Source organism: Tinamus guttatus, unplaced genomic scaffold (genome assembly GCF_059628265.1).
Source record: "Tinamus guttatus ecotype Peru unplaced genomic scaffold, ASM5962826v1 Tinamus_guttatus_pri_ptg000175l, whole genome shotgun sequence".
Taxonomy (NCBI): Eukaryota; Metazoa; Chordata; class Aves; order Tinamiformes; family Tinamidae; genus Tinamus; species Tinamus guttatus.
This window is the reverse complement of record NW_028288709.1, coordinates 1,267,221-1,337,334: the sequence shown is the minus strand read 5'-3', so window position 1 is coordinate 1,337,334 and position 70,114 is coordinate 1,267,221. Positions and strand designations below refer to the sequence as shown.

Genomic DNA, 70,114 nt, shown 5'->3' with positions numbered 1-70,114 from the left:
CCCCAGGCCCCCCCCATCCTGGGGGTCCCGGGGGGGAGGTATAAATACAACGTGGTGTTCAAGGCCCCCCCGGCCCCCCTGGCGCGGGGGTTCCCAGGGGGGCGCAGGGGGGTCACATCATGCCCAGCTGCAGCAGCGTGTTGGCGTAGGCCATGGGCTTGACGTCGGGGTGAGGCTGCGCGAGGAGGGAGGCCCGGCGGGTAAACACCCCATCCGGGGGTAAACACCCGCCCCATGGGGGTAAACACCCATCCATTGGGGGTAAACACCCGCCCAGTGGGGGTAAATACCCACCCGGTGGGGAAACACCCCCATCCAGGGGTAAACACCCGCCCGGCAGTGAAACACCCCCGTCCATGAGGGTAAATACCATCTCCGTGGGGTACATACCCACCCAACAGGGGTAAATGCTCCCCCACTCCCTCCCCATCACAGGGGTAGGGGGAAAAATGGGGGCGCTGCCCCAATGGGGGGGGTCTCCAGGGGCAGTTTTGAGGGATCCCGGGGCAGTTTGGGGGTCCTGGAGGCAGTTTTGTGTTCCTGGGGGCAGTTTTGGGGTCTCCGGATCAGTTTTGGGTCCCTGGGGCAGTTGTGGCAGCCGTGGGGATGGCTTTGGGTCCCTAGGGGCAGTTTGGGGGTCCTGGGGGCAGTCTGGGGATCCCCTGGGGGCAGTTTTGGGTCACTCCAGACAGCTTTGGGTCCCCTGGGGTAGTTTTGGGGTTCTGGGGGCAGTTTGGGGGACCAAGAGGTAGCTTTGGGGTCCCCTGGGGGCAGTTTTGGCATCCATGGAGGCAGCTTTGTCTCCCCTAGGGCAGTTTTGGTTCCCCGGCGACAGTTTTGAGGTCCCTGAAGGTGTTTTGGGGTCCCGGGAGCAGTTTAAGGTCCCCAGGGGCAGTTTGGGGTCCCAGGGGACAGTTTTGGGGTCCCCTCTCACCACTGCCGTGAACTGGTGGAACTGGTGCCGCAGGTCGCTGCCCCGCAGGTGGATGTAGGAGCCCTTGTTGCCCACCTGGTCCAAATAGGAAATGGCCCTGGTGTTCCACAGGGAATTGGCCATGGCTTTGGGAACAGTGGTGGAGATGGAGCCCAGGTCGAGGAGGGAGAGGTTGAGGAGGAAGAAGTACATGGGGGTGTGGAGGGTGGTCGCAGGCTACGGCTGTGATGATGGGGCCGTTGGCCAGGAGGGCAGCCAGGTAGATGGCCAGGAAGAGCGAGAAGTGCAAGAGCTGCAGCTCCCGTGTGTCTGCAAATGGCAGGAGGAGGAACTCGTTGAGGGAGCTGCTGTTGGACATCTGTTCTATTGGGCTCAGGAAAACTGTGTAGGGAAAAAAAGGCAATAATAGCTTAGAAGAATTTTCTCTGAAATAAACTTTCCATTTTTCATAGAAATGCTTCTCGACCCTGTCCCAACTCCCAGTCATTTCTTCTTCTCACCGTCACTTTCAGTCAGCTCCTCAGTCTCTGCTCCAGCTGAGTGTTCTGGGACAAGCCAGAGCCTGAGTTATTCTACATCAATGTGTATAGAGGACTGGTTCTTGATATCTCTCCTTTTCGGAGTTGATGTCACAGGACATCCACCTTTAATATAAAGGGTCTTTTCATTTTCCCACACACACTTCCAAGGATTTTGGGGTGCCGAAGGGGGTTTTAGCATTTTGTTTTAAAATTACTTATTTTGGAAATTTTTAGATTCTGTCACCATATCTCGTCAGGTTCTTTGCATGTCTTTATTGACATGCAAATAAAGACAGATGTCTCTATTTCTGAAAATGTGAACATTAAGCAGGCTGGAGTAGGAAATGGGCTCTCTGCTGCTTAGGGAACAGTGTGGAATGCTGCTGAGTCCATCTGCCTTGTTCCTCCAGACAAACCTGGACTCTGTTGAGATCATAGAAGGCTGATTTCAAAGCACTCATTTCACTCTGCTCTCCCTCTAAGTTCAAGGTGGATACGTGATGGAGAGAACAGAACACGGCTCCTGACATGGCAAAGACTCTGTGCACTGAATTCTCTTCTGGAGGGCACCTCACAAACCCAGCAGGACAACAGAGACAGTCACATGTCCTGAAAGTCACAGGGTCTCCTAAAGGGAGAGTCAACCCCTTTGCAGCCCCTCCAGCGACGCTGCCCAGCACCCTGGGCACATTGCTCCTCTTCAGACACCTCCATGGCAGGACCTCAGGGTGAGTATCTGAATTTGTAGCTGAAGCCCCAGCTGACTGCCAGGACAAGAGCAGAAAGGAGAGGCAGGGAAATGAGGAGAAACACTGCGACTGCTGCCAAGGGAGGACAGAGAGACAGAGCAGCACCGTCCCCAGGTTGCACCTCCCAGACAGTGTGGACATCCAGGGCAGTGGTTTTCAGACCCTGTGCCTTGCAATGGGAAATGGGCACATGGCAGGAGAGAGGCAGCTCTGCTGTTCTGGAAATCCGACTGCAGAGGAGGTCAGAAATGCCCCGGAGCCCTTCCCCTTGAGAGCAGAGTGAGACTAAGCACAATGAGAATGAGGAGAGCTGCAAAGGGGATATTGCTGCTGTCCACAGGTGAAAAGGCAGTTGAAGGAATATTCTGGGGTCCTCGCAGACCTATTGATCCCTCAGAGCAGCACTGCAGAACTCGCCTTCAGGCATCTAAACCTAAAATGTCCCATTCATTTGCTGCCTTGTCAAAGATACCAAACAAAATCCTAGCCTCTGGATATTGCCTTCCCTTACATAGAAGCTTCCCAAGAATGTCCTCTTGAAAAGCCCCTTCCAGATATGTGGTGTGGGTGAGGCTGAGCTGTGAGCAGCCCTGACCCCATACAGCAGCCTCTCATCAGGAGAATGAACCTGCCCGGGGGGGATCTCTCCTCCCACCCAGAGCTTCTCCCTGCAGCGCCCTGGCAGGCTGAGTGCTGATCCTCACAGAATCACTGCCCCGGGCACACAGCACCCTGGGGCGCATGGACACTGCTCTGAAGAACAGTGCTCTGAAGAACCTGTGTGCCCACATTGCCCTCACTGTCTTGCACCAGCTCCAGAAGAAGCAGCCATGATGCCCTGACCTTGTGATGTTGGGACAGGGAATTTCTGTTCTGAAGCATCTCCTTGTATGCAAAGTAGAAGCAGGGAGAACAATCCTAAAAAAAAAAAAAAAAAAAGTCATCGGTTGGAGGGGTGCAGCAGGCCCCTTCAGAAACCTCAGTAGCATTGCCCTGCAGCCGGCGACTCACCGTGTCACAGATCGCTCCCACCATGAGCTCTCCTCTGTCCTCCCACTCCACGCTGCCTTTCACCTCTCTGTCCTCTCTCCTCTCCTGTCCGCAGCAGCAGGCAGTGCCCGCAGCCCTGCTGCTCTTGGCACAGGAGCTGCTCCTGCACTCGGCTGTCTCTGGGCAGTGCTGACAGGCTGCCACAAGCTGCAGCCCAGCTGAATCCATGAATTACTCTGTCCCTTGGGATTCCTCCCTCTGGAATATGCTCCATCAAGTAGAGTAACCTGTTTTCCTTCTCTAAAGAGCACAGGGATACAGATTCCAACATTGCAATTTATTTCATCAGATAATGATTATCTACCAAAGTTAGAAATGTCCCACGGGAAGTCCTGATTCACATCTCTAAACTAGGCAGGACATCCAGACAGGGATAAGAAGGGAGCTTGTTGATCCATGGTGCATATATGATTCAGATGACTTACTCAGATGGCTTATTGGGGTCCACATGTCTGTTCAGAAACGCCAGGTTTGGAGAAGGATTCAGCTAACTCATGAACTCCACAAATACATGGCAGGTGGGATTCCCCCTTACCAGGCTAAGCATGCACATGGTTTGCTTGCAAGCTCCTGGCCTAAAGGTCCTAATGGAATCACTGGAGATAGAGCTTCAGTGGGAGTCCAGGTCAGGAATTTCCTTGGTCATCTCCTATGACCCTGGATGCCTTCTATCCTACTAGAGCAGCACTCGCAATAAAGCTGAGGGACAGGCAGATCCCTACAGCTCAAAAAGCTGATCTATTCCAGTGGAGACCGTTTGTAGAATCACAGAATGGTTGAGGTTGGAGGGAGCTTTGCAGATTGTTGGAACCAGGCGCAGGACAACTGCACAGGCCTTTACGGGAGCCGAGCCGGATTACAAGACACGATCCCAATATGAGTTTAGATCTTGCTCCATTTATTAGCGGAAGTGCACATATATTTATACCTATAAGCATCTGAGGGATATCCAGGTTAGCTACGATTGGTTGCTAGGGAGGTTGCTATGTCCCGGCCGCATAGGCTCTTTCCCAGCTCTGCAAAGTTGTTTACCCAAAACGGCTAACTACTCTTTCCCACATAGCTCCCCATTCCCAGCCGTCCAAGGACAACTCACTAACACTCCCCAGTACATTATCAGCAAGGCGCAGGTGGTGCAGATTCTCAGCACAGTGCAGATTCTCAGCACAGTGCAGATTCCCAGCACAGTGCTTCTCTACAATTCCCCCTTTTTTCTTTTGCACTAATCAAGCCTTGCTGGTAAGTGAGAATACCTTATGTCTAAAACATGCAAAACAGAATACCTTATGTCTAATACATGCAAAAGCACAGCCACAAACTACAAGGCATAAACAATAAAACAACTAGTAATATTAGCCGCGATTTACTAATACATGCACCCATCCCCAAGTCCATGTTGGTCTGCAAGGTCTTCCCAGTCAAAGAGTCCGACGTCCTGCTGAGCAGCGTCTGTTGTCTATTGATCTGCTGATGGGCAGTTCAAGGACTCTCGATCATTTCATCGCCGAGGTTTTACCAACCGCCTGGAGCCGTAAGGTGTCCTCGATCTCCAAGCCATTCCTCTATAACTCCTCCTTTTTTCTTTTGCATTAACCAGGCGTTATGAGTAAGGGAGGATAGCATTCGCCTTAAGCATGCAAAGGCACAGCTGACTAAACCTAGGATTAAAAGTATAATAATCAAAAGCATTAAACCTGTTTTAAGCAAGGATTTCAGCCACCCACCGATACCCAATAAATTAGTTAACCCATCCAGTCCAAAGAAGCCCACATCCTTCTGTATCTTCTGGGTGTGTTCCATCAGCTGTTGGATTTGCTGGTGGATTGCCTTAGAGTGGTCTTGCAGATCCATACAGCACATTCCTTCAAAGTCTTCACATCCGTGCCCATGGGCTAGCAGCAGGAAGTCGATGGCTGCTCTGTTTTGTAGCACCGCGTGTTGCATCTGTGATAAATCTAGCGCAAGATTAGAGAGGACATGACTGGTGACATTTGCTTGTTTAACCACCCAGCAAGATAGGGTGTCTAGGACTTTGTGAGCTCGCGCCGCTGCCGCCCCCGGTACAAAGAAGGATGTCAAAATTACTTCCCACTTGGACCAGAGACGGACGTTGTCGTTACAGTCCTCCGTCTGGGTTATGCTACGTGCCATTCGTCGAGTTCTTCTTTTGACCCTGGTGCTGTTAGGATGGACCCAGGGCAAAGCCATACTTACTTGGCCTACTGTACATGGACCCCCTATGGGCTTTGATGGAATTCCGGACCAAGCCCGGTTGCCGCATATGAGAAAATATCCTGCAGGCAACGTTCGAGGGGTTACAGGGCTGGATCCCGGATGTGAGGAATTGTGGGACATCTTACCACACCATTTATTCCAACGACTCCCGTTGCCGATTGGGTACAACCAGGTGGGCGCCTGAGAGCTACTGCGACAATTATTACTATAACCCGAAGCGCAACCCTTATGCGATGCATTAATATAAAGGCAAACAGAAGCATTAAGAGAATCTATTAACTCTATCTCCTGTGGTTCAGGCCCTGCAGGCAGGTTGTGGCTCCAAAGATCGAAACGGTTGATTCCCGTTGCCAAGTTCTCGAGTACTGTCAATCTTTTCAAAGTTTGGGGATTCCCCAACGATGGCATTGCCATTACTGCATTCCAGAAATACTTCCACGTGGTCTCGTTCACAGGTACCCCAACTAGACATATTACAAAGGAGGTACTAGGGGTGGCCAGACTAGCACAGAAGCGCGTAGTATTTAGCTCTCGAGCTAAGGTCACCCAGATGTTTTGTCGAGGATCAAACAACCGTGGATGGTACCCTGGAGCCCCTTCCGTCCCAGAGCCCAGTACCCAGAACATCAGCAACGCTGCTGCCCACCACTGTCCTGCATGTCCCTTTCGACAGGACGCTCCCTCGTATCCGTGGGTCCTTTCGCAGGGCGAGTCCATCTGCTGGGAACCCATAGTGGACCTGTGGGTGTAGAAACACACATATGCCCTCGACCATTGAATACAACTTCTGCTGGACCCTCCCATAACCCGGTCCGAGGGTGCCGGTAGTGCACACTCATAGATGATTCTTGTATCTTTTGACTACGGACCCGCTGCGCGTGCACCCACATGGGGAGTTCCGTGTCATCTCCAAACACACAAAGATGGTTTAATACAAACAGTGTATAGGACAACCGTTCTTTTGGGTCTGTCATTTCCTTAAATTTCATCAGGTAATCTTTTAAGGTGCGATTAGCCCGTTCTACCATGGCTTGGCCAGTGGGTGAATTTGGAATTCCCCTGACATGCTTAATACCCCATTTTTCGCAAAACTGATGAACACTGTCACTGGCATATGCCAGACCATTGTCTGTCTTAATCACTTCTGGGACTCCTAATACTGCAAAGCAAGCGGTTAGATGTTTTTTCACATGAAGGGCTCTTTCCCCAGGCTGAGCGGTTGCCCATATTACATGCGAGTAAGTATCAATAGACACATGCACATACTTAAGTCGAGCAAACTCCGGAACATGTGTGACATCCATCTGCCATATCTCTAATGCCTTCAGGCCCCTGGGATTCACACCAATGCCCAGACCTGGCCCGTGATGACTACATTGGGGACAGGCCTGCACAATTCCGCGGGCATCGGACATAGTTATACCATACATCCGGATCAGGCCTTTGGCATTAGTGTGGAACTGTTCATGAGCAATACGGGCGATTTCAAAACAACTTAGTGGCCCATGCTCGCGCACCAAGCTCACTAACCGGTCAGCCCGATCGTTACCCTCCCCCAAACCTAGTGTCCATTGATGACTCCGGACGTGGATGATACAGAATGCTGTCGAACGCCACCTCACCGCTCTTTTGATTTTGATTTGTAGAAACAGCTGGAACAATCGCTGGTTAGAAGTTTCTTTCAAAAGAGCATCCTCAATTCGCTGTACTACTCCGACGACGTACAGGGAGTCCGATACAATATTCAACGGAATGTCCTTCCAGTGCATCAGCGCCCATGCGACAGCTGCCAATTCTAAAGTCTGCAACGAGTCACCTTCTACTGCTTGAAGGGTGTGGGCTTTCCATAGGTCTTTCTCCTTCCAGGTGATGGCTGCCCTTCTGGAAGATTTTCCTGCATCTGTGAACACCGTGAGGCCATCACGCAGAGGTCTTTCTACACACTTTGGTCTTTCTACCCACGAATAGCTGGTAAGGAAGTGGCCAAGCTTTCCTGCAGGCCTTTCCGAAGTCACCTCCCCAGGGAACTCCAGGAGCGCTAGCTGCAGCGCAGTGGAGTGCCACAGGGCCCATTCCAAAACTGCCGCCTGCAGGGGAAGGTGGATCGCCGCCGGCTCACCCCCTGAGACTGCCAGCACCCGAATTCTCCCATGGCGGATCATGTGAGCCACCGCTTCCAACCGAGGGGTCACGCTCTTGCATGGTTGAACTGAGGAGAAAATCCATTCTAAAACTGCAAGGTAGTCTTCTCCCCCTTTTTTCTTTTGCCACTGCATGACTACTGCCGTGAGGGGATTCTCCCGTGAAAGAATGAGAAGGCGCAAAGGCAATCCTGGAAGATACCGTGGGCATAAGCGCGTAGCTACTAACTCCCCTAATCGTTCGACACAGGCTTGCTGCGCTGGCATGAGCGAAATCGGCTTCCCAGCGTCTGTACCTTTGAGCAAAGGACGTAGTGGCTCAAGGTCCTCATTAGAAATACCCAGCAATGAACGCACCCATTGTAGATCTCCCATTAGGGTCTGCACATCAGTTAGTGTACGTAGATTCACATGTAAGGTAACCTTTTGAGGAGTGACTGTGGATTCTGTAATAACCCAGCCAAGGTATTTCCATGGGCTAGTATGCTGTACCTTTTCCGGAGCGATGACCAGACTGGAGCTGCTGAATGTGTTGGCGATTGCTTCCTCATCTTCTGTCGTGAATCGAGTCTTTTGGGCAAACAGGATGTCGTCCATATAGTGGTAGATGATGGTATCAGGCCATCGTTGTCGGAGAGGCTGTAAGGTAGCAGCGACAAACATCTGACACATTTCGCATACCTTGAGGCAGGAAGACCCACTGGAAACGCTGTGCCGGTTCTGCACGGTTCACCGAAGGTAGCGTGAAGGTGAACCTCGAGGAATCCTCTGGATGTAAGGGAATGGTATAGAAACAGTCTTTTGAATCCACAATCAATAGATCCCACCCCTGAGGTAACATGACAGGCGATGGAATCCCCGGCGGTAGCGCACCCATAGGTTCCAGTATCCGTAATGACACAAGCATACCCTTTCCCCCAGGTTATCAAGTCCAATGCTCCCATCCATTTTCCCGTGTTCCAGGCTCTCAGCATCACCTTACACGGACCCGTTTTTACTTCTGTCAGGGCCCCCTTTAGCCCAGCCCTATGCTTGACCATCCGAGGGACCAGGCTACCCTGGTGCAACCTCAAAAATTTAAAACGTATACTGCTCTTGCCAATTTTTCGTTTTTCGTAGCTGGCATTTCAGCGTTTGGTTCGTATGTTCCACTATGTCATGGTCCTCAGGATGCAATGGTATGGTGAAAAAACAATCTTTTAAATCAATTAGTAAGTATTCCCCTAAGCTCTGTCCAAGGATACAAGTCAGAGTACGGCTCCCAGTCCTCCATCGGTGGGGGGGGTGGGCGGAGGAGGTGGGGGGGAACGCCGTAGTCTGAGTTATTCCTGGCTTTCCCGTTTTCAAATTCTGCACTTTCTTGTTGTGCTTATTTAGCCCTCTCTGCTGATATATATTACACAATAAAGATCTAAAGACCACAGACACAAACAGCACAAACACAATTTCTGTCCAGTGGCACGACCTCACGTAGCTGTGCACTCCACTAGTGAGTTCCACTGGTTATCGGCAGGACACTGAGACTGAACATTCTCTCGATTTGGCAGATTAGAGGGTTGCTGACAGGCTCCTAACTCGGCGGGCGTCCCCGCAGAGACAACGTGGGTCTCAGTGTTAGGAGTCTCACCCCTCCTTTCTCTCTGCACTGTCTGTTTATGCCCGGTGCATCCTGCCACGTAGGGCCAGTACGTGCCAGCAGGCAGACCGGGGAGCGGACAAACTCCGCCTTCAGTCACATAACCTTCCCTCCTGGGTGCGCAAGTGCGCATGCCAGTAAGTGGTCCCAGCTGTCAGTCTGAGGGTCCTGCCTTTCTCATCTCCCTCCCTCTCGGGTGTTTGACCTTCAAATTAATTTAGAGGATGTTTGCAGTTAAGTTGGCTACAAGCCCGGTCAAGCAGCCGCCTTCAACTGCTTTCGGAGGAGGTCGGCTGTGAACCTGGCTGAGCAGCCGCCTCCGCGCTCCTTATCGTTCAGCCTGGGCAGGCAAACATCTTCTTTCTCAAGATCTTGGATTCTATTTCGCACAACAGTTTTATGACTCTACAGATCATACAAATTTCCACCTTTCAACCATACCTTGTATCAGCATCAATATACGAAGGATACAACACATAATAGAGATGAACATAGCAAATAGAAATAATAGCCCTAATAACGGCTTCTGTCCTAATTTAAAGCATTACAGTTCTTCAACCCCCACTTTAAAAGACAGATCAAATTCCCCTGCACCTCCCTTCTGGCTTTCGTCAAGCCCTCAGCAACATAAGTCTCCTTGATCTCATTCGCCTTTTCTTCACCCCTTCTCTCTCTTTTCTTCAGGTGCGACGGGGCGGGGGGGCGGGGGGGGGTGGGTCAGGAAGCGGGGGCACAGACGGTGCAGGCACCGCAGGCGCCGGCACAGAGGCAGGCACGGGCAGCGGGGTTGGCGATGGATCTCCAAACACCAGCGGTTTTCCGTGGCGTGGCGGTCCCGGTCCTGAAGTGCTCGCAAAGGCTGCTGTGACTCCGGCGGCCACTTTGCTTTTGGCTTTCACATCGGATTCGAATACTAGGTGGGGCTCGGCTTTGAACCCATTCTCTCTGCACCAGATCAAAAGCTTGCAGAGGGCCTGTTCATCAGTAGCTTGCTCCAGGGATTGCACGAGCCTATTCACCAAATTTCCGTAGGACTTCCACAATCCCTGCTTCACCATGGTAAATGATGGGGCCTTTCGTCCTGACAGCACTAAAAACAGCGCCTGCTTCCACGAAGCATTATACATGAGCATCGAGTAGGTTAGCTGTGTGGCGGAGTCCCCGTAGAGACCCCGTCCCACCAGCATCTGTGCAGTTACACCATGTAATGGATCTCCCGATATGTTATGTGCGTTCACCACCTTTTGGATTTGTTTCTCCCACTCCCGTTCCCTTAACAGATATTGCGCGGGAGTGAGGAGGACCTTCGCTATCATTATTTCTCACCACGTACAACCCAAGTCCTTAGCCGTTTTACTACCCCCAATGGTGGCGTCGCAGAGGGAGTCCCCTAACTCCTGCCACTCAGTGGCACTATACATAAGTTCCAGAGTTCGCAGATGTCCCATCTCTTGTGCCCATTGTAACAACTCATAGAGTTTCTTCGTACTCACAGCCGCCTCTCGCTTGGCGAGAATATGCAATAGCAGCTGTGTTGCCGCCCCCCAGTCCATGGTTAAGGCGGTCTTCGCAGAGGGGCCCCCTTTTGAGCACCCCTGGACCTACGCCTTGCGCCCGGTCCCGGCGTGCAGCTAGCATGCACTCACGGCCGCCTCTCGGCTCCCCGTCCTCCCGTCACCGTCTTCAAGGCGATGTTTTGAGGCCGTCCGTTCCCGCACCGTTGTGCCAGGTTCCCCGAATACCCGCACCGCTGTGCCAGGTCCGACGCCTACCTGCACCGTTGTGCCAGGTCCCCGTGTCGCTTCCAGAATCCTGCACTGTTGTGCCAGGTCCCTGTTCGGGCGCCAGATGTTGGGAGCCGAGCCGGATTACAAGACACGGACTCAATATGAGTTTAGATCTTGCTCCGTTTATTAGTCGAAGTGCGCATATATTTATACCTACAAGCATCTGAGGGATATCCAGGTTAGCTACGATTGGTTGCTAGGGGGGTTGCTATGTCCCGGCCGCATAGGCTCTTCTCAGCTCTGCAAAGTTGTTTACCTGAAACGGCTAGCTGCTCTTTCCCACATAGCTACCCATTCCCAACCGGCCAAGGACAACTCACTAACACTCCCCTGTACATTATCAGCAAGGCACAGGTGGTGCAGATTCTCAGTACAGTGCAGATTCTCAGCACAGCATTTCTCTACACTCCATCACCCTAACAGGCAAAAAGCTCTTCCTCATATGCACATTGAAAGTGTGTTGCAATTTGTACACATTGAAACTGTGTTGCAATTTGCACCCTCTAGCCCTTGGGCTGTTGCTGGGCTCCACCAAGAAGAGTTTGGCCCTGTCCTTTTTACATCCTCGCCTCAGCTCCTTGTACCTCTTGATAAGATTCCCTGTCACTCTTGTCTTCCCCAGGATAAACAGGCCCAGCTTGCTTACTCTTTCCTCATAAGATAGATGCTCCAGTTCCTTCATCATCTTTGTGGCAATAAGCTGGTCACTTTCTGCAAGTTCCACAGCCCTCTTGTCCTGTGGAGCCCACAATATTTCTGCCCATAAGAGTTCAGGTGTGGCTTGAGCAGAGCTGAGGAGAGGGGCACGATCAGCCCCCTCCATCTGCTGCCAACACTCCTCCTCATGCAGGCCAGCATCCCTCTGGCCATCCTTGACACAAGGGCACATTGCTGCCTCCTGCTTGACCTGTTGTCAAGCAGACCTCCCAAACCCCTCTCCACAGAGCTGCTTTCCAGCAGCTCCACCCCTAAACTGTACTGGAGCCTCAAGGTATTTCCTCCCCCAGTGCAGGACCCTGCACTTGCCTTTCTTCAGTCTCAGGAGGTTCCTCTCTGCCCAACTCTCCTGCCTCTGCAGCTCCCTCTCAAAGGCAGCGCAGCTCTCTGGAGTGTCGGCCACTGCGGCCAGCTTTGTCTCATGTGCACACTTGCTGAGAGGGCACTCTGTCACCTCCTGCAAGGCACTGAGCAAATAGGTGAATAGCACCGGACCCAGTACTGACCCCCTGGGGAACACCACTAGCCACAGGCCTCCAACTAGACTCAGCACCGATTAGAACAACCCTCTGAGCTCTGCAATCCACACAGTTCTCCAGCCACACACTGTCCACTCATGTGAAGCACACTTGCTGATCTTCCCGAGGAGGGTTAGGGGCAACCATGGGAATGAGCAGCTTCCTTTAAAGCCCTGCTTTTCCATGCCTGTATTCCTGCCTGCTCAGATACCAGCAGCTCCTCCAGCACTGGGGAGATCTCCTGCTCCGTCCACCTTACCTTGATCTGAGGGCTGGCAACTCAGCTCCTTTAGCAAGCTCCGCTCCGATTTGGCATGCATGCAGAGGCCTTTGTCAGTGATGCTCTGGAAAGTCTGCAGAAGGATTTGGAACAGCAACATCCACTCTTCCAAGGCAAGAGCCTTACAAAACAGCTCAGCAGAAAGCACTGTGGAGAGGGTGCTAGTGCAGCAGCCGGGAGAGCAGCCTGGCCGGCCTCTGACTGCAGCAGCTTCAGCAGAGAACTGTGCAAGTCGGGTGGCAAAAGAGCCCATCCCCAGGGAAGGGAGCAATGCGAGGCAGGACAATGGAAGGCCAGAAGGAAGGACAACTCCTCTGGGAGAATCCAAGCTGAGTAAGTCAAGAACAAAGCTCCCATCTATCATCCTGCCAGGAACGCTCAGACTTTCAGAGCATGGAGGGTAGGTGAAGAAGCAGCAGGGGAAGATTCAGCTCACCTGTTCCTATCCATGCGGCAAAGATCTGAGTAAGATGGGCAGGGCACACCCGAAGGCGTGCAGGAGCCCCTCCATTCACCCCAACCACCTGCAAACAGACCTTGTACTGCAGTGCTGAAAAATGACTCTGAATGGAGGCCGTGGAGCAGGAGAGACCCCTTCCCTTCAGGAGTCAGTAGGATTCCAGGCAGCCTGTCCCTTCAAGCAGCTGCAAAGCACCTTCCCAGAGAGGACTGTCCAAGTGGACCCTGGTGGCCCAGCCATGAGGCAGACGAGCCGCAGCTTCTGTGCAAGCAGCCTGCGTGGGGCAAGGGCTTCCCAGCACCTTACCTGCCGACGGGGGCACTGCGTACGCCTGGGCTCTGCAGGCGTCATGCGCGCAGGCAAGGGGGCTCCCAGCACTTGCCCTCACAGCCACGGGGCTGAGCTCGCTGCCCAGCCCTCTGCTCGTGCCTCCCTGCTGGGAACACTGCTCTGCTTCGCACTTCCCCTCCAGCATTCCCAGGGCAGCAGACAAATGCCTGCCACCAATTCCCCGTGCCACCAGCCCTGCGGCTGCTTGGGAGCCACCCAGAGCCCTCCGCGCACCTCTGGCGTCAGCCCCTTCCCAGCAGCTGCGCTCTGCCTCGCAGGGGCACTGCGGCATGCCAGCAAGCAAGCTTGGCCAGCACCAAGATGCTCCTTTGGGCTGCAGCAGTTTGGTGGCAGGGGTTGCACTGCTTGCTTTTGGAGGGTTTCCATCAATGGGAGGGCTACACCTGGCAGCACCTTGCCCAAAGGAACCTAGCCTGTCCTTTCCCAAAGGCTGGGAATTCACCTCTGTTAGGAAGTGACTGTTTTACCCCAGTGCTGGGCAGAGATGCAGCAGCTGCAGGTCCCTGCTGCGGCTGAGGGCACATTTGTGCTTGCTCTGCCCTCTGCAGCCCTAGGAAGCCGTGGCAGGGCAACCAGTGCAGATGCCGCACCAAGGCTGCTCTCAGCCACAGCACATGGCGCCTGCAAGGTGCGCGGCAGGACAAGAGAAGGAGCCCAGAAGCGCACCTGGGGCTCCCAGGACACCACCAACTCACAAGGGCTCTGCTGAGGACATGCACGCCTGGCCCCGGGGCACAACTGCCCTTCGCGTTCATTGCGCTACTAAGGAATAGGTCTCCACCACAGAAAACAAAACTTTCTCGAGTCCATCAGGCTGTAAGGGCAGGAGGGAGCAGGGAAGAAAGATGAAGGCGGTCAAGGCTGCTTGCAGGGGTGGAAGCAGAGCCCCAAGTGCAGCCTGGCCTCTGGGCATGCAGCCGCCAGCAGCGCCATGGGGCTGCGTGAGGAGCCCTCCTTGGCACCCAGCAAGCCCAAGGCCACGCACTGCTCTCTGCCGCCAGGCTCAGCAGTGCCAGGGGGAGTCCAGCACACGCAGACCCTTCCTCACGGCGGCCCCCCTGGCCCCTGCCGCTGCCCTCCTCCCCCCACGGAGCAGTGGAACATCCCAGAGGGGCAGTTATCGCCACGGGAACACGGATGCTTCCCAGGGCTGCGCCTCACAGTGGCCCCAGTGCTGGCCACGCAGCAGCAAGGCCAGGTGAGCAGCAGGGCCGCGCAGCACCAGGGGCCACCCGTGGTGCCCACAAGATGCAGGGGAGCTGCGGGGCTGCAGGGCAGCCTGCGCGATGCCTCCCAGGGGAGGCCCCAAAGCCACCGCGCGACACTTGGCGCTCACACCTCTCACATTGCCCTTCTCTCTCCTCCACTTGGCACTGGGCTCCCCACCTGCCAAAGGGGCTGCTGGGGGCAAGAAGGCTGCTGCGGGCAGGCCCAGCACTGCCTGCTCTGTGCCCAGCTGCTCCCGTACATGGAGATGCTAAGAGGCTCCTGGGACAGAGACCCCTGTTCTCAGGGATGGAAATGACAATGACTCCTTTTCTCCTGCAGTTGCTGGAGACCAGAAAAATGGATAACTCAGTTGAGGACATGAATTGGGAGAGCTCAGTGCAGGTAGCGTGCGCGCAGACAGAGGCTGCGCGGGGACGGCCGGTGCTTGGCTCTGCGAGAGCAGCCGCAGGGCTGGTGGCAGAGGTGGCAGGGAGCTCTGGCAGGCCTGGGTGCTGGGGCAGAGCTGCGCCAGGGCCAGGAGCGGCCAAGGCCTCGGGGGCTGCTGCCTGAGCCTGGTGCCCTGGCTCTGTGCACCGCCTGCCCCGCGCACGCAGGGGACACGAGGCCCCATGCACAGAGCCAGCGCTGCCACCCTGACCATTCCCACAAGCTCTCCTGCTCTCTTCCAGACTCCCGACATCCATAGCCTGATTGGCTGCACCAACAATGAGGAGCCTATGGAGTGGGAGAGCTCCTTTTGCGGCCTGCCGGTATTGTCCCTGCAGCGGTTTGCATGGGTAGACCTGGGGCCAGATCTGGCCCCTTCCCTATTTCCTGATTCCCACGACTGGAGGAGGGACCCTGGGACTAGGACTTCCTGCCTGTGACACCTCCCCTGCAAACACCTACTTCAATCTTGCAGATTCCGCGCATTGATGGGACTGCAGGAAATGATCCTGAGCCTATGGAGTGGCTCAGTTATGGTAGCAGCCAGGTACGGCCCCAAGAGCCCTTGCACGCACTTGTCCTTTCTCTTCCCCACGCACCATCCCCACCAAGGTCTCCTGCTCTCTTCCAGATGGTGGGGAGCAGTGGCCTGGGCAGCTGCAGCCAAGAGGAGCCCATGGAGTGGGAGAGCTCCGGCTGCAGCCCCCAGGTCTGGCCCCTGCTGCCGGCTGCACGGGCAGAGCTGGGGCTGTGCCCGGCCCCTTGGCGCTGCTCCGCGCTGCCTTTGGGGAGCAGCCGCGCGGGAGCCTGGCCCAGGTGTGCGGGCGCTCTGGCGGGCCGCGGCGCCGGGGCAGAGCTGCACAGGGCGCAGGAGCGCCCAAGGCCTGGGCACCTGCTGCCTCAGCCCCTCTGCCAGCGTCTGGGCTGCGCTGGCCACGCCAAGCCTCTGCCAGGGCACCAATGACGGCAGCGCTGCTGCCAAAGAGCCCGCGCAGCCGCCAAAGAGCCTCTGCTCCACGGGAGCCCCCGAGCCGCTCCTCGGCCCTGCTCACACCTCCTTTTCCCTTGCAGGCCAAGCTCCCCTTCACCCTGGCTGCTGCCAGGACGTGCTGGGCCCACGGACACCAGCAATAACATCTTATTTGGATTTTTCTTTGGAGAGTTTTATAGTAATATTTGTTATTGTTGATATTGTTGATATTCTTGTTGTTATTTTTATTGATATTGTTTGTTATTGATATTGTTTGTATTGTTGTTGTTGTTATTGTTTATTATATTGTTCTGTTTTTATTGTTGTTTAAATATATATTCCTGTATCATTGTTTTAGTGTTGCGTGTTTTATCCAAGTGATATCAGGCACTAAAATCATCCCCCCTGAAGATGTGTGTGTGTAGTGCTAAGATTTCAGACCCTAGGGGCAAGTGAGGGTCAGCAAATGTTCCCTCTAGGACTTCCTTCACACATGGCCCTTTGGGATGCCCCAGCCAGTTTTCCAGCTGTTTTTTTTTCTTCTTCTTCTTTTTCACTTCTTCTATTCTTCATTTTCTTTTTCTTTTCCCTTTTTTTTCTTTTTCCTTTTAATCTTTTCGTAATGCTGTTTTCTTTTCTCTTTTTCCCTCTCTTCTTTCCATTTCCAATTCTTCTCCTTTATCTTTTTCTTCTTTTTCTTCTCCTTTTTCTTCTCCTTTTCCTTTTTCAAGAGGCAATCAAGAGCACAGGGGTGAGGATGGGGGGCAGAGCAACAGGGTGGCCCCGTGGTGGGTGTCTGCTATGGAGCGCCTGACGAGGAGCAGCATCTGCAAGGCCTGTGGAGCGCAGAGCTGTGGAGAGGACAACTCGTTCTGCACCCCAGGGACCTGCTCAGGAGTGGGGAGAGGAGGAAATGACGCGGTGCCTGGTGTCCCCATGGCGACTCCCAGGGCTTTGTGATGGGGGTGGCATCGTGCCCACAGGTCACTGTGATGGGGCAGTCCCCAAGGTGACCGTGTCCCTGCTGGGGTCTTCACTCTGAGGAGAGCGGCGCAACCAGCAGGGAGCAACTCCCCTTGGTGCCCGTTGGAGAGACCCTCAGAGCGATTCCTAGAGATGGAGAAGGAGCAGCAGGCGAACGCCTGCACCTCATCCATGGAAGGGATCTCCAGTGTGCAAGAATGCACGAGTGAGGTGAGGGGTGGGGCTGGAGGGAGAGGCGGGAGGCAGGGACAGGACCAGCATGGAGAGCACAAGGGTGGTGGGGAAGGAGCCCTGGGTCAAGATAGCCGGGCAGGAGCTCCTCCAGCGAGGGGACGTGCATTCCTGTGCATGGGAAAAGCACCCTGATCTGCACTCTCCTCCTGTACTTGATACTGGTGATGCCGCACCTCAAACATTGTATTCAATTTTGGGTCCATCACTAGAAAGACTAAAAATAAAAGCCATGGAGGCACTGGAGTGTGCCCAGAGAAGGGCACCAAAGCTGGTGAAGGCTTTGGAGCATGGACCCTATGAGGAGTGGCTGAGGGAGCTAGGGTTATTTAGGGGGGAAAACAGGAGCCTCAGGGGAGACCTTATTGCTCTGCACAACAACCTGAGTGGTAGTTGCAGTGAGGTAGGGTTGATCTATTCTCCTAAATAACTACCAATAAGACAAGAGGAAATGGCTTCAAGTTGCACCAGGAGAGGTTCACGTTAGATATTAGGAAAACTTTCCAGGTGGAAAGAGTGGTAAAGCATTGGAAGAGGCTGCCCAAGGAAGTGGCAGCATTTAAAAAATGTGCAGATAAGGCACTTTAGAGCTATGGTTCAGCAGGCATGGAGTTGAAGGGTTTACAGTTGAACTGAATGGTTTTGAAGATCTTTCCCAAACATAGTGATTCTACGACTCCATGATCTGGACGCTCCAAGGCCCACATGAACCCCACGAGCTCTGTGCTGAGGGCAGAGAGCAGGTCCAGGCCACGCACAGCCGCATTGTGCTCAGCCAGGAGGTTCCCTTCAACACGAGGCTGGGGTTTCCTGCGCTTAGGAGCTGCTCATACCAACACAAGTGTCCCCATCACGGGCCTCCTTCTCCCCACAGGTGGGCCAGCAGGAGCTGCCCGCAGCAGTGCAGCGCAGCGGGAGCCCGGCTTCGTCCCACCAAAGGGACCGGCTGTCACCGCTGCCCGGCCCTCAGGGCTCGGACACCTCTGAACACGGCATTGCACAGGTACAGAGCTGAGCGGCGGTGGCGGCCGAGCCTCTGCCTGACTCCCCATGGGGCCGAGAAGCAGGCGGGACGTGCTGGGAGACACCAGGAGGTCTCTGTGCCTGGCAGGCCGAGCGCTGCTCTGCACGGCAGCCTGCACGCAGCCGCCTCGGGCTCTCCGAGGAGCTGCCTTTGCCCAAGGCTTGCCCATAGGCACGAGCCCTCTCCCCAGGCAGCCTTTGGGAGCAGGGCAGCAGCCACCTGCATGGCAGAGCCATCGTCAAGGGGGTCAGAGGCTGCAGGAGGTTTCCCGTTGGGAAGGATGGAGGGAGGGACCAAGGATGGCAGTAAGGACTGCCTTTGTGGTGGCCTTCATTGCAGGTTGTGGAGGAGAAGGCCAGCGATGTCCCCTCCACGGTGCAAGAGCCGCAGCCCTCCACCAGCCTTGGAAGGCCTCAGGAAACACCATCGCCCTCTCCATGGGAGCCAGCACAGCCTGATGCCGACGGTGCTCGGATGGAGCTGACTGTACCTGTGCCACCACATGCACTGGCACGCGCCATCGATCAAGGTGCACGGGCCAGATCATGGCAGCTCCAGAGCATAGAGTGGCGCCCCAGCACATCATCCTCTGCACCTCAGACAGGGCCCGATCCCTACAGTCGTCGGGGAGAATTCCAGTGCAGCATTCCTAGCTGGCCTAGCTGGCCTAGTGGACTAAGCTGCCCAACTGGGCCAGTGAGAGCACGGACATCACGGACATGGCAGCAGCCCTTGGAGATCACGTGCTACCTCCAAGGAAGGCCAGTGCACGTGCACAAAGACAACACTGCGCGCTACCTGGCTGTGCTCAGCATCAAAACGGAGCCGCTGGAGGAGCTCGAGAGGAGCTGCCTGCACCGCACTGGACAGGGCTTGGCCCAGCTCCGAGAAGGAGCTTTTCCAAGGAGGGAGCAGAACCTGAGAGAGAGCCAGGGCCAGCAGGAGGAGGGCCGTGACAACCGTTTGTCCCTGACGCTGGCAGGATCACTCAATGCCAAACCCAAGGAGGTGAGTGCAAGGAGTGCTGGGCCACGGGTGAGCCCTCCCAGTGCTGTGGCCAGCAGCTGTGCCGTGCCGTGCGGGACAGCCGGCTTGTCAAAGCACTGGCGGAGCCCCACGAGGCCTTTCCTCCCTTCACAAACCTCCCTCTCTCCTTCTAGCTCCTTGCCAGAAACTCCTTCTATGACCTCTGGAGACCAGAGATCACGCGAGTGGAGCTCCTCAAAGGCGCAAGCTGCAAGTGGGAGGTGCTGGAGCGGCTCTATGCTCATGCCCCCACGCGGGAGGCGCCGAGAGGCAAGAGAGGCCTGGGAGCACTGCAGGAGGAGACAGCAGAGGACACTGATGATGAGGAGGAGGATGGAGAAGAGCTTCCGCAAGGGGAGGAGGTGGAGGAAATTAACTCCTTGCCCTGGGTCAGAGCCAGCCTCTGCAGCCCGGCTGTGGACAAGGACACGGAGCACGAGAAGGTGCCCTGCTCACCCCATGTCAGCACCACAGAGGCTGTGAGCGAGGCACCTGGCCATGTGGAGAGCCCCTCTGTGGAGCCAGCAGTGCCCAGAGGCAGCGAGACAGGAGCACCTGCTTTGGACAGCAGCTTTCTGCACGCAGAGGGCAGCGTGTCTGTCCCACCAGCAGCAAGTGCAGGAGCAGAAACAGAGGCCTCCCCTGCATCCAGCGACTGCATCCAGCATGCAGGGGAAAATGCTCCTTTATCCCCATCCGTTCCTCCAGAAACAGAGACCTCTTCCTTGGCTGAAACCTCTTGGGATGAGATGAGCAGCAGCCCGTCTCCCAAGGAAATGACAGCAGCAGCTTCTCCCCCGGCTGCAGGCCCTGCTCCCCAGGTGAGCAAGCAGCACCTCCCCTGTCCCCACCATCCCCGGGAGCTGCCGTGGGAGCTGTGCGGGGGGGTGCCCAGAGTTGCCCCATCTCACTGGAGACCCCCTTCCCGTGGCATCCCACTGTCACCCCCAGGCATTTGCCCTCTGCCATGTCTCCATGGGGAGATGCTGGCTCCTCTCCGTTTCCCATTGCCAAAGGCACAAGGATGAAGTCTGCTCCAGCCCATGTCACATTCAGCCCTGGGGTTTGGATGCCGAGCAAGGAGGGAAGAGGCAGCCCCAGCAGCAGCCCCCTCCACACCAGGGCACCAGCCCCCTTGTGCCACACACGCCCCCGGCTGCCTCTGTTCCCCCTGCCCAGCCCTGCTGCTACGGCCCCACAACGAGCTTTGTCCCATTGCCGTGCCAGCCGCAGGTCCCTTCCCTTGACACGCACAGCCGGGGACAGCCTGCCCCAACCCCAAAGCCTTTCCCCCATGCAGCCCGGGGCATTAGCCAGCTAATGGCTCCTGGGTTCCTCTTCTTGCTCTGCCAATGCAGGTGGCCTCGGAGCACAACGAGGACGAGGAGTCGCCCTCCTCCTGCAGTCCCATGCCAGAGGTGGAGCCAGGTATGTACCTGAGTGGAGAGCCCTGCTGGGGACAGCGGGCCTGCCCCGGCACAGCCAGCAGCACTGAGGCCGGCAGCAGGAAGCGCTTGGGAGCTGCCGTGCTGAGGCCACAGCTCCTTGCGAAGCCCTTGGTGGCTGCCACAGGCAGGTGCTCCCTGCCACCCGCTCAGCCTCTTACCAGGCCCTGCTTCCCCTGCAGGCACCACCGCCCTCCCGCACATCGCAGCTCCCCGGCGATGGCACTCACGGCTCAGGACGGCCCTTGGGGCTCTGTGCAGAGCGTTCTGCTGCCGCTGCATCACGGGGCAGCGAGAGGAGCAGCAAGCAGATGCGTGTGCCAGACACGTCCCCTGAGATGGGGGCTGGAGCAGAGTCGAGAGGCAGAGCGACGGACGCTGCGTCCTGGGGGCTACAGAGATGCTGCTGCGTTGTGCCCTATAGCCCCCATGTACAGCCATTGCCAATAAAACCATTGCAAGTTTTTCCTCCCAGTCTCACTTGGTGTCAGACCTATCTCCAGATTAAGACTAGTGCAGGTGATGCCAATGCAGCCAGTACAGCCTGGAGGGACACTCATCCGCCATTTACAGTTACAGAGCAGCCAGGGAGGGAAAGGGCCCTTGGAGGTGTCCGCTCCTTATTCTGCTGCAAATGGAGGCAGCAGAGAGGGTTTCCCAGGGAAATCACCAGGAGACCACACACAAGGGACATCACTAGAGGGCTCCCAGGTCTTGTACGGCCCTCTTCCGTATTGCCTGGTATTGGTCCTCTGCGGGGTAGTAATGGAGTTGCCAAAAGAAGACTTAAGTCCATCAACAGGACACTGGGGACGCAGGTTGAGGGAGCGGGAGTGCAGTGGTGGGACTCATTGAAAGGGCTTTAAAGTAGGTATGAAGAGGGAGGGGGATAAAACTGGGATCACGAGGGATGAGCCCAGGGGAAGCTGCCAGGGCTGGGGAACGCTCAGCAGCCTGGCTGAAGTGCATCTACAGCAGTGCATGCAGCATGGGCAACAAACGGGAGGAGCTACAGCCCACGGTGCATCAGGAAAACTATGGCATAGTCGCCATCACCGAAACGTGGTGGGACCACTGTCATGACAGGAGTGCTGCAATGGATGGCTAAAGGCTCTTCAGAAGGGACAGGCAAGGAAGGAAAGGAGGTGACGTAGCGCTGTGTGTTAGGGAGTGCTTCAACTGCACGGAGCCCCAAGTGGGTGAAGGAGAGTTTGTATGGGTCTGGATCAAGGGGAAGGCCAACAAGGCTGACTATAGAGCCACCCAACCAGGATGAAGAGACAGGCGAGGCATTCTGCAAGCAGTTGGCAGAAGTCTCATGATAAGCAGCTCTTGTTCTCATGGGGGACTTCAAACGATCGGATGCTTGTTGGGAATTCAGTAAGGCAGAGAGGACTGGGAGGTTTGTGGAGCACGTGTAAGATAGCTTCCCACCACAGCTGGTAAGTGAGCTTAGCAGGGAAGCGTCCCGCTGGAGCTGCTCTTTGGCAACAGAGAAGGGCTGATGGGAGATGTGGTGGTTGGAGGCCGTCCTAGGCACAGTGACCACAAAATGATAGAGTTGTCGATTCTTGGTGAAGTCAGGAGGGGCATCAGCAAAACTGCCACCCTGTATTTCCAGAGGGCAGACTTTGGACTGTTCAGGACATTGCTTGGGAGAGCCCCTTGCGAGACAGTCCTGAAGAGCAAAGGGATCCAGGACGGCTTCACTTTTCTCAAGAAGGAAATCTTAGAGGCGCAGGAGCAGGGAGTTCCCGTGTGCCAGAAGACAAGCCAGAGGAATAGGAATTCCTTGGAATAGGAACTATCACTGAGACTTGAAGGGAAAAAGAAGAGAGTTTACTATCTCTGAAAGAAGGGGCAGGCAACTCGGAAAGAGTACAAGGACATTGCTGGGGTATGTCCGGAGGAACTTGGAAAGGCGAAAGCTCAGATGGAACTCAATCTGTCCCCCACTGCAAAAGACAACAAAAACTATTTCTACAAATACATTAACAATCTCCATCCTTAATTGGTTGTGGCAGGGAACACTGCAGCCAAGGGTGAGGATAAGGCTGAGATACTTAATGCCTTCTTGGCCTCAATTTTTAACACCCATATCAATTCTCCTCAAGGTATTTGGCCCCCTGAGCTGGAAGACACCTATGGAGAGCAGAATAACCCCCCCATAATCCAGGAGGAAGCAGTCAGTGACCTGCTACTCCACTTGGACACCCACAAGTCTCTGAGGCCAGAGAGGATCCAACCGAGGGTTCTGAGGGAGCTGGCAGAAGTTCTCGCCAAGCTGCTCTCCATCATCTATCAACAGCCCTGGTCAATAGGGGAGGTCCCACTTTTGTGCAAACGTCACAAAAAGCCTTGATGCAAGCACCCAGAGAAGAGGGATTTTCCTGGGCACTCCGAGCAACCCAGGGAGAATTTGGGGATATCAAGGGAAACCCATCGCACCCATATCAAACCCACTGCTCTTCCCAGAGATCCCCCTGGATCCTCAGCCTGGGAGCAGGAGGGGACATGGGGACAAAGCCACATCCCAGACTTGTCTCCATCAGGCTTTCAGCTCCACAACTTGTCAGAGCTTCATATGGGCTCCCTAAACCAACACTTCCCACAGCCCTGGGGTGTGCTGAAGACCTTGAGTAGACCCACAAGAGATAGCAGGGAGAAAGGGTCGAGACCCCAGGGTGCAGAGCTGGGCTCACGCTGTCATTGATGGGGTGCCACAGACTCAACAAGCAACCCAAAGTCGTCCTTCCTTTTGCAGTGATTTGGAAGGCCTCATCTCTGACAGCATTCCAGGGGGATGGGGTCTCCCTTCTGAAGGACTGGCGCCAGGACTCTGCAGAGTTGAAGAGCACAAAGGGTGTTCATAGGGATGTTCTCAATCTTCATCAGCTGTAGAGTTGGGAGCTGCTCATCTCACAAACTGATGAAGGAGCCAAAATGCAGGTCCTGAGGCACTGCACCACATTACAGGCTCTGCACCGAGCCCCGACAGCAGCACAGCAGCATGTGGACATGTCCCGAAATGTCCTCGATCAAAAATGAGGCAGGTCCAGGGTGACAGGGCTATACAGCACCTCAAGAGCGCCAGTATGGATCCAAGGTGCCAGGGACTGCACCCAAGGGAGAAGCACTGCCCCAGGGTGACACTGAAAAGCACCAGGACCAGTTAAGGTCTGTGATGAGCAACAGGTATCTCCAGGCTCAGCCAGAAGGAATCTTGGGCAAACTTGATTGGAAATGGGGAAAATTCTCCAGATTGACTATGTGGCCTGGACCATGGCTTTGGTGCCTGGCAGGGTTAGGGTTCTGGACGCAGCCCTCCACACATGGCTTCTCTGGCCTATCAGTCTCCGTCTTCTGCCCTGCAGACCAAGAAATCTTGCTGAGGACTCTTCAAAGCAAAGAGCCTGCTTTGGTGCCCGTGCTACGGCCTGCTTTGGTGCTACGGCCTGTCCCACATGGTGCTCCACTCTCCTTCTTCAGAAAGGGGACCCACAGCAGGAAACAGTTTTGTGGCTCCCTAATGCATCTCAGTCTGTGGCCATGCTTTCTGCTGCTTCATCCTACATGGCTTTGATCCTGCATAAATCCCATCCTCCCAAGAAAAACTCCAAGATTCCCACACAGATCTGCCCAGTGCAGATAGCTGACAGTGGAAGGACACGGCAGTGTTTTCTCCAGTATCCCCTTTGAGGTATTTCAGTGCCTTTGGTATTGTCTGAAGATGTTGCTGTAGGATCCATCAGAAAGCTTTGGAACAGAGTATTATTGACAGGACGTGACTTCTCCCCTTTCAGGAGATAAAGCGAAATCGCTCTGCTCTCTCCCATCTCCAATTCAGAACCCCACATGACAGCAACTGAGGCCAAAAGGCACCATGTCCCATCACACGCAGGTCTCCCTGGTGTTGTTCAGAGGGGGTTCACTTCCCTGTGAGGCTCATGCACTGCTGAGCACTGCTCGCAGGCTCCTCACTACTGCCTTCTGCAATCTGGCCTGGGCGCGGGACTGGAGACATGCTGTTGGCCCTTGCCAACATCCAGAAGAGTGAGGGCCCATCAGAGAAGATTTGGGTATTACAAGAAGAGAAGAGAGTCCTTCCTCTTACCTGGCTCAAGAGCTGAGCGGACGGCAAGGGGCTTAGGAAGATGCAGGAAGGCTGGAGCCATGTCTAGCCCCAGACCACAGTCCATGGTGTCTATTGTGGGTCCCCACCAAGGCTAAGGGCTTTGGGCACCTGGGGCACAGCCGGACCCACAGGGAGCAGCCCCTACCCGCCCGTGGCCCAGCCCTGTGGGGTGCAGCAGGAGCTCTGGCTGCCGTGGGTAGGGAGCCGGGGCAGCAGGGGCCAGAGGGCTCTGCCCTGCCCTGAGGCAGCGCGATGCTGCCCACAGGCTCTGCTGCCCTGACCCCTTGGGGTCCCCACGCCAGCACCAGGTCTGCCCTGTCCCCACACAGCCCCAGCACAGCCGGGAGCCCCTCGGGGCCCCTGCAGCAGAGCCCAGCCCTGCCAGGGCAGCCAACGCGCCCCAGGGCCCCACCTGCCCCGCACACGGGGCCCGGCTGCCCCCAGCTCCACGCCGCCCTGCAAGATGGCGCCGCCTGCGGCAGGGGAGGGCGAAGCTGCCGGCGGGGCAGGAGGCTGCAGCGTTGCCATGGCAGCTGACAGCCAATGGCTGCGCTGGGCACGAGGAGGTCACTGCTGCCGCAGCCCCTGATAGGCCAGCTGCAGGGAGAGGGCGTGTCTGCTGCTTGGGAGGTCCCCGCTGCGGGCAGAGCTGATTGGGCAGCAGCAGGGCTGGCTCTGCCTGGTGACTGTGAGGTCACCGCTCCCGCAGTGCCTCATTGGGCAGCAGCCGGGCCCTGCGGGGCTCTGCGCTGCTGAGATCATCTCCGCGGAGCAGCTGCTGAGCCCGGGCTGGGCTCCTGGCGGGGAAGGGCTGGGGAGGCCATTGCTGCCCTGGAGGGCAGGGCCAGAGAGCTGGGCGGGACGGCGCTGTGACGTCATGTCTTTGTGAGTGCCTGATTGGCCGGCAGCAGGCAGGCAGGCGTGGGCGGTGGGTGGGGGGTCTCTGTGGTGAGAGGAGCTGAGAGGGCAGCAGTGGTTCCTGTGTGGGGAAGGGGTTTGGGGAAGCTGCTGTCTCTGAAGGCCACAGGCAGCAGCAGGGATGTGGTGAGGTTTGCACCTGTGAGGTCACCTCCATGTGAGCAGCTGGGTTTGGGATTTAGGCTTAAGGGTTGTGATCAGTGGCGCAGAGCCCAGTTGGAGACCTGCAACTCTTGGTATCAGGAGTCAGTCAAAACCTGTTCAGTTTATTAATCAGTGACCTGAAGGGACAGAGTGCACCCTCAGCGTGTTTGCAGAGGATAGAAAAGTGGGAGGAATGGCTGATAGCCCCAAGGTCTGTGTAGGCTTTAAGGGGAACCTGCACAGCCTGGAGAACTGGGTGTAGAGGAACATCATGAAGTTCAACACGGGCAAGTGCAGGGTCTTACAGCTAGGGAGGAATAACCCCATGTACCTGGACAGGGTGGGGGTTGACCTGTTGGAGAGCAGCTCCACAAAAAGGGAGCTGTGGATCGTGGTTGGCAACAAATTGACCATGAGGCATCAGTGTGCCCTTGTGGCCTCTGATACTGGTGGCTGAGGTCTGACGGTACTCAGAGTGCCCCCACAATATTGCAATGGCAGGAGATGTCTTTGGGTGGCCACTAGCTCCAGGCTGTGGTGTTTCACTGCAGGAGCAGGAATCGCCCTCCACTGCCCCTTCCCTGGGCCTCCTGGGTCCCCACTGCCTCTCTGGCAATTGCAGAGCCCTCCTTTCCCCATGTGCACCTGGGTTTAGTGCTCTGCCTTGTGCTCCCTGCACTGTGAGTCATCCCTGTTTCATTAAAGCTGCACTCAGTGCCCACTCCCAGGCAAACCCTGTGCCTGGAGATCCCCTGGGGGTTCTCTCATCAGCACAGTCACATGTGGGGCAGCCTGGCACAGACAATGCAGAGACCATTGCCGATCTGCAGTGGTCACTGAGAGATGAACCCTGGATTGAGGCTAACAGATCACCCTGGAATGCTGAGGTCATCCCCTGGTTCTCATGGAGTTCACAAGCAGAAGAGCAGCCCCATTTGTGGTTGTGTAGGGATTAAATAGTTAATGTAGAGTGTACTAATGGGGATTAAATAGTTAATGTAGAGTGTACTAATAAGCTAGTCAATACTTAGTCTCAAAATGCAAAGACTCTTGATAAATGGCATGGCAGATGGCTCTGCATGGAGGGGTTGCCTATCTACAAGGACGACTCCTGAAAAATGGCAAGTCAGGAGGTTCCGCATGGAGGGGCTGCCTGTCCAGATGTCCTGGTTAGCAATAAAATACAGATAACATTAACATGAAAGTAGAACAGAGAAATGGGAGGGGGGAACATTTTTGGGGTGAAAACGGTATAAAAGAGGGATGACCGAAGTAGTCGGGGTCCGTGGTGTGACCCCTGTGTGGGAAAGCCCGGACCCCAGCTAGCTGATAATACTTATTATCTTTCTCCTATTATTAAAAGCACAAAATATCGATGGTGTTTGCCTCTTTCTCTGTCAATTTGAAAACCGGACCTAACATTTGGGGGCTCGTCCGGGATTCGAATACGAGAAAGAAGAAAAAAATGGAGAAAGATAATAAGTTAAGGGAGGCCTCAGGGTGTGGTGGTGAGCCGACGGTAATCCAGGTGGACGCACCAAAGGATTGTCGGCTGGAGCCCGAAGGGAGACGTCCCTCGGACTCCCAGGAAAAGGAAGGGTGGTTGGTTAGGTTGGTTGGGTATACCGTTTCTCCTTAACGAAAGGAGACCGGTTTGGGAAGGGCGAATTCTGTTAATAATCGCCCTTACTGGTTTACTGCCAGTTGTATTAATTTTGGTTTTAAGCGACGAGCTTGATACAATGGGACAAGGGAAATCCACCCCTTTGTCATTTATGTTAAATCATTTTGGATATGTTAAGCATCGGGCACATGATTTATGTGTAGAAGTGTATAAAGACTGATGGGAGATATTTTGTAAAAGTGAATGGCCAAGTTTTGACGTAGGCTGGCCGAGAGGGAAGTTCAGATTTAGAATTAGTAAGGAAAGTAAAAGAGATTATAATGAGACCTGGGTCGGAAGGACACCCAGATCAATTTACTTAATGAAAAAGGAAGGGAAAAAGGCGGCATTATCAGATTTGACTTTATATCCAGAAATATTGGATGAAGAAAGTGGGCACAATCCCCCCCTTACGCACCTCCGCCTGAGACACGAAGGGAGGTGAGTAGTAGTGATCAAAGGAGGGAGGGAGGGGAAGACGGCGCCCAGCATTTAGGACTCGATCGCACCAAAGGGGAGGCGAGGGAGGTGTGTCAAGCACCTCTCAAGCCTTCCCAGTTAGAGCAATTGGAACAACAGGGCCTCAGGGACAGCGTACGTATCAATACTGGCCATTCTCTTCTAGTGACTTGTGTAATTGGAAAAGTCAAAACCCCTCTTTTTCCGAGAAGCCGGGGGCGTTGATTGATTTATTAGAATCCATCCTGTTTACATATAACCCTACCTGGGATGACTGTCAGCAGCTTTTAAAAGTACTGTTTATGACCGAAGAGCGTGAGAGGATCCTGACCGAGGCACAAAAGTTGGTGCTGGGAGACGACGGGAGACCCACCGGGCAACCGAATCTTATCGATGAGGGATTCCCATTGGTAAGACCACCGTGGGATTTTGAACAACCTGAAGGTAGGGAGCGTCTCCAAATATACCGGCAAACGTTAATGGCAGGGTTGCGGGCGGCGGCGTGTGACTTAACTAAAGTAATTGCTGTCAGGCAGGAAGCCGAAGAAAGCCCTGCCGCTTTCTTAGAAAGGATATTAGAGGCGTTTAGACAATTCACTCCTTTAGATCCTATGAAGGATGAGAATCGGGCAGCTGTCATCTTGGCATTTGTAAATCAAGCTGCCCCAGATATAAGAAAGAAATTGCAAAAGATTGATAGGTTGGGGGAGCAAGCTTTACAGGATCTTTTAAAGGTAGCAGAAAAGGTGTATAACAACAGGGAGACTCCAGAAGAAAAACAGGAAAGAGTGAGAAGGGAAGATCGGGAATATCAGGCAAAAGAAAATCGGAGAAATCAAAGGGAGATGGCTAGGAGATTTTTTGAAGCAGGAGAAAAATCAGGGAGGCGAAGAAGGGGACCACCACCCCCCAGAGGAGTTGGGGCACGGTTAGGAAGGGATCAATGTGCAATTTGCAAAAAGAAAGGACATTGGAAAAATGAGTGTCCGGAAAAAGGAGAAAGGAGGCCACCTAGAGTACTGGTGGCAAAAGATGATAGCGACTGAAGGGGCCGGGACTCGGAACCCTTCCCCGAGTCTTAGATAGAATTAGAAATGGAAGGGAAAAGTGTAAAATTTCTAGTAGATACAGGGGCTGAATACTCAGTAATAAATAAAGCAGCGGGGAAACTATTGACAAGGAAAACTCGAGTACAAGGGGTAAATGGGAGTAAGGGGTATCGGTGGACATCAGAAAGGAAAGTAGATGTAGCTAATAGACAGATCATGCACTCTTTCTTGTATATACCGGAGAGTCCGGTACCCTTAATGGGCCGGGATCTCTTAACTAAATTAGGGGTAAGGTTATATTTTGAGGATGATGGAATAAAAATCAATGACCGGGAAGGACGACCGATACAGGTCCTGACCGCTAGATTAGAGGACGAATACAGACTGTATAAAGAGAGGAAGGAAGAAATTGGACCAGAAACTCAAAAATGGATGAGGGAAATCCCAGAAGTATGGGCAGAGAATTCAGGAGTAGGAGAGGTTAAAGGGAAAACTCCTCTGGTCGTGGAATTAAAACCAGGAGCTCACCCGATTAGGGTTAAACAGTACCCAATGACCCCTGAAGCTCGACAAGGGATAGCGAAGCACATTAAAAGGTTACTGGAAGCTGGCATTCTGCGTAAATACAAATCTCCTTGGAATACTCCTCTACTGCCAGTAAAGAACCCCGAAGGAGATTTCAGGCCAGTTCAAGATCTGAGAGAAGTTAATAAAAGAGTGGAGGATGTCCATCCTACAGTCCCGAATCCATACACTCTGTTAAGTACGATGCCACCAGGTATGGGATGGTATACAGTTTTAGACTTAAAGGATGCCTTCTTTACCGCCTTCTTTACCATCCCCCTGACAAAACAGAGCCAGGAAATGTTTGCTTTTGAATGGGAAGATCCCGAGAGCGGATATAAGGGTCAGTTAACTTGGACCCGATTACCACAAGGGTTCAAAAATTCACCGACTTTGTTTAATGAAATACTGCAGGAAAATTTGAGTGAATTCAGGAGACAGAATCCTAGTGTGAAATTGCTTCAGTATGTGGATGATCTGCTGCTAGCAGCAAGAACGAAAGAGGAGTGCGAGGAAGGTACGAGGAAGTTGTTGCAAGAATTGAATAAACTAGGATACCGAGTAAGTGCTAAGAAAGCTCAGCTATGTAGTCCTGAAGTAACATATCTGGGATATAAGATACGAGATGGTAGGAGATGGCTAACTGATGCCATGAAAGAGACTGTTCTTCGGATTCAGGAGCCCAGATCTCCAAGGGAGGTTCGAGAATTCTTGGGGACAGTAGGATACTGCCGTTTGTGGATACCTGGGTTTGCAGAAAAAGCGAAACCTCTGTATGAGGCGAGTCTTTGAGAAACCGGACTGGCAGTGGACAGAAGCTATGGGAAAATCTTTTGAGGAACTGAGATTAGCCCTGCTAGAGGCCCCTGCACTTGCACTCCTGGACCCAGGCAAGGATTTCCATTTATATGTGAGCGAAAGAGCGGGAATTGCTAAGGGAGTGCTAACTCAAAAACAAGGACCTTGGAAAAGGATAGTGGCGTACTTATCAAAGAAATTAGACCCAGTCGCCGCAGGGTGGCCCTCGTGCCTTAAAATCATTGCAGCCGTGGCAATGATGGTTAAGGACACAGACAAACTCACGTTTGGGCAAAAACTGTATGTAACAGCTCCCCATTACGTAGAGGCATTACTCAAACAGCCGCCTGAAAGATGGATAACAAATGCTAGGCTGACTCATTACCAAGCCTTACTTTTAAACCCAGAAAGGATTATGTATACGTCCCCAACGACTTTAAATCCAGCCACTCTCCTACCTAACCCAGAATATGAAACACCTGTGCATAATTGTCAGGAGGTGTTAGCTGAAACTGCGACAGTGCGGGAGGATTTAAAGGATGAGCCGCTGCAAGTTGGAAAAGTGTGGTTTACAGATGGAAGTAGCTTGGTCGAGCAAGGAAAAAGAAGGGCGGGAGCTGCAGTGGTAAATCAGAAGGGAGAAATAGTTTGGAGCCAGCGTTTACCAGACGGCACTTCGGCTCAGAGAGCGGAACTGATAGCCTTGGCTAAGGCACTAGAAATGGCAGAAGGAGAGCGAGTGACGATTTATACAGATAGTTGCTACGCATATGGGACAGTGCATATACACGGAGCAATATACAGAGAAAGGGGATTTCTTACCTCCGCAGGAAAAGAAATCCGAAACAAAGAAGAGGTTTTGCACTTGCTGTCAGCTTTGCAGAAACCAAAAGCAGTGGCAATTGTGCATACCTTAGGACATCAGAAGAAAACCGATACGATAAGTAGAGGGAATGCAGCTGCAGATAGTGCAGCCCGGCGAGCTGCGTTAGAAGGACAAATACAAAGGGTACTAGCCCTGACTCACAACACTTTAAGAGAAGAAGAGGAAATTGGAGAGGATGAATATACCCCGGAGGAGAGGGAGTGGATTCAAAAGGTTGAAGAAAAGGAAAGTGCAGGAGAAGGACATTACGATACAGGAGGAAGAATGTTAATTCCCAAGTGGATGGGACAGAGGATGGCGCAACACTTACACAGTACCACACACTTGGGGGAAAGAAAAATGGGACTGTTAGTAGAAAAGTTCGGGTTGAGATTCCAAGATCAGAAGAAAATATTAAGAGGGATAATAGAAGGGTGTCAAGCATGTCAGGAAATGAAACCATCAAGGGTCAGAAAGGTACATGAAGGTATAAGGGAAAGGGGTGGTGAACCTGGAAGGCATTGGGAAGTAGATTTTACGGAAATAAAACCAGGTAAATATGGGTATAGATATTTATTGGTATTAGTAGACACATTCTTGGGGTGGGTGGAGGCCTTCCCCACTAAGCAAGAAACAGCCCAGGTGGTAGCGGTCCCATATATGCAAACGGGACATTCTGTGGGACAAATGGGACAGTCAACGGGTTACAACAACGATTCCCTGCGTGCGGGATTACCCTTAGGAGCATATGGGGGGGATCCATCAGGACAGGTACATAATAGGACAGATTTACTATGGAATAATGATACCGCTAAGGCCTTGCCAGATGGAGTGTTTTTAATTTGTGGGGATAGAGCGTGGCAGGGAATACCTAAGAATGCCTATGGGGGACCGTGTTATTTAGGGCAACTGGCAATGATAGCCCCGTTGTTAACTATGAAGCAGGAACAAAGAAGGCAAAAGCGTTCCCTTGGTTTAACACCGGAATGTAATGATAATGTACAATTAATATCTGTAACTGCGCGGGTCGCCTTAGCTATCTTTGTACCAGGAGCTGCAGCAGGAAATGCATTAAGGGAACTTTCGAAGTTAGCCTGTTGGAGTGAGAAGCAAGCAAATGTGACAACCGAGGTATTGGAACAACTCCTGATCGATCGGAACCGCCTGCGACATGCACTACTACAGGACAGAGCAGCTATAGACTTCTTGCTCCTCGCGCATGGACGTGGATGTGAGGAGTTTGAAGGACTATGTTGTTTTAACCTGTCGGACCATAGCCAATCGATTCAACAACAATTGCGCTGGCTCAAGGAACACACTCAGAAGATAACACGGGAAGAAAGAGTGATGGACGGCTAAAGTCGTTGTTTGGGGAACTACCTGGATGGATATCAGGACTGATAAAAGAAGGATTGCGCATATTTGTGATTCTGATATTACTGTTACTGTGTCTGTATAATGTGGAAATGTGTAATGGGGTTAATGGAAAAAGCTACAAACCGAGTTAATTCTATGCATATAATGTTCATGCGACAAACTCAGAAGGATCGAGAAAGGATTCTCTGATATTAGCAAAAGAAAAAGGGGGGAATGTAGGGATTAAATAGTTAATGTAGAGTGTACTAATAAGCTAGTCAATACTTAGTCTCAAAATGCAAGGACTCTTGATAAATGGCATGACAGATGGCTCTGCATGGAGGGGTTGCCTATCTACAAGGACGACTCCTGAGAAATGGCAAGTCAGGAGGTTCCGCATGGAGGGGCTGCCTGTCCAGATGTCCTATTTAGCAATAAAATATAGATAACTTTAACATGAAAGTAGAACAGAGAAACGGGAGGGGGGAACATTTTTGGGGTGAAAAGGGTATAAAAGAGGGACGACCGAAGTAGTCAGGGTCCGTGGTGTGACCCCTGCGTGGGAAAGCCCAGACCCCAGCTAGCTGGTAATACTTATTATCTTTCTCCTATTATTAAAAGCACAAAAGTCTTCAAAAAAGGCAAGAAGGAGGACCCAGGCAACTACAGGCCAGTCAGCCTCACCTCCGTTCCCGGAAAAGTGATGGAACGGCTCATACTGGCTGTTGTCTCCAGGCACATGGAGGACAAGAAGGTGCTCAAGAGTAGTCAGCATGGATTCACCAAGGGAAAATCTTGCCTGACTAACCTGATAGCCTTCTATGATGAAATGACCGGCTGGATAGACGAGGGGAGAGCGGTGGATGTCGTCTATCTCGACTTCACCAAGGCTTTTGACACCGTCCCTCACAACATCCTCCTGGGCAAGCTCCGGAAGTGTGGGATAGATGAGTGGACAGTGAGATGGATTAGGAACTGGCTGGATGGCAGGGCCCAGAGAGTGGTGATCAGCGGTGCAGAGTCTAGTTGGAGGCCTGTGGCTAGTGGGGTCCCCCAGGGGTCAGTCCTTGGTCCAGTCCTGTTCAATTTATTCATCAATGACCTGGATGAAGGCACAGAGTGCTCCCTCAGCAAGTTTGCTGATGATACCAAACTGGGAGGAGTAGCCGATACCCCAGAGGGCTGTGCTGCCATCCAGAGGGACCTGGACAGACTGGACAACTGGGCGGTGAAAAACCTCATGCAATTCAACAAGGCCAAGTGCAAGGTCCTGCACCTGGGGAGGAATAACCCCAGACACCAGTACAGGCTGGGGACCGACCTTGTGGAGAGCAGCTCTGCGGAGAAAGACCTGGGTGTCATGGTGGACGACAAGTTGACCATGAGGCAGCAGTGTGCCCTCGTGGCCAAGAAGGCCAATGGGATCCTGGGCTGCATTAAGAAGAGCATCTCTAGCAGGTCGAGGGAGGTGATCCTGCCCCTCTACTCAGCCCTGGTGAGGCCGCATCTGGAGTACTGTGTCCAGTTCTGGGCTCCACAGTACAAGAGGGATGTGGAGCTGCTGGAGAGAGTCCAGCGCAGGGCTACAAGGATGATCAGGGGCCTGGAACATCTGCCCTATGAGGAGAGGCTGAGGGAGCTGGGCCTGTTCAGCCTGGAGAAGAGAAGGCTGAGAGGGGATCTAATCAGTGTATATAAATACCTCAAGGGAGGGAGTGCAGAGGACGGGGATGGTCTCCTTTCAGTGGTGGCCACTGATAGGACTAGAGGAAATGGCCGGAAACTGAAACATCAAAAATTCCATAGGAACTTAAGGAAAAATTTCTTAACAGTGAGGGTGACAGAGCACTGGAACAGGCTGCCCAGAGAGGTTGTGGAGTCTCCTTCTCTGGAGATCTTCAAAACCCGCTTGGATGCAGTCCTGTGCCACGTGCTCTAGGTGTCCCTGCGCATGCAGGGGGGTTGGACTAGATGATCTCTAGAGGTCCCTTCCAACCCTAAGCATTCTATGATTCTATGATTCTATGAAAATATCGATGGTGTTTGCCTCTTTCTCTGTCGATTCGAAAACCGGACCTAACAGCAGGACTCCTGCACCAGCCTCCAGCCCTGAGCAGCTACTGCCACAGCCCCGGATCTACAGGGGTCTTTGCAGTGACAGTTTCTGTGTGACACCTCGGGAAGGAGCTCCCGAAGCTGGGAGCCTTGGTGGAGAGCAGCAGGATCACTGGGAACAAGTACTGAGGTCCAGGCTGCGGGTGTTGATCCAGCAGTCCCCATCTCACTCATCCATCCCCATCCCATTTGACTCCATCAGCAGTTTGTGAGATGACCAGCTCCCTGCTGTGCAGCTGATGAAGTTGGCGAACAACAATCCCTGCAACCTCCCTTCATGCTCTTCTTCATCTCTGCAGTAGAGTCCTGGTTACCATCTGACAGAAGAGAACCCCCATCTCCCTGCAACCCTTCCAGAGATGTGGCTTTCCAAGTCACTGCCAAAGGAAGGACATTAAACAGATGAATCTGCACCTAGAACCTGGTCCTTGGTTCTAGGTGTAGATTCATCTGTTTAATGTCCTCCAAGCTGAAAGTGGTGGTTATCAGGTAAAACAGGGAATAAGGCAAGGGGTACTTCAAGGAGACACGAGTGTGTCCTTGAAGACTTTCTGCCTTCCACAGAAAGCTTGTTAACCTTTGCTTTGGAGGGATGGGAAGCTGCTATTTTTTTTTTAGTAGTGCTTTACTAGTGTCTCTACAGTCATACAAAGGAATGAATGCATTTCTGTAAAGTACCTTATTCTGATATTGTACGTTCATGAATAACAGCTTAGGCTTCAGCTTCTGTTGCGTAGAAGTGCTGAATGTTTGGTGCAAACTCCATATGTTTGTGTGTGTTTCAGATTCTAAAAGTCTGCAAGTCTCAGAAGTCTTAGTCTTTGACATGATATTCCCTCTTTTTCATAAGGCACTCTGAGGAAAGTATATCTAGACTGTATGGACACTTAAATTTCATCTTCCTCATAAAGTATTGCTCCCATCACTACGGGAGCTTTCATGGCATTGAGTTCTGTCACTTGGAAAGTCCTTTTTCAGCATAATTATGTTTTGCTTGCTGCTGTAGCAGATGCCAACAGCCATGCTTCTTGTATTGGCCTGCCTAACAGCATGCTTCCCAATTAATTTAGCACATTCAGTCTAATGCTTTTTTCTGCACCGCAGCCCCGGCCTTGCAGTCTTGGACATGGAGTTTTGGGAGGCTCCTGCTGGGAGAATAGGTCCAACTTGCCTCCTCACCCACAGAGTGGAAGCCCCTGCATCCATCATTGATCTGATTGGAGCTGCTGCTTCCTGTTCTGATTCTCATCTGTTTGCCTCTGTCTCATCTGGTTGCCTCCAAGTTCAGCTCAGCTCTGGAAGGAACCAGGGTAAAAGTGGACTAGGAAATACCAGGCCCTCTGCTAGATGGGAAAGGGAAGATAGTGACAAAAGACTTGGGAAGGGATGAGATGCTTAGTGCCTTTTTTGCCTCTGTCTTCCCTGGCAAGACTGGCCTTCAGCAATCTCACCTTCAAATCTCCAGCCAGTCTTTCTTTGCTTGTATAAAGCCCAGCAGAACAGCAGTGCCTCCCCTCTGCCCACAAAATCTCTTGTCTCCACCTAAACTTTGTGCCCGCGAGTGCAACCCTTAGCTCTGCCTTTCTGCCAAGTAAAGGAGATAGTGTCCAAAGTGCTGCAGAAGACGAGCTAGACCACATGCTCCGCCCTCCCCTCCTCTACCCAGACATCATGGAGGGCTCTCAAGAGTGGGTAAGCATGGTTTCCCCTTGTGGATGCGTGTCACTACCCTGAGCTCCTTCTTCCCAGGCTGGAGCTGGTGTGCCCACGGAGCCGTTCGGTGCCCTGGGGCTTCTGCGGGGCTGCAGGTGAGGCTGCTGGACCTGCTGTTGCCAATGGCAGTGCCTTGCCTGGCAGGAGCTGGTCCTGCAGCCAGAGCATCTGCGCAGGCAGTGCAGGGCAGAGTGCTCAGGGAGGCATCACTGCTGCCATGAGCAGGCCCAGGAGCAGGGGGCCTTCCTGCCGCTCCATCCCAGTGTCCCCTGCCTGTACAACTGTTGAGATCAAGGGGAGGGTGAGACTGGGGAAGAAGAATCACTCGACTCCTGCTACACAGCACACAAGTGTTTATTGCACATTTACTGCACTGAGCCCCGGTGAGAGGGACACCCGGCTCAGCACGGGGCTGGTTAGCGGTGTCTCTGCCCTGCGCTGAGCTCTCCGGTGTCCCGCAGCTGCTCCTCCTGGCCTGGCAGCCCCATCAACTTCAACAGGACCAAGGCCAGGAGGAGCCGGGGAGGCCCCCACGAGCTCCGGGCCTCCCCCAAGTCTCTGTGTCCTGAGCTCAACTCTGAGCTCGGCTGTTCGGCCACTTCTCAGGCCATCTTCTGGCTGCTCGTCTCGCCCGCGCTTCCTGAGGTGGCCGAGGATCGTTGTTGTGGGAGCCCGTGTGCAGGGAGGGGTCACTGTTGGCAGGGCCAGGAGCAGGGGGGCTTCCTGTGGCTCTGTGCTGGTGCTCCCTGCCTGGCTGTCTGGTGAAGGTGAGAAGTTTTGTGGGCAGAGGAGAGGCCCAGGGAGAGGCACTGGTGTCCTGTGCCTCTCCCTGATGACAAGGGCCTCGTGTTCTCCATCGCCGTGCACAGATGTTTTTTGCACCGCCCAAAAGGGGACAGGGCACCAGCAGGCCCAGGGAGAGGCACTGATGGGCTGCGCCTCTCCCAGATGACAAGGGCCTCGGGTACCCTGTTGTGGTGCACAGATGTTTTGTGCACCGCCCCATGGGGACAGGGCACCAGGTGGCCCAGGGAGAGGCACTGATGGGCTGCGCCTCTCCCAGATGACACGGGCCTCAGGTACCCTGTTGCGGGGCACAGATGTTTTGTGCACCGCCCCATGGGGACAGGGCACCAGGTGGCCCAGGGAGAGGCACTGATGGGCTGCACCTCTTCCAGATGACACGGGCCTCAGGTACCCTGTTGCGGGGCACAGATGTTCACCCCAGGGGGACAGGGGCGCCGGGCCGGTGGGTGCTGCTCAGCACAGCCTCTGTACAGGGGCTGTGCTTCACAGCGTCCCCCTGGTGTCATGGGCGGCCCGGCGGTCCCTGCGCCCTCTCCTCCTCCTCAGGGCGGCGACGCGGCGGCGGAGCCCCCTGCCCAGCGCCCGCCAGCCCCCGCAGGAGCAGCCGGGGCAGAGCAGGGAGCGAAGCGCCGCTCGCCAGCCGGAGCCGGCTGCAGGAGGGGAGGGAGCCTCCGTGTCCCCGGAGTCCACCGTTTCCCAGCGCTGCGGCGCTGGGACAGTGGAGGGCTCCTCGCTCCCGGAGCTGCTGGAAGGCTCGGGCTGGGGTGGAGACCCAGATGGGCTGGTCTCCACCACCAGGATGGGTGCCCAGAGGCGCAGCAGGGTGGATTTGCGCGCCGCAGTTGGGGGCCAATCCAGGTGGGGCTCCCTGGGGATGAAGCCAAGGAGTTCCTTGCCCGGCCCCAGGAACACCACCTGGCTGGCCCCCAACTGCACACGGCGGCGAGGTGGGGAAGGGCCATGAGGCTCCCCGGTCACCCCGCCGTCCGTGCCTGGGCACCTGGGAGGGAGAAGGCAGCTCAGGAGGGGGCCCGGGGCTGCCCAGTGTCCCCAGCAGGACGCCCTGGCGCTGGCGGGTCTGAGGGAACCCAGCCCAACTCTTGGCCTCCTGGCCCACCCTGCTCCTGCTCTTGGGACCAAGCCAGTGCCTCAGGGCAGCCCTGGCAGGGCCGGGCTCCACTTACCCTTCCAGCCCCCTCCCAGCAGGCTTCTCCGGGAGCTCAAAGGGGAACACGGAGACTGTGGGAGAGAAGGCAAGAGGCCGTCAGCGCCATGGGGCAGCCCCTGCGCAACCCCAGCCAGTAGAGGGGTGGGCGCCGGCAGCCGGGGTGCTGACCAGGAGCCACTACCGTGGCTACGCTCAGGACAGGGCCGCTCACCTCCAGGGATGAACATCATGGCCATCCAAAAAGACGCCAGGACGCGGCAGGCCGAGGGGATGCCCAGGATGGCAAGGAGCACGAGGCTCAGGGCCACAAGCTGGCACGCGGCTCGCACGCGAGAGTCCATGTCACCGAGGTGACAGGGCCTCGCGTGCGGCCGGCGCCGAGCTCTTCTCCCAAGTCCTGTTTGCAGAGGAAAACATGGCCCAGCTCATGTTAGTGGCCCCAGCAGTGACCCACAAGCCCAGCCCCAGGCTGGGCAGCGGCACCACAGCCCTGCCCAGCAGCTGCCTTCCCACCCACTGCACTCGCTCCTGGCCCCAGCCCCTCTGCTCTGGGCTCACCCTCGCGCCTGGCGTCCGCAGCAGAATAAATCCAATAACAAAATCAGGTCAAGGCCGACGAGAGGGTATCTGGGAAGAGAAGGGCACCCTGTACTCACTCCATGTGCCCTCCCTGGCACCAGGCAGCAGCTGGGGGCCCTTGGGAGGTCACTGAGCAAAGGGAGGCTGGAGAGGGGACCCTGGAGTGGCTCCTACCCCGCAGCCTCACTCCTTGACCGCAAAGTCAAGTCTTTGCCCGTTCGCGAACTGGCAAAGTGAGCCAAGGCCACCCCAGCACCACCTTTATAACGGACCTGGGACTGTGATGCAATAGCAGTGTCACAGCAACAGCCCTGGGCCACACGGCAGGGGTTCTGATGCGATGCTGACGTCATGGCAACATCCCTGACTCTGGTGACACACGAGGGCTTGGAATGTTGTGTGATGCAGACGTCCCGGCAACATCCCTGGGCCTAATGATGCCCCTGTGCTGTGCTGACACTGTCATCACCCAAACACCAACACTGCCCAGCACTGCAAGGAGAAGCCCAAGGCACCTAAGATCCATCATGGCCAGGCCCATGTGCAGGTTGCAGCCTTTGCCTGGCAATGATGGGCTCTGGTGTCTTGGTCTTGCAAGGAAAGGCAGCACGGATGTGTCTCCAAATGCTTTGCTTCCCAAAAAGACCTCGTTCCCATCAGCGCTGTCTCTTCTTGCAGACTCCGTCTAAGGAATGACTTTCAGGCAGGAAAATGATGCACTCAATATCCACCTCCCAGACCTCCCTGGCCCAGTAGCTACTGTGAGTGCGCATGATCACAGATTCACTGAATTAAGTGGAGAGCAGAGAAAGCGTGTGTGTGATGCGGAGGATTACCCTGGGATAAAGGAGGTGTGAAAAGTCAAAACGCAAGCACAAAGTTAGTTGGGTCTTTCTGTACTTTCATTGCATATTATTTTCTCTTCTACAACTCAATATATGTGCCTTGAATATTGCCTTAGAGTACAATAAGAGCGGTTATGTAGACCGTTACTTTTGCAGCATAAAATAATCTTTTAAAAACTGCAATCCAGTAAACAAAGCCCTAGGAGATAAACATCCTTTACAACTGTCAAACTCTGAGCAAATGCTCATTTTTTTCATTGCTGCAAAGAATGCCTTATTCTGAGAAAGGAGAGAGAATAGCCAGTATCATGCCTAATATTTGAATGATCTGTTTGCAAGAACAGATATTGATGTTACCTTAAAGAAAAATGGTTGAGGGCTAAAAGGTAATAAACAAAAGTGCTGAAATACCAAGCACCACGTCTAACCCTACAGCTCAAGGGCTGTAAATTAATGGCATACTTTTTCAACATAGCAATGAACTACAAAAATTGTGCAGTCTCTTATTCCTTGCAAGGCCAACACATCTCTGAAACCTAAGTGACCTTTTGCCAAGTAAGACTGATCTTGGAAACACATCAGTGTTTCAAATCCTGCTTCTGGAAGGGTCCGTGTGAAACCTTTTGTAATGACGTTTCAGTTTTGGTGGTAACGCTGACTGTCATTTTTACTGGCCCAAAGCAAAACCAAACATAGTTAACTAAGTCTCTTGTAGTGAATTCTATCAGCTAGATAAGACATGCAGCACTTAATGTACAGAACATTTGCGGATTGTGGATGTAGTCCAAGAATGTGAGGCCAGCTCATCTTTTTTGGTTAAAAGCTCTGAGCAGGACAGTTCCATCTCTGCATAAAGAGACTATCATTACGTCACACATAGTTCACCTCTGTTCCCATTTTTCACGCTTATGCATGCAGTAAAAAGTTTACACAATGCATGCTGGAAGAATTGGAAGAATTCCTACTTCTTCGGTGGAAGAATTCCTACTGATTTCCATCAGATTGTGCCATAATGTGGGGCCTTGTGTTTTATTGCGTTGCCTTAGCACTTGGTCATTAGTACTGAAGTGTCCCCTAATAAAAACTAAGGAGCCTTGGCAATTTTTTTTTTTCTCGTATGACTCATAAACAGCTGCATATAAAAATGAGAATATCAGACAAAGGTAAGTTCTTATATCATTTATACCTCCTTAATTATCTTTGCCAGAAGATCATTAAAGCCGAAGTTATCATTGCTTTTAATTAAGCAAACGTCCTTAGAATGGCAAGACGTGCTGCCTTGTGTTTATCCCTGCTGGAAATGTTTATTTCTGTTGAGAAATTTTAATATGAAATATCAGGAGGAAGGAAGGAGAGTAGAGGCTTCAAATATCCTGGCTCCTGGTCCTGTATATTATGTTTTCCAAACTGTGTCTTCAAGGTGAGCAATCAAGATAAGCCACAGATCTGCAGCCCATCTAATTTGTTTTTCCATCATTTCCTTAACTTAGCTTACATGCAATAATCATTATAGTGCAAGTAACACTGCTGGGAAAATCATTTCTTCCTCACTGAATACAATATAACTTATGCTACACTTGAATCATAATTGGCCTTGTGTTTATTTCACAGACTTGCAGTCAACCTATGACTTCTCTAGCTGAGGGAGTTCTGTGTCTTCTGGCAAAGATCCTGCTTGTTACAAAATATTATGAAATCTTCTTCTGATTAAATGTAATTAAAAACACTTAGGAATCTGAACTGATTTTTTATGTCAGATGTTCAATATTATGTTCCTGAAGATTTAAGAAGTTTCTGAATATTTATTAGGAAGGTAGAAGCCTATTCTGGACAGGCTTTGAACTGTGCTCCTTGCTAGAGTAACTGAACGACTTTCCGCAATACATTTGTCACATCTTCTATTATTATAAGGTTATTATTCCCTTCCACTGTTTATCTATAATTCAGCTGCAACAATGGAAACGACTCTTATGTGCTATATATGAGCATCAAGCCCGTATAAATGATGTCAGCTATTCAGCCAGAGGATGAACAGTAGTTGACAGAGGTTATCAGTACCCTGCATTGCACTCACACCTCTGGGATGTCATGCAACGTGCCAGAAACATCTTCAGCTACACTCTCTTTGATTAAATATATTCAGGGCTGGTGGATTGCACTTAGCTTAATTTTAATGAGAAAGTGATATCTGAGAAAAAAAAAAGGGGGGGGGGTTAAATTTGTTTTTGTTTTGTTTTATTCATTTCAGTGATTTAGTTTCCTATGGGGTGTTATGCTCCTGAGCTAATGCTCAGGGTATTTGCGATAACATCCCATTGCGAGGGGAGCTCATGGGTTTCTTTTTCTGTGATGAGCCATATAAACCCTCTGCATGCAGCAGACTCAGGAAAGACATGGGTTGGTGACCTTGAGTCCAAGAGAGGCTTGAAAAGCTGTTTATCACTGGAATATGGTTTTCCTCAGTTTCGGTATTGGGGGAGGACAGCACTATTAAGCACTTTTTGAAGTAAAGTCCTCCCTTTGTTACCCAGAGGCAGCTGGGGATACTCCTTTTTTTATTCCTCCCTTTTAGGGTGTCTCTGTGCTGTAACTTTGCACTTGCGCTCAACTTGCAGTGCCAAGCAGCTCCAAACCATGAGCCATGGCATGTAGGTGAAAGCAGTCCCAGGCTTTAAGGCATCATCCAGTAAAATCAAACTGAAGAAGAGAAGGTTACACTCATTAAAACTTGGATCTGCTGCTTTTAACTTGGAGAGACATCCCTCCATAAATCCTAGAGTCTCCTTATTGGTCCAGGTCGCATACTGTAACAGAGAAAGACAATTGCTAGAAAGCAGATGATGCTGAACTTCTTGTCATTCGCACAAGCAAGCCAAGCTCAAAAGTAAGCAAGCCAAAAGAGGAAAAGAGAAACTTTATTTTCAGGTAAGAGTTAGCTTAGTAGCGGGAAGCGGAGCGTTAACTCCAGCCTGCCGGCACCGCTGCAGGCCACGCTGGGCACTAAGTGCTGAGCTGAGCTCGCCCACGCACACAGAATTCCCCGAGGCCGGACGCCTCAGCTAGGCAGGGAAATTAAGCCCCCTCACCAAATACACTAACAGGAGCTCTTCCCAAAGCACGCACCCATTTACACCTTACCTTAACAGGAAAAGAGAGATGACTTTCACCAGGAGATTCTCCAAAATTAACACATCCAGTTCTTCGGCCCACTCTAAGGGGAGCTCCTGCCTCCCATGCCCACTGCAGACCTGGAAGAACCTCTTCCCCGTGGGCTGGGGCCTGACCCCCACCGAGCCGTGCCCGGCTCTCACCTGCTCTCTCCTGCTCTTTGCTTCACCGGCCCTGCTGAGCTGGCGGCTCCACCCGCACGACTTCCTTTGGCATCAGCAGCAGCAGCTCAAACTGGGCCATGCGAAAATGAAAACGCTGCTAGCGAAGGCCCCAGCTGCGTCCTGGCACTGAGCTGGCCACCACGGCGCATTCCTCCCGTTCCCAAAGCCGCCTGCCCTCATCCCTTCTGTAGGAAATCTCCCTGATGGATCCTCCCAGCAGGATTTACTGGTGGCTATAGGAGCTCTGTAAAGGAAAAACAAAGTGACTCAAGGCTGTAAGATTACTAACACCCTCAACATGGCTATTTAAACGGTACAGCTTGTGCCAGCTTTGCAAGAGGAAGCATCGGTATTTTTTCTACTTTTTCTTTCAAAGTAATACCCAGACCTACTAAAGGAAACACTTAAAGAACACTGAAGGATGTCCAAACTCAAAAGGTCTTCATTACCTTTTTCTTCATTAGAATTTTTGAGACATGGGATTTAGTAAATTCAAGGACAAGGACAGGGAACTTCTTCCACTAACTCCAGAGGTTGGAAATACCGTCTACTTCCTCACCAGAGCAATGCTGCTCCCCAGCCCTCATTTCAGCAGATCACACATTTGGGGCTCCTCCTTAATGTCACTGCCTGGACACTCATTCCAACAATTCCACTCACTTCAGCAAGAACATACCGCTCCCTTACTACTGCAAGAAAGAACCATGAGAAAGCTTTTATTTTGATTTGGGCCACAAGAAGAAGAACAGCAGTTACTGGCTTCCCTTTGAAAACAGTGATCCCAAAGGGAAAAAAAATCCCCAAATTCAGGTATGTGCCGAGTACATACCAATAACTTTGAAGGAGAGATATATATTTCTCCAAAGTTTTTTTGCTACATTCACTTAAGTGGAGCCTGCTTTACATGTTGCAAATATGAAAAAAGCCAAAAAAAACTACAATCTCTAAAAGAATAAGTTTGCTTCAAAGTATTATTTATAGAGCCTGTATTATTTATCCCCACTAAAATTCTTCCCCCAACTTCCCCAATCAGAAAGTTATTCTTCCCCAGTAGCTTCCCCCGCATAAAATAATTATCTCTCAACATCCCCCAAGAAAATTTTGCCCAAAATATTTTCCCATTCCCAGTTTAAAAAGTCCCTCAAAAAACATTCCTATGTTTATCCCCACGTTTCCTTCTAATTTTTTTTTGCCTCCAAATCTTTTTAGCCTCTGAAAAAATCACCCATCCACCCCTATTTTTTTTCCTCTGCCAAAATCATTTCCCTTCCAAAGAATTTTTTCCCTCCAAAAATCTTACACCACCAAAGTGGTTACAGGTTTTCCCAGTTTGTACTGGGAAAAAACAGCCCTGTTGACCACGGAGCTGCTGCTCGGATCTGTGTCAGCCCCGTTCCCTGCTGGAGCAAACTTACTTTGGTGGCCACTTTTGTGGCCCCACGGCCGAGCTCACTCCGCTCCACTGGGGCTGCCGGCAGGTCGGCCCTGAGCCCGCACTGAGCCCAGGGCAACGGCAACGGCAGAAACGCTCCCATCCGCTGCACACAGGACATCCTCTTCGGACACGCTTCCGTCCTCTGCATTTGGGAATCACAAATGAACATGAACGCCTCCACGAAAGACACTTTACCAGCTAATACATTGCTCCGTTTCCAATGTCTGCTCAATCAACACCTCTACAAAGGCAGCAGCTCCCAGATCCCGACACCAGCAGCAGCAGCGACAGCATTGCGATGCCCCGGGCGCTTCTCTGCAGCACGGCCCCCTCCACGGAGCTGCCCTGCAAACCCACCCCAATGAGGGCTCGGGTTCCTGTCACCAGCCCCCAGCGCTCTGCAGCGGCAGGAGCCGCCCGGCCCGTGGACGCCGAGCGCCGGGGCCACGTCCTGCCCCGCCGCCCCCCTCTCGCTGCTCCCCGGCCCCGCGCGCAGCCCTCCCGGGACACCCCGCACACGGGCAGGCCGGCCCCGCGCCCCGGCCCCCCGGCCCCGCCGCCGCCTCCGCGCGGCGCTGCCCCCGCCGGCAGGACGCGGCCGCGGCCGCCCCACGGGCCGCGAGCGCCGCCCCCCCGCGCCCTTCCCGCGCGCTCCCGCCGCCGCCGCGCACCTGCCGGCCCCGCGCATGCGCCGCGCGCCACGCGGGGCCGCCCACCGCACTGCGCACGCGCGCCACTCCTGCAGCGCCTCCGCCCCGACACGCGGGGGCAGCAGCGAGCGCGGCAGAGCGCACTGCGCATGCGCGCACCCCCGCCCCACGTGGCGGCGCCGCTCCTGGGGCGCGGGGGGCAGCGGGGGGAGGGGGCGGCCTCTGCCCAGCGGTGGCACCGACAGAGCGAGAGGAAACGGCCGCAAACTGAAAACAGCGAAAGTTCCGCAGGAACTTAAGGAAAAACGTATTAGCAGTGAGGGTGACGGAGCACGGGAACAGGCTGCCCGGAGAGGCCGTGGAGTCTCCGTCTCTGGAGATCTCCAGGGGCCGCCTGGACGCAGCCCTGTGCCACGTGCTCTGGGTGACCCTGCGTGTGCAGGGGTTGGACTAGGTGATCCCTGGAGGTCCCGTCCAACCTTAAGGATTCTGTGATCCTGTGAAGGAAGGAGTTAACAGCTGGAAGTGCCCCCTGGCACCAGCTGCGTGAGGGCGGCGGCTGCAGGGGGACCCTGTCCTGTCCTGTCCTGTCCTGTCCCAGCCCATCCCGTTCCGTCCCATCCTATCCCGCCCAATGCCATCCCATCCCATCCCATCCCCTCATTTGTTTTTTGCCTTTTTTCCTTTTTTTTTGCATTTTTATCTTTTTTTCTCCTTTATAAGCTTTCTTCTATCCTTGTCCTCCTTTAATCTTTTTCGTTTGTTTTCATGCATTTTATCCTTTTTTCTTATTTTTCCCCTTTTACATTTTTTCCTTTGTTTTTACCCCTTTTAACTGTTTTCATTATTTTTTCCCTCTTTTAGCTTATTTTTTCCTTCATTCTTTGCCCCCTTTCAACTTTTTTTCTTTCCTTTCTCTCTCTCTTTTAGTTTTCTCTTTGGCTCCACCTTTTATCTTTTTTCATGTTTTTTTCCTCTTTTATATTTTTTCGTTGTTTTAACTTTTTCCTTCATTTTCTCCCTCTTTCAGCTTTTCTCTTTCCTTCCCCCTCATTTTTCAGCCTTTTTATTCCATTTCCCCCTCATCTTTAGCTGTTTTTTTCCCTTTTTTCCCCTCAAAGCCCCATTATTTCGCTGAAGTCACTTTTACAGGTTGACAGGAGCATGAGGATGAGGAGAGAGGCTGGAGAGCGGAAGGTGCTCTGGGCCTGGGGGCTCCTGAATATCTGCACTGCCGGCATGGTCTGCGTGGACATGTATGTTGGCTGCGAATGTGACTGCGTTACGGAAAACATCCTGCCTTGTGCAGGCCTCGGTACTTCCCAGAACCCCATTGCTGCCCGTTGGTAACTTTTCCTGTTTTATTGTATTTCCTCACCAGGACTGGAAAACTTCTCAGCACGTACTACAATAGCCCCTTCTGGCCTCTCTGGTTTATTGGTGAGTTGTCGCTACCCATCAGTGAGTTTTGGGAGGGGGGAATATTTCGTGCTCCTGTTTTCTTCCTGGGGAAGTTGTGTTAAAGGCAGCTTTAAAAAAAAAGAAAGGCAGAACATCATTTTATTTTCTTTTACCCCCATTAAAGCTGTGGGAATTTCCTCACTGTAGTGACAGGGAAGAGTCTCTTGGCGGCCCTGTTGTGGGGCTGCGTGACATTTCCAGGTCATGAAAGTTCCTTTCAGTGGAGTAGACTCCGAAGGAGCTGTATCAAATCCTCTTGGAGGATGGAAAGGAGGAGGAGGGAGGCAAATGCAGATATGAGGGACAGAAGGTTTGGTGGAAGAGCCTTGCAAAGGAGTGTGAAACTTCCTTGTAGAGTTTGTGTTCTGCCTGGAAAATACCTTGCACTTTGGCAAATAGGCATTGTAGTGCCATAAATGAATTCTAGCCACATCAGTGAATTTTAATGTAGAAAGGTCTGAACTGGTTCTTGTATAAAATAACCCCTGAAGAAGCCTTACCTCTGTCCTCAGACTGGCACTTACAAGAACAGTTGTTTATGTATTTTAAAGTTGTTTTTTAATATTAAAAATAAGTTATTACTCATGGTCATACCATCTAGCATTATAAAACCTTTTTTTCTTTATTCTAGAACTTGCAATTGCATCTCTGTTCAGCCTGAATGCCGTGTTTGATCTCTGGCTGTATTTCGAGTACACAAGTGCACCAACTAACCTGGTTATGACTCACAGGCAGCAGGTCCTTCTGGGGATGCAGAACTCAGGTAGGTAGTATAAATGCCTGTTTATCTGTGTTCAGAACAGGCTGCCCAGAGAGGTTGTGGAGTCTCCTTCTCTGGAGATCTTCAAAACCCGCTTGGACGCAGTCCTGTGCCACATGCTCTAGGTGACCCTGCGTGTGCAGGGGGTTGGACTAGATGATCTCTAGAGGTCCCTTCCAACCTTAAGCATTCTGTGATTCTAAAGCATTCTCAACTCATGCATGGAAGAGTCAGCTGGTGGGTCTTCAGTTTCTTGGATTATTTTGCCAGGATTGAAAATCCACTCCTACCCCTTTTTTTCTTTTTTCTTTTTTTTTTTTTTTTTGACCTGTCTCTTCAGAAACTTTGACATTGAAGCTGGTGCCCAGAATATCAGGCCTGCAGCAGCCTCCGAGGCCAGCCCAGAGGGGTGGCAAGGGCTGCCGTTGGCGGTGGGAGCTGTGCAGGTGGCTGCAGCCTGGTGGCAGCCCCACACTCAGCAGCCCATCCTGGCTGCAGGTGCCAAGGCTGGTGCAGCGCGTGGAGAAACATCCACACTGCCACGGACACGTCTGCGTGGCCGGGCACGGACCTTTCTGCTGCCGAGCAGCATGTGCCCGGGCAAGAAGGTCTCCATCCTGCTGCAGCCACCCCACAGGTGTGCGCCCCGAGGGGACACCCGCTGCCCCTCCCCAGCGGGGTCACAGGTGGCCTCAGGTGACAGCGGGGCCCTTTGTGACTGCGCTGCTGTGACATCCTGGCCCGGCGGGCTCGGCCCGCAGTGTTCGGGACGACGGCGACGGGAGCGGACGGGAGCGAAGGTGCTGGCCGAAAAGCCCCCTGAGCACCCAGGAATTTCCCCGTTGCCCCCGGGCAGCTCCGCGGAGTTTGGCCACGCGGCCAGGATGGCGGAGCGACTCCCCGGCCACCGCTCGGTGGCTGCTGAGGAGGAGGAGGATGGGGCGGTTGCAGCGAGCGTGTGCGACCTGGAGCCCCACTCGAGCCGTGCGCCCGAGGAGGCGCCGTCGGGTGAGTGCGGGGGCAGCGCTGGCCGCGCCGGGGGCCACGAGCTCTCGCTGTGAGGCCAGCAGCAGCGTGCGCAGGGCAGAGCGCTCCGCTGCCTCCTGCAGCTCCGGGCAGCCCTGCAGCTCTGCCCGCTCTCTCTCCCCATCAGCTCCTGGTGCGGATCTGCCCATGGAGGAGGCAGAGGAAGCCCTGGAGCACGTGCGCGCCTTTCTGCAGCGTGGAGGGAAGGTGAGTGACGCCGTCCCGCTCGGGGCTGCCCGGCCTCTCCTACCGGCTCCCTCGGGGCGCTCCACGCTCCGACGGCCCCACGGGGCTGCTGGCGCTGGGGGCTGCTCCCTCGCAGGCGCCCACGTGTCGCTGCAGCCCCTGCCATGCGCTGGTGCTGCTGGCCGTGCGCCTGCCCCTCTTACGCTCTCTCCTTGTCCCTCTGCTCCTGGCAGCAGGAAGAGGCCGAGAAGCTGCAGTTTCTGGCCTGCATCTGCACCCTCTGCACAGCGTCCTGCTCGCCTAGCCTGCCTGCTCTGCTGCTGCGCCAGGAGCTGTGGCAGTGCAAATCCCAGCTGGCAGAGGCGCTGGAGGTGAGGGCACGCGGGGCTCCGGGGGCTGCTCAGGAGGGCACCGGCCCAGCTCTGCAGGCAGAAGGGGCTTGTGTGAGCGTGGGGAGGTGTGGGGTCCTGGCTGGTGGGCACAGCCACTTGTGGTGCCCTGGCAGCTCCCTACGAGCCTTCCCACTTGTGCTCTCCAGGTGCTGCTGCAAGAGGAGCCCAGGAACCACCTGGGCACGGCCGTGCGGCAGCAGGTCATGCTCAGCATCAGTGCCATGAGGTAGCTGCCCCAGAGCCTGGCTTGGCCACAGCCTCCCCAGCAGATAACCCAGAGGGCCCCAGTCCTGCAGGGAGCCTTCCCTCGTCCTGAGGGAGTCTCCCATTGGCATCCAGTGGGACAGAGAGGGTTGGAGCCGGGAGAGCAGAGAGGGCCCTGGAGCTCTCCCATGGGTGCGGGCCTTTCCCCAGGGGTGAGGCAGGAGGTGGGGAGATGATTGGGCCCCCCTGCCCGCTGTGTCCTCTGTCCCTGGACAGAGTGCTGGCGAGAAGAGGTGACTCTCTATGGGGCTCCCTCCCCACCTGACGTCGCTATCGCTCACGGGCCTCCCAGGCCCTGGGTGCATCCACCTTCCAAGCACATAAGGGTGTTGCTGGCTGCTGCCAGCCCCACGAACTGAAAGGTCCCTCTCTGCTTGCAGCAAAGCCGGGCTGCTGCTGGAGAGCGAGCTGGAGAGCCTGCTGGCAGCCTGCTTCTCCAGCGTCTTCTCCCTGCCTCCAAGGGAGCACCTGGATGCTGCTCTCTACTCCCAGGTGGGTGCTGGCTGCTGAAGTGAGGCTCAGGGCAGCCTCCCAGCTTGCCTCTCCCTCGCCCCTGCCCTGTCCCCCTTGCCCTGGACAGGGCCATGGGCAGTGTCCCCAGGGCCGTGGGCAGTGTCCCCAGGGCCATGGGCAGTGTCCCCAGGCTGCGCCCTGTGCAGCAGCAGCAGCAGCAGCTCCCCTGGCCTGGGGGCTCTCCTCCCCTCAGCACTACTCTACATGTCCCGCTGGCACAGGAGGAATTCCAAGCCCTCTCTGACAGCTGTGGGGCAATGGGGAAGAAGCGCCTCAACCCTCTGTCCCCCTTGCAGCTGCTGGATGCCATGGACAGCTTGCTGAAGGCCCTGATGCTCGGCAGCCCTTCCTCCAGCGTGGTGGACATGAAGACCATCCTGCAGGTCTGCTATTTGCCAGGAGCAGAGCTGCCAGCTCCAGGCCCTGTGCTGGGATGGGGGGAGTTGTCCAGCAGCGGCTGGAGAGAGCCCAGTGCTGAGAGGGGACAAGCTCCCGCATGGGAATTGGGATCCCCACAGTTCTCTTGTGTGAGCCCAGTGTCCCTTGGCTACAACCAGCATCCGCTCTTCTTCAACCCGCTCCTGCACTCAGTACAACCCCCATGGGCTCCTGCTGTCACATCAGGCCCATCTGGGAGATTTGCCCCACAGTCACAAAGGACTCTGGACACAAGATCCCCTCTCTGGGCTCTGCCGGTGCTCCAAGTCACAAACGTGGCCAGGCATTTTCTGGGACACAGGACAGAGCAGCAGCTTTTCTCCTTGCAGCTCCTACTGCCCTACGCTGAGTGCCAGCAAGCAGCTGTGCACGAGAGGGCTGTGGGACGCCTTGTGAAGCTGGGGGATCTCCTGACCAGCTCTTCTTTGGTGTCGGTAAGGAGCCTATGGTGCAGGCAAGCTGCAGCCACTGCCTGTCCCTTGTCAGCATGCAGCCGTGTCCTGGAGCTCCAGGCTGCCTCCAAGGGAAGCCACCAAGGCTCCGGCTCAGCCGGGATCCAAGCCTGCAAGGAGCGTCGGCCCAGGGCTTTGATCCCGAGCGCTGCCCTCCGGCCTCATGGCAGCACTGCCTCCCTTTCCCAGGTCCGGGAATGCTTCCAAGTGGGCGGTGCCAGCTGTGGCAGCTTCTTGGAGAAGAGCGTGCCGGTCCTGGGGCAGCTGGTGGGACATCTCACCCTCTGCGGTGCCTGCAAGGATGAGGGGCGCAGCGACGAGGCCGCAGAGGCCCTGTGGCACCTCTATGAGTTCCTCCTGCAGGGAGAGAGTAAGAATTCCTGTGTGGTTGCAAGCAATTCCCCTCGCCCACCCCTTGCAATAGGCCCAGTGCCTCCCTGGGCGTCCTGCTGCGCACTCTTTCCTGCTAGGGCCTTTTCCCCTGCCAGGGGGGATTTGTCCCTGACGCCTTCCATGGGCCATGTCCAGCTGTGCAGCCTTCATGCCGAGTGCCCTGTGTTTCCCCTCCTGTGCAGGCAGGGAGCCATCACAGGAGAGTGCCTGGCAGCAAGAGCTCCGAGAGGAGTGGGAAACCGCAGGCACCTTGAGGCTTTCCCGGTCCAAGGACACCAGGGAAATGAGCAGGGTAAGGAGCACCTCCCTGGCTGGGACTTCCAGCTGTGGTGTCAGCCTGCAACGTGGACGCGGAGAGGGGTGGCTGCCAGGTGGGGCTGAGGAGAGGGCTTGCACTTTCCTTAGGCCAGGACTAGCCAGGGCTTCCTGTGTGCATCCCACAAGCTCTGCTTCCCTGCAGGAGCAGCGGGTGGGGACCTTAACCCCAAGCACCAGCCCCATCCCAGCGCCGTCACCCCAGCCAGCAGAGCCCCAGCTCCTGGCTCGGAGGGACTCGCTGTGCCAGCGCTGCCCTGTGTCGCTCTCCAGGGCCACGCGCTGCTCAGCCAGGCACTGCAGTTGGGAGCCTGGCTGTGACATCTCCCTCAGGGCTGCCTTCTTTTGTGCCCTAGATGTTTGGGAAACACCTCCATCCAGACGAGAAGGCAGAGGCCATCCTTGTAGCCATCCGGGGCATGAAAGCCTGCAGCAGCTATGACACGCAGGCGGCTGCTCACATGCTGGACGAGCTCGTCACGGACGACGCGTGCCTTTTGGAGCATGTGAGTAGCCTGCGGGTGGCACGGCCGGGGTTCAGGCCCTTTGGGGGCTTGTTTTTCCCCTGAGTGCACGTCTACCAGGCACCCAACTGCCTCTGTGGCCAGCCCAGAGTGGTGGCAAGGGCAGGCATTCTCCGCGGGAGCTGTGCAGAGGGCTGCAGTGCGGCAGCAGCCTCACACTCTGCCATGTGGGCTGCAGGCGTCAAGGCTCGTGAAGAACATATGGGAAAACATCCTGGCCGTGCGAGATGCATCTGCACGGCTCAGCCTGGACAGAGCTCTTCTCCTCCTGAGCAGCACATGCCCGGACAAGGTGGTCGCCAGCCTGCTGAGCTGCTGCCCCTCATGTGACAGGTCTGTGCTGGCAGGGGCAGGGGCAGGGACAGGGCTGCGGCCTCGCAGGCCACGGGGCTGCAGCCGCGGCAGCCGCTGACAAAGCGCTCTGGGCCCGCAGCGCCGCCGGGGCCATGTGGAAGGTGCTGCTGTCCAGGCCTGGTGCCGCGGAGCCGGTGCTGCGGGAGCTGCTCGGCGCGCTGCAGGACTGGGGGCTGCCCGAGGCAGCGGCCTCGGCCGCCTCTTCCCTGGCCGTGAGTTTGTGGGGGAAGCCCCGCTCTGCCCTCGGGCTGCCCTTGCCCCTGTGGCGAGAGGCAGGGCTCCTGCTGCCCTTCTCCATGCAGCCCCAAGCCGGGGCCTCCCTGGGATGCACAGGCCCAGCGTGGGAGGGGGGCTACGGCTGGCAGGGCCCTGGCCAGCACCAGCTTGCTGGGCTGCTGGGCCTGCTTGGGGCCCTCTGCACACCCAGACGCATGGAGCTGGCCTGAGCGGCTGGCTGTCTCCCTGCGCCTCTGCATCGCCCTGCTTCATGTGGCACGCGCTCAGCCTGCGCTGGGGACAGGACTAGGGGCCAGGGCCATGTTAGGGTTCCAGGCAGCAGAAACGTCATCAGGGCCGAGTCAGGGGAACCAGGGTGCCCTCCAGGCTACGTGTGGCCCTCCAGGGGATGTTCTCACTGCCCAGGAAGGCTCATGGTGGCTTTGTGGCACCCGAGCCCCAGGAGCTGCCGTGGCTCTGCTCTGGCCAGGCAGCCCCTCCAAGGCGCAGGGCACTGCTAGGAGTTTCACCCCCGAGCTCCAGCAGCACAGGAGGGACATGTCAGCAGCAAGGGCTGTCTCTGGGCTTTTTCTGCAGGCAACGCGTGCGCTCCAGGAGATCCTCCACCAGCCTCACTGCCTGCACGTGCTAGGGGCGTTCTTCCCCCAGCTCCTGCTGGCGCTGCTCTTCCAAAGCTCTTTCATGGCAGCGCTGGAGCAGCACGAGTCAGACGCATTGTGGGGGAAATGCCGAAGGGAGGAGTCCACGTGCAGCAGCCCCGTGAGGTGCTCCATCACGTCCCCGCCGTCCCTGGCAGGCAGGGCTGCAGGCAGGGCCATGGGTGCGAGTGTGAGCGGGTGTTTTCTCTGCACACAGGCTTGCAGTGCAGACCATGAAAGCACTGCTGTGCCGTGCCGGCTACGAGAACGTGATGCTGGCAATGGCAAGGAAGGGCGGCTGGGATATGCTCCTGCGCGCTGAGACCCATCACCAGGCAGTGGGTTTGCTGGCCAGGTGAGAGCCCCTGTCTCCCCGCTCTGCTGCAGCATTTCACCCCTGCGCACAGGGTGACTCTCAGAGCCCATGGGGGTGCCCAGTTCTGCACACAAAGGTGGCTTTGTTCTGTGCATGGTGGCCCGAGGGATGTGATGGGAGGCAGTGAGGGTGCAGGCTCAGGAGAGCTTTGCCTGGGCTGCTCAGGCCTCACAGAGCCTTCTTCCCTCCGCCAGAGAGATGAGGAAGAGCCCAAGAGCGCTGCGCCTGCTGCTGTTCCAACAGCTGGCAGTGCTGCTCTTGGGCGAGGAGCCCTGCACGGAGATCCCTGCCATGGCTTTCCTGGTGGAGGTGAGCCTCGTGTGGGCACTGCCCTTCTGGGGTGCTTCTAGCTCCAGTGCTGTCTGCGACCCCCAGCTGTGGGATGGAGGGCAATGAGCACAAGTGGGGTAGTGGGTGATCTGCCATGAGTTCCCTTGGCCTTCACCCCTCTGCAGCGGGCTCCTTCTTGTCCCCACGTGTCTTTGATGCCTCCTTTGTGTCACGTCTCTTTTGAAGGGCTCCTCCAGAGCATGAGGACAGGAGGCTGGTGCAGGGAGGGGAGGAGCAGGCCAAGGCTGTGCCCTGCGCTGTGTCCTGAGGCCCCAGGCAGGGAGGGGGTCCCGGGGGCTCCCTGCAGTCACTGCTGCCCTTGGCCAGGCTTCCTCTGAGCCCGCTGCCCTTGCCCTGAGCTACATCTGGGATCCAGTGGTGTCCGACACAGGCAGTGCTGCGGCCATTGCCACCTTCTCTGTGCTGTGCATTGCAGCTTATGGCCTGCAGTGACCTTCAGGCAGATGAAGATGTCTTCCTGGGAATCTCTGTGGTGTCCCTGAAGAGTCACAGCAGGGTAATGCATAAGCTGGGACTCAGAAGCCTCCTCGTGCTGTGCAGCAGACAGGAGATGGTGAGCAGGGCATCACTGGGGGAAGCTGTGTGAGCTGGGCGCTGGGTGCCAGGGAACAGGCTGGTTTGGACTTTGCTGGGCCTCGGGAGCTGAGGGGGCTGCAGATCTCAGCCCAGCACCTAGCAAGCCATATCTGAAAGGGTGTGAGACTGAGGGAAGCTGCTGTCTAATAAGGTGCCAGGGTAGCCTTTTATTTCTGTTTTTTTTTTTTTAATTGAACTTGTATTTCTCACATACAGGTCAGAAAAATGCATGTCCTGATGCCTCTGCTCATGAGACACTTGCAGGACGAGGACAGGGACATGAGCAGCCAGGCCCTTCTCGTGCTCAGCCGTGTGGTCCGTGTCCTGGAGAGACCAACACTCACGGACATGGCTCCAGAGCTGGCTGAGAAGCTCCTGCCACTCTTTGAGGATGTAAGGCGGGGGACAGAGCCATGGGGCTGGCCGGTGTGCGCGAGAGGTTGCCAGGAGCCTTTCTGCCAAGGGCTATTGGGATACTGCCCTGTGCTGCCCATGCTGTCCTGGCTGCAGGGCTGCATTGCACCAATGCAGCCTGTGCAGGAAGCTGCCACGTGCGGTGCCAGTGCTGAGGAGCTCTCTCTTCCTTGCCACCAGGAGCGCGAGCACACACGAAAGCTCTCCATGCAGCTCTTCAGCAGGCTCGTGGAGACGGCAGCAGGCACCGCCAGGGAGCAGATGAAGCAGCAAGTGCACACGAGCACGCTGCCACTGCTCTTCCACCTGCAGGATGAGAGCCCCAGCGTGGTGGAGGTACGGCTGAGCAATGGGGCACGCTGGGGAGCCGAGTAGCCACGTTGGGAATAGCTGTGGGAGGTGGTCCTGGCTGAGTCCTGCCTGGGGCTGCAGCCCTTCAGCCTCCCGCTGGCCTGGGCTGCAGCTCAGCAGCTCTCGGGAGTCTCTGCTGTGCTGCCTGTTCAGGACAGGCTGGCTCAGGTGGTGCTTGCTCCATGTTTCTGCCCAGCGAGGGGGGCCAAGGACCCCAAAGCAGATTCAGTGCCCTGCTGCTTCCCCTTGCCATGAAGGGCCAGAAAGTGCCTTGAGTCTTGTCAAGAGGAGGGCAGTGGGGGAGCACAGGCTCTTGTCCCATGGGCTGCGGTGGCATCTCCCCTTTTTCCCATGTGCAGGCTGCTCAGGAAGCCCTCCTTGGTGCCGCCAAGCTCCTCAAGTGGAAGGAGCTGAGGCGCTTGGCTCAGAGCCAGCAGACTTGGCTCATCAGCAAGTGCCTGGTAAGGACAGTCCCCAGGCCGCAGCCCCAGCCTGGAGCAGCTCTTTCCTCCTCCGTGCCCAGTGCGTGTGGCTGGTGGCTCCAGGTGCAGGAGCAGCACTCGCGGGCTCTCCTGCAGGCTCCTCTGCCTGTGCTGAGCCCTGGGATGCTACAGCTGCCCCTGGCCCAGCTGGGCCTTGCAGCAGGAGGGCCCCTCAGCGCGCGGGGCAGCAGGGCCCTCCGCTGCCTCCAACGCCGGCTCGGCGCTGCCCAGCCTCTGCGGGGGGTCCCGAGTGTGGTGGCAGGGGGAGGCGGCTGCTCCTGGGGAAGGACGGCGAGAGGACGGTGTGCGCTGAGCCCTGTGCTCTCCCCAGCTGGCCGGGAGCAGGGGCAGGAGGAGGGCGGACGAATACCTGCGCCAGAGCCTGTCCTACCTGGAGAGCAGCCAGGAGTCCCTGCGCGAGGCGGCCGTGCGGTTCCTGGGTGAGCCCCGAGCCCTGTGCTCCATCGCTGTCCTGGGACAGCTCGGCCTCAGCCCCGGCTGCTGCGCTGGCAGCAAAAGCAGCCCCATAGCTGCTGCAGCCCCGCGTGCCTTAGGCAGCGCCTGGGTGCCTGGAGGCTCCAGCCACCCTCAGCCATCTCTGCCCGCAGCGGTGGGGCTGGTGGGAGTCCCTCGCAGCAGGAGCCCTGGGGGTTACACTGGGGAAAGGGAACTGGGGTGAGCCCTGCCCGAGGGGAGGTGGGTGCCTGGCCAGGTGGGCAGGACTGGGGGAACAGCTTTGAGGAGCAGGATTTATGGGGCGCTGTGTGTGTGCCTAGGGCATGCTGGGCAGCACACCAGGGAGCAGAGCAAGGAAACAGTGGAGGTCATCTGTGAGAGTGAGTGAGGGCAAGCGGGGTGTCACACGGGCTGGGGGGATGAAGAGAGACCCTGGCCAAGGAGCTCCCATCCCTGTGTAGGTGAGGAGGGCTCTGCTGCCCGAGAGGAGCGGAGCAGAAGTGGTGTGGGGAGAGTAGAGAGAGATTTCAGGCACCTTGGGCACATTCCTGGGCAACTGGATTAGCCAGCTAATCCATTAGAGCCCCTGGCTCCATCCTGGCTGTGGCAAGAGCTGGGTGGAACTGGTGGTGTTAAGAGGAGAGGCCTGGGGCCCGCGGGGATATGGGGGCTTCATCTGAGCTCGTGCTTCCCCCGTCAGCCCTGAAAGGCCTGCAGGAGGACAGCAGCCCATCCATCTCTTCCCTGGCCACCCAAACCATGCTGATCCTGAGAGCTGCAGGGAAGGGGGCTGCATCCACGGGCACCCAGGAAGGCCTGTGCAACCACCTGAGGAGAGCATGGGAGAGGCGGCACTGCCCTCTGCAAGGTGTCAGTCTGTGCTGCTGGCGCTCGGCCACGTCCTGACGCCAGGCTGCTCTGTGCACAGGCCTCATTAAAGAAACGTTCCTGTCTCTTCACCGTGTGTCGTGTCTTTTCTTTGGCAAACCAAGCAGCAGCAAACGCAGGTTGTGAAGGGATTGGGGTCCCCCTCTTAGAGGAGATGGGTACGCACTCTCTGCAGCAGGCTGCAGCCAATAACCTGACCCCTTGCTACTCCTCGCAGCAGTCAGCGAAGCCTCTCCTGCCCTCCAGCTTTCCCCTTACATAGAATCATAGAATCACAGAATGCTGAAGGTGGGAAGGGACCTCTAGAGATCATCTAGTCCAACCCCCCTGCATACGCAGGGTCACTTAGAGCACGTGGCACAGGACTGCGTCCAAGCGGGTTTGAAGATCTCCAGAGAAGGAGACTCCACAACGTCTCTGGGCAGCCTGTTCCAGTGCTCTGTCACCCTCACTGTTAAGAATTTTTTCCTTAAGTTCCTGTGGAAGTTTTAATGCTTTAGTTTCTGGCTGTTTCCTCTGGTTCTGTCGGTGGCCACCACTGAAAAGAGACCAGCACCATCCTCCTCACTTCCTCCCTTGAGGTACTGACAGACACTGATCAGATCCCCTTTCAGCCTTCTCCTCTCCAGGCTGAACAGGCCCAGCTCCCTCAGCCTCTCCTCACAGGGCAGATGTTCCAGGCCCCTGATCATCATCCTTGTAGCCCTGCGCTGGACTCTCTCCAGCAGTTGCAAATCCCTCTTAGACTGTGTAACCCAGAACTGGACACAATAGTCCGGATGTGGCATCACTAGGGCTGAGTAGAGGGGCAGGATCACCTCCCTCGACCTGCTGGAGACGCTCTTCTTAATGCACCCCAGGACCCCATTGGCCTTCTTGGCCACGAGGGCACACTGCTGCCCCATGGTCAACTTGGCGTCCACCATGATGCCCAGGTCCCTCTCTGCAGAGCTGCTCTCCAGAAGGTCAGTCCCCAACCTGTACTGGTGTCTGGGGTTATTCCTCCCCAGGTGCAGGACCTTGCACTTGGCCTTGTTGAATTGCATGAGGTTTTTCACTGCCCGGTTGTCCAGGTCCCTCTGGATGGCAGCGCAGCCCTCTGGGGTATCAGCTACTTTTCCCAGTTTCGTGTCATCAGCAAACTTGCTGAGGGAGCACTCTGTGCCTTCATCAGCTGCACTGAAATGCCACCATATACATCTTACACCATGTTTCCTGAATTGCTTTTTAGCAACTTTTGAATGGGCAAATTGATTACAGACTTACTAGGACTTGGGTATTCGCTTCAAAACTTACTGAAAATTGTGACTGGGGATTAAAGAGGCTAACAGACTGCCCGATGCCTCTCATCACATAGGCACAACCAAGCTGTCTGTCCTTTCAGCCTTCGTTCCCAAGTTAAGTTTCTGATCATGGGGGAAAAAAAAAAAAAAAAAAAAAAAAGTTTGGAAAGCTCAGTTAAGTTACAGCCTATAAAATGCACTGTAGAATGCCTCTGTGTGTTTGTCAGTGTGACGTGACTTGAACTTTGATTCCTCATGACCTGTATTGTTTTCTTAAAATCTCCTCACTTTACAAAGAATGTCCTGTATAGTGTAGTTTAGTCAGCTGTGAAAGGCAAATGTAGCATGTAAGCATTTTCTTAAGTCGACTTAAAGCCCATTTTAGAATATTCACTGATTAAAAGCCACTTCCAGAGTTACCTTTTGAGGGTTTTGAAGCCTTCTAATTTCTAAACCACATTTCCTGGTGGCTGCTTTCTGTGTATTTGTTGCTGTGCCTGCATTGCACGTCATCTTAAGTAGTCTTGTGCCCCTGGAGGAGCTGCTGTTGAAGCACACAGCAATCCTTATTGCCTCCTTTTGCTGGTAACTGGAATTCTTCGTTTGGGATGCTGAACACTTCCTTTTGTGAGCAGGCTAGAAAGTTGCCTTCGTAGCTTCCTGCTTAGGTCCAAATTCCTTTTTTTTTCAAGTAGAGCAAAAAAAAAAATTGATCTTTTGTGTATATGCAGTGCCTTGATAAAGTTTCTATACAGGCACAAAGTACGTGCATGTCAGGTGCTCTGCATATTTGTGACTGATTTTCTTGGTTCTTTTAAGCAGGGAAACTTGATGTATGCTTGCAAGAAGAATGAAGCTGCTGAAAAAGCTTATGCAACTCAGGTGATAGCTTAATTCTGGCTTTAAACTATCTTTACTGCTCACAGAAGTGAGCTAACTACTGGATAATTTCCATGTGTGCATAATTCTCTATTGCCATCGGGGTTACAAGCCAGAGGGATGGATGTCAGGGCTGGGCTGAGCTCGGGACAGATGCTCAGAAAAATAAAGGAACACATTCACAACATGCTCACAACCAAACACAAATAAAAGGCAACAGATGCCACAGACAGGTGGGAAGTCAAGTAAATGAGCAGTATTATTCAGCATGGGAAACAGTGCTCTTGCTACAGCAATAGTGGGGCAGTTTTCCTGGTTTTGTGCAGCACAGCAGGAATTTTCAGGAAGAGATGTGCATGAGAGCTCCTCTGAAGTGTATCCTCCTGCTGCAGTTACAGAATCATCATCGTCGTCAGAAGCAGCTGATGTTCGTGATGCTGAGGAAGGTGAGAATCCTCGGAAGCATTCCGGCCTCAGGCAGAGGAAAACTGTCATATGCTACCAAGCTCCTTTGGAAAGTAGGTTATGTGCACAGGTACTCTCCAGGGCTAAATGATTGCATATAAATGAGATACAATTTCTTGAATATATTTATACACACACACACACTCAGCTTTGATTTAAATTTCTTCTGCAAGTGCATTTTGCTGCATTTATTGCATGCATGTAACCTGTGTACATTGCATTTCTTTGCCACTTCAGTTGCTCATTGCCATTTCTGTCAATGCCCCATTACAAACGGGCTGCTAAAGGGTCACTTCAGAAGGTCTACTTTTTATAAATCTGTTTCTACTTGTAGTTTAGACTTTTTTCTTTCATTGCACTGTTTTATCAAAAACTTAACCTTTAAGTTTTGTTATTTCCATATCCAAACTTACTGATTTTAATTTAAAGGTCTCCACTGAGAAGTATAAAAAGATATATGTACACATCCTTCAAAGAAAAGTCATAAACCCAACATGGTACTCTTACCCTCTTGTCACTTTGTGTCCTGAAAAAAGCTACTGTGTGTGTTTCCCTTGTACTATGCATTGAGAAAAGACACTTGAAACTGCTTTCTGGAGTTATAAACAGGTGAAACATCACTTTCTGCCATTTTATTTCATTTTATAGAATCATCATTGTCAGAAGAAGCTGAGGTTTGTGATGCTGAGGGAGGTGAGGATCCTCGGATGTGTCACGAATTCAGGCAGAGGAAAACTGTCCTATGCTACGAAGTTCCTTTGGAAAGTAGGTTATAAGCACTGTAGAGTAATTGATGGGCCAATGGTCTTCAGCCGAAGGCTGAAGGGTTGGTATAAATACCCAACCAGGGTTGGGTATTTATATAACCTTCACACATCTTAACCCACCAATCCTGGAGCGTCAGCATCCCAGTGACCAATCCTGGATCTCCTCTGCTTCACCAGCAGTTCCTCAGTCCTAGTTTTGCAATCTTCAACAGGTTCCCTTCATGAAACTTTTATCCTATATATTCCCACACCCCAAGTCTTAGGTGAATTCTATGCCCGTGTCCCCTCGAGGTCCTGCTGTATTCCCAATGTCCTGCGTTCTTCATGCCACGCATGTCCTCAGTTCTCTATGTTTCCCTCCCCTGCCCTCTGTATCCCTAATCCCACATGCCCCCTGTGTCCCTGATCCCATCTGTGCCCAATCTCCCATGTGTCCCTCATGCCCCAGGTGTCCACCCAATATCCCGTGGCCCCCAATGCCTTGTGTCCCCCCGCGTCCCTGCACTGTCCCCGACCAAGGTGACGCACCTGCAGCACGAGGAGGCAGCGCAGACAGCCCGGCCACTCGGCACGGCGGGTGCCCAGCAGCAGCCGCCGCAGGAAACAAGGCAACAGGGGGCTGTGCCCCCCTGTGCACCCACCACCACCACCTCCACCGCCTGGAGCACCTCTGTCCTGCGCTGGCAGCTCTGGGGCAACGAGGGCACCACTCAGGACACGCAGGGGACGCTCGTGGTCCCCTTTGGGCCCAGAGCAGGGTCGCAGGGGAACCCAGCGGTTCTCGTGTTGGGTTGGGAGTGGGCACCCAAAGTGGCTCCCACTGTGTGCGGGGGGGTACCAGGTTGGGGCGGACCCACTGGGGATCCCATGGAGCGTTGGGGCATGTTGGGGTGGGTGGTGTCACCCAGTGGGGTCATGGGGACCATGGGCACCCAAAACATGGTACGGGAGACATGGGGACCACAACCGCCCCAACGATGACATGGAGGGGACATGGGCAACATGGGCACCCCAGGCCTGGCACAGAGGAGACATGGAAACTACTGAGGGTGACTGGAGTAATCCTGGGGACCCAGCGGTGACACTCACTGGTGCTGGATGCGGGTGAGGACGTCCGAGAGCTCGGCCTGCAGCTTGACAGCAGCCACCAGTGGCTTCTTCTGCTCCTGCAGCAGGTCCCCAACAAGCTGGGGACAGACAGGGGTGGTTGTGCAGAAGGGTCAGCACGTGCCCGGCAGGGTCCCCGTGTCCCCCCGCTCCCAGCAGGACCCGGGGGTGCCCCGACGCTCCCCTGGCCCTGCCGCTCGGCCGTCTCTACCACAACGATGCTCTCGGGAAGGGCTGTCTCACACCCAGAGCTGCTTGAGCTGCTCAGGGAGCACCTGGCGGGAGCCCTGTGGGGGCCCCAACATGCTCAGAATCCGCGGGGGCACCCAAGGGGACGAGGACAACCGGGAAGCCAGTGCTGGTGGCTCCCAGGGTGTCCTCACACTGTGCCCACACTGGTGTCACCACCCCAGGGACCACGATAGTGCCCATGGCAGGGACGGGGGAAAATCTGCCTGTCCCTGTCTTATCACTGCCCCAATGCCCCCATCCCTGCTGTGACGTCCTGCATCCCTGGGCTGTCCCCTTCCCCTGGCAGGCCCCTCAATGTCCCATGTGTCCTTAATATCCTGTGTCCCTTATGCACCATATGTCCACCCGGTGCTCCATATGCCCCCTGATGTCCTCTGTGACCCTTCAGTGGTGTGCTCTGATACTCCATGTGTCTCCAGTGCCCCATGTCTCTCCAAAGACTTCTTTGCACTCAATGCCCTGCGTGTTCCCTGATCTCCTCCACCTCCTCCCATTCCGCATGTTTCTCCAGTGTCCCATGTGTCCTCTATGCCTCAAATTCCCCCTCTTTCCTGTGTGTCCCTAATGTGCTCTGTGCCTCATGTCCATATGTCCTTAATTCTCTGTGTCCCCTGATGTCTTGGTCCTGACAATGTGTCCCTGCATGTCCTGTGTCCCCCAATGTCCTTTAATCTCCATTTCCTTCTGCATCCCCCAATGCCCTGCATGTTCCCTGATCTCCTGTAACCCCTCTGATTCCCCATGTTTCTCCAATGCCCCATGTGTCCCCAAAGTCTTGTGTGCCTTCTATGCCCGTGTCCCCTCGAGGTCCTGCTGTGTTCCTAATGTCCTGCGTTCTTCATGCCACGCATGTCCTCGGTTCTCTATGTTTCCCTCCCCTGCCCTCTGTATCCCTAATCCCACATGCCCCCTGTGTCCCTGATCCCATCTGTGCCCAATCTCCCATGTGTCCCTCATCCCCCAGGTGTCCACCCAATATCCCGTGGCCCCCAATGCCTTGTGTCCCCCCGCGTCCCTGCACTGTCCCCGACCAAGGTGACGCACCTGCAGCACGAGGAGGCAGCGCAGACAGCCCGGCCACTCGGCACGGCGGGTGCCCAGCAGCAGCCGCCGCAGGAAACAAGGCAACAGGGGGCTGTGCCCCCCTGTGCACCCACCACCACCACCTCCACCGCCTGGAGCACCTCTGTCCTGCGCTGGCAGCTCTGGGGCAACGAGGGCACCACTCAGGACACGCAGGGGACGCTCGTGGTCCCCTTTGGGCCCAGAGCAGGGTCACAGGGGAACCCAGCGGTTCTCATGTTGGGTTGGGAGTGGGCACCCAAAGTGGCTCCCACTGTGTGCGGGGGGGGTACCAGGTTGGGGGAGACCCACTGGGGATCCAGTGGAGCGTTGGGGTATGTTGGGGTGGGTGGGGTCACCCAGTGGGGTCATGGGGACCATGGGCACCCAAAACATGGCACAGGGGGGACCTGGGGACCACGAGCACCCCAACGATGACATGGAGGGGACATGGGTAACATGGGCACCCCAGGCCTGGCACAGAGGAGACATGGAAACTACTGAGGGTGACTGGAGTAATCCTGGGGACCCAGCGGTGACACTCACTGGTGCTGGATGCGGGTGAGGACGTCCGAGAGCTCGGCCTGCAGCTTGACAGCAGCCACCAGTGGCTTCTTCTGCTCCTGCAGCAGGTCCCCAACAAGCCGGGGACAGACAGGGGTGGTTGTGCAGAGGGGTCAGCACGTGCCCGGCAGGGTCCCCGTGTCCCCCCGCTCCCAGCAGGACCCGGGGGTGCCCCGACGCTCACCTGGCCCTGCCGCTCGGCCGTCTCTACCACAACGATGCTCTCGGGAAGGGCTGTCTCACACCCAGAGCTGCTTGAGCTGCTCAGGGAGCACCTGGCGGGAGCCCTGTGGGGGCCCCAACACTCTCAGCACCTGCGGGGCACCCAGGGGGACGAGGACAACCAGGAAGCCAGTGCTGGTGGCTCCCAGGGTGTCTCCACACTGTGCCCACACTGGTGTCACCACCCCATGGACCACCATAGTGCTCACGGCAGGAATGGGGGAAACTCTGCCTGTCCCTGTCTTATCACTGCCCCAATGCCCCCATCCCTGCTGTGACGTCCTGCATCCCTGGGCTGTCCCCTTCCTCTGGCAGGCCCCTCAATGTCCTATGTGTCCTTAATATCCTGTGTCCCTTATGCATCATATGCCCACCCAGTGCTCCATATGCCCCCTGATGTCCTCTGTGACCCTTCAGTGGTGTGCTCTGATACTCCATGTGACTGCAGTGCCCCATGTCTCTCCAAAGACTTCTTTGCACTCAATGCCCTGCGTGTTCCCTGATCTCCTCCATCTCCTCCCATTCCACATGTTTCTCCAGTGTCCCGTGTGTCCTCTATGCCTCAAATTCCCCCTCTTTCCTGTGTGTCCCTAATGTGCTCTGTGCCTCATGTCCATATGTCCTTAATTCTCTGTGTCCCCTGATGTCCTGGTCCTGACAATGTGTCCCTGCATGTCCTGTGTCCCCCAATGTCCTGTAATCTCCATTTTCTTCTGCATCTCCCGATGCCCTGCATGTTCCCTGATCTCCTGTAACCCCTCTGATTCCCCATGTTTCTCCAATGCCCCATGTGTCCCCAAAGTCTTATGTGAATTCTATGCCCGTGTCCCCTCGAGGTCCTGCTGTGTTCCTAATGTCCTGCGTTCTTCATGCCACGCATGTCCTCGGTTCTCTATGTTTCCCTCCCCTGTCCTCTGTATCCCTAATCCCACATGCCCCCTGTGTCCCTGATCCCATCTGTGCCCAATCTCCCATGTGTCCCTCATGCCCCTTGTGTCCACCCAATATCCCATGGCCCCCAATGCCTTGTGTCCCCCCGCGCCCCTGCACTGTCCCCGACCAAGGTGACGCACCTGCAGCACGAGGAGGCAGCGCAGACAGCCCGGCCACTCGGCACGGCGGGTGCCCAGCAGCAGCCGCCGCAGGAAACAAGGCAACAGGGGGCTGTGCCCCCCCGTGCACCCACCACCACCACCTCCACCGCCTGGAGCACCTCTGTCCTGCGCTGGCAGCTCTGGGGCAACGAGGGCACCACTCAGGACACGCAGGGGATGCTCGGGGTCCCCTTTGGGCCTAGAGCAGGATCACGGGGGAACCCAGCGGTTCTCATGTTGGGTTGGGAGTGGGCACCCAAAGTGGCTCCCACTGTGTGCGGGGGGGTACCAGGTTGGGGGAGACCCACTGGGGATCCCATGCAGCGTTGGGGCATGTTGGGGTGGGTGGAGTCACCCAATGGGGTCATGGGGACCATGGGCACCCAAAACATGGCACGGGGTGACATGGGGACCACGAGCACCCCAACGATGACATGGAGGGGACATGGGTAACATGGGCACCCCAGGCCTGGCACAGAGGAGACATGGAAACTACTGATGGTGACTGGAGTAATCCTGGGGACCCAGCGGTGACACTCACTGGTGCTGGATGCGGGTGAGGACGTCTGAGAGCTCGGCCTGCAGCTCGACAGCAGCCACCAGTGGCTTCTTCTGCTCCTGCAGCAGGTCCCCAACAAGCTGGGGACAGACAGGGGTGGTTGTGCAGAGGGGTCAGCACGTGCCCGGCAGGGTCCCCGTGTCCCCCCGCTCCCAGCAGGACCCGGGGGTGCCCCGACGCTCACCTGGCCCTGCTGCTCGGCCGTCTCTACCACAACGATGCTCTCGGGAAGGGCTGTCTCACATCCAGAGCTGCTTGAGCTGCTCAGGGAGCACCTGGCGGGAGCCCTGTGGGGGCCCCAACACGCTCAGCACCTGCGGGGGCACCCAGGGGGACGAGGACAACCGGGAAGCCAGTGCTGGTGGCTCCCAGGGTGTCCCCACACTGTGCCCACACTGGTGTCACCACCCCACGGACCACCATAGTGCCCACGGAAGGGTCGGGGGAAACTCTGCCTGTCCCTGTCTTATCACTGTCCCAGTGCCCCCATCCCTGCTGTGACGTCCTGCATCCTTGGGGTGACCCCTTCCTCTGGCAGGCCCCTCAATGTCCTATGTGTCCATAATATCCTGTGTCCCTTATGCACCATATGTCCACCCAGTGCTCCATATGCCCCCTGATGTCCTCTGTGACCCTTCAGTGGTGTGCTCTGATACTCCATGTGTCTCCAGTGCCCCATGTCTCCCCAAAGACTTCTTTGCACTCAATGCCCTGCGTGTTCCCTGATCTCCTCCATCTCTTCCCATTCCGCATGTTTCTCCAGTGTCCCGTGTGTCCTCTATACCTCAAATTCCCCCTTTCCTGTGTGTCCCTAATGTGCTCTGTGCCTCATGTCCATATGTCCTTAATTTTCTGTGTCCCCTGATATCCTGGTCCTGACAATGTGTCCCTGCATGTCCTGTGTCCCCCAATGTCCTGTAATCTCCATTTCCTTCTGCATCCCCCAATGCCCTGCGTGTTCCCTGATCTCCTGTAAACCCTCTGATTCCCCATGTTTCTCCAATGCCCCATGTGTCCCCAAAGTCTTGTGTGCCTTCTATGTCTTTGGCCCCTCGCGGTCCTGCTGTGTTCCTAATGTCCTGCGTTCTTCATGCCACGCCTGTCCTCGGTTCTCTATGTTTCCCTCCCCTGTCCTCTGTATCCCTAATCCCACATGCCCCCTGTGTCCCTGATCCCATCTGTGCCCAATCTCCCATATGTCCCTCATGCCCCAGGTGTCCACCCAATATCCCATGGCCCCCAATGCCTTGTGTCCCCCCGCGTCCCTGCACTGTCCCCGACCAAGGTGACGCACCTGCAGCACGAGGAGGCAGCGCAGACAGCCCGGCCACTCGGCACAGCGGGTGCCCAGCAGCAGCCGCCGCAGGAAACAAGGGAACAGGGGGCTGTGCCCCCCTGTGTACCCACCACCACCACCTCCACCGCCTGGAGCACCTCTGTCCTGCGCTGGCAGCTCTGGGGCAACGAGGGCACCACTCAGGACACGCAGGGGCCTGAGATGACCCCTGTCCTGAGATGCAAAATCCCCCCAACCCCACAGATCCCTTCTTGCTTCCTCGACAGGGACCCCCAAGCCCTCTTGGGAACCCAGTTTCCTCCCTTTCTCCTGCACTCCAAAATCCCTCATCCACTCAGGGACCCCAAATCCCACTTTAGGGACCCCAAATTTCTCCTGCAACCCCAATGTCCCCACACCTCAGGAGCCAAGGACCCCAACTCAACCTATATCCCCCCCTCTACCCCAAACCCCAGCCTCAGTTGCCTGGCACCCTCCACCCCAGCTTGCCCCTTACCTGGCTGATGTCAACTCCTCTTGGCTGCTTTTCACTTGGGTCTTCATCTTTTTGGGGATTCCTCCAGAATCCATGAGCTTTTTATGGTCCTCCTCCTGCAGCCTGTGCAGGGAAAGGTCATTGGGGGGGTTAGGGTAGTCAGTTGGGGCACCCCAATATGGGGGGGAAATTACGCATCCCCATTTGGGGAGAAAAGGGAGCTGGGGGCACCCAAACCTGGGGTGGTGAGTCCAGAATACCCCAATATTATGGGTGAAATTCTCCAGGGCACCCCAATATTGTTTGTTTGTTTGTTTTGAGGGAGAAATATTGGGTAGGGTCTCAAAAAACTAGGAGCGACTCCAATATGTGGGGGGCGGGGGAGGAATTTGGGGCACCCACATACTTGGCAAAAGGGTCAGGGCAGCCCAACTTTTGAGTGAAGGCAGCTGGGAGCATCCCCAATACTGGGGGATTCCAGGGGACCCCAATACTGGCAGCCAGGGGTGCTTTGGGCACCCCAATGTTGGGGGGATCTGGGGCACCCCAGTATTTTGGGTGAAGGGAGCTGTGGGCACCTGCACTACAGGGAGGGGTCTGGGAGATGTCGGGGGCACCTCAGTATTGGCCGTGCAAGTAGCTGGGGCCCAACAATACCTGGGCTGAAGGGAGTCTGGGGCACCCCCAATACTGGGGATGGTGCTGGGACACCCCAATATCCAGTGTAAATGGAGCAGGGGGCAGATCCATATTAGGAGGAGCCTGGTAGAAGTTGGGGACACCCTAACACTAGGGGTGTACAGAGTGGGGGGGATCACCAATGCTGGGGGGTCTGTGGCACCCCACAACTGAGGGGAAAGGGACCTGGGGGGAACCCTCAAAACTGGAGGGCTATGCGGTAACCCAGGACAGGGGTGAAAAGAGTTGAGGGAACCACCAGGAGTGGGGGGGTCTGGCAACAATATGGGGGTCTCTGGGGACTCCTAATATTAGGGATGAAGGTTTCCGGTGGCATCCCATTACAGAGGTGGCCCAGGGTAGCCCAAAATTGTGGATGAAGGGATTTGGGAGCAACCCAAACCTGAGTGGGAAGTGGGGCAATTCCCTCCCATATCAGGAGATGGAACCTGGGGAACTCCATTATGGGAGGGTCTCAGCCTTCTATTGGGTTAAAGGGAGCTGGGGGAACCCCAATACTGGGGGAGTCTGAGCTACCCCAATATGGGAGGAAGGCATTAGAGGGCAGCCCAGCACTTAGAGATCCTGGGGCACCCCAGTACTGGGGGGAGGCAGATGGGAGGCACCTCAATAGTGAGGGGAGTCTGGGGTACCCCAGAATGTTGGATAAAGGGGAACCTCATATTGGGGGGCAGATGAGCATCCCAATATCCATATTAAAAGGTGCTGGAGGTCCTAGGGCACCCAATATTAGATGTGAAGGGATTGGGGCACCTCAGTATTGGGGGTGAAGGGATTTGGGGGCACTGCAATCCTGGGGAGGAACTGGGACACCCCAATATTGGCTGAAAATGTAGCTTGGGGCACCCCAATCCTGGGCAGGGTCTGGGAAAGGTTGGGGGGAACCAAACACTGTGGGGGTGAAGGGAGGTGGATTCACCCCAATACCAGGGGTGTCTGGGAGAGGTTGGGGACACCTCAATATTGGGAGTAGAGCTGGGGGGTGTTTGAGACCATCTGCAGAGCCCCATTTTCCACAGGGAGCCTGGGGGCCCAGGGCCACCCATGGGTGCCTGGGGGGACACCCTACCTCACCCAACACTTTGAAGTGTCTCAGCAAGGCCAACAATTTCTGCTTGATGTTGGGCTGCTGTTGCGGAGAGCGGGTAGGTCAGGGCAGAGGCAGGGGCAGCCTGGGGACCCAGCACCGCTGGGGACATCCTGGGGACAACTCTAGGACCTGGCACCCTGGCACGTGGGGGAGCATCCTGGGTACTGCCCCCAGCTCTTCCTGCGGCACCCACAACACCCAAGGCTGCAGCAGGACCCCCCGGGCACCCTGTCACCTCCACCCTGGAGAGGCACCTGCTCACTGGGTCCAAGCAGAGCCTGGGAGCGTCCTCCTCCTCTTCTTCACTTCCTGCAGCTCCTCTTTCTTGTAGAAAAGGTCCTGGGGGACAGTGTGACAGGGTGGCACCATCGGGGGCACCTGTGGGTGCCGTGCAGGCAGTGGGACACCCGTCAAGCACCCACCTGCTGTGCAGAGCATCGTCGCTGCCCTCCTGCTCCAAGTAGATGCTCTCCTCCTCTGAACAGTTGTCCATGTCAGCAGAGTGGTCTTGGGGCACCCATGGGTGAGCACCTGGCTGGGCTGCCCACCCTGGGGATGCTCCCATGCCCCTTTTCGGCGGGTGCTGCCCCTGCTGGGGGAGTTGCCCTGTGCCCTTGGCCGTCCCCATTCCTTGCCCTTCCCCTCTGACTCCAGTGGTGTCAGCAGGGACTCGGGGCACCCGTGGGTGCCTCGGGGGCCTCACCTGGCATCCTGCTCTTGTCCTTGTTGTCCATGCGCCGCTTGACACTTCATCCGAAGCTCGGTGAGGGGCACTGCCACGTTCTGCGCGAGCACCTGCAAACCTTGGGCGCTGGGCACCCAGGAGCTCCACGCTCGCCTCCGGCCTCCCGCATGCACCACAGACCTGGGTGTCTGCGAGCTTGCTGCTCGCTCTGGACACCCGCAGGCACCCGAGGACATCGGGGTGCCCCCCAGCAGGTGCCCACACGCACCCGAGGGCCCAGGCGTCCGGGCGCCCGCATGAACCCAAGGGCCCAGGCTTGCAGGTACCGGCCTGCAGGCACACTGGGGACAGGCACCCCCACGCACCCAGGTGTCCCGGCACCCACACGCACCCCAGCACCCAGGCACCTGCCTGAGGGCACCCGAGGGGCGCATGCGCTGGGGCAGCCGGCAGCACC

General features: G+C 55.3%; 1 protein-coding gene across 1 annotated transcript; it reads left to right on the top strand.

Annotated features, from left to right (window-relative positions):
* Nucleotides 1-14,906: 14,906 nt before the first annotated feature.
* LOC148594959 (uncharacterized) lies at nucleotides 14,907-32,669 on the top strand. Its single transcript, XM_088523274.1, has 5 exons — nucleotides 14,907-14,990; nucleotides 15,278-15,358; nucleotides 15,511-15,582; nucleotides 20,629-20,698; nucleotides 32,053-32,669. Exons 1-5 carry the CDS (start codon nucleotides 14,907-14,909, stop codon nucleotides 32,667-32,669), a joined length of 924 nt encoding a protein of 307 aa, XP_088379400.1.
* Nucleotides 32,670-70,114: the final 37,445 nt, after the last annotated feature.

What these genes read in the sequence shown, in the direction of transcription:
- LOC148594959 (XM_088523274.1), top strand. Translation starts at nt 14,907, where the DNA reads ATGACTCCTTTTCTCCTGCAGTTGCTGGAGACCAGAAAAATGGATAAC. An exon ending in ATTGGGAGAGCTCAGTGCAG is followed by an intron (nt 14,991 to 15,277) that starts GTAGCGTGCGCG and finishes GCTCTCTTCCAG; the next exon opens with ACTCCCGACATCCATAGCCT. An exon ending in GCTCCTTTTGCGGCCTGCCG is followed by an intron (nt 15,359 to 15,510) that starts GTATTGTCCCTG and finishes TCAATCTTGCAG; the next exon opens with ATTCCGCGCATTGATGGGAC.